The following is a 63,671-nucleotide window of genomic DNA, read 5'->3' on the forward strand; positions in this document are numbered from 1 at the left end:
ACATACCCGTATAAATGGAATCTACACAGAAAACTAAAGCGCAGTCACAAGAAAGAACAAAAAAAATTGCATCTAATCGTTTCACAAACCCAATGACCTATAATAATGCTTTTCAAATAGGTCCTCTATAATGCTTTTCTGAAATCCCAGGTCCTATATTCACAGGGCATATGTGCCTTGCACATAGCCCATTTACTAGTATATTATAAAGTATCTATTTTGTCAAAATTAAATAGCTTATAAAGAAGGTCGAACTCACTCAAACAAGTCTTGACCATCCATTACTAACTTGATATCAACTCATATACAACCCCACTGAGGAATCATGTCTACGAATTTGTAGCAGACTTTTTCCTCCAAATTATTTAGTAAATAATAAAGCACGTACGAGATGATCGATCGAGAAACATATACATCCAAAATAACAAAGTAACAACAGGAAAAAAAAACCCTAAAATATCTGAACAAGGATGCAATAGATCTGGCATGAACAAAAGCTACACAAGCCGTAGTAGAGAACAAAAACTAAACATATCCAAATCGACAAAAAGGACCCAAATCGCAGAGAACAAACCTTTGGGTCACGAGGATGACGGCGATGGCAAGGGATTCGGCGCTCAAAACAGAGGGATCATCTTCTTCCCATATATGCTTTCCTTTCCATCAAGAAATCAACGAGATAGTGAAAAATCCAGGGGGGACACGGCGATGGATAGGGTTCCAAAGCTAGATTTCATGTGAGAGAGAGAGAGAGAGGGAGGGAGAGAGAGAGAAAGGGGTGGTCGGGACTCGAGGGGGGGGAGACGGGCTGCTCGTGACACTGCGGCGGCTAGGGTTTCTTAGCTCCTTCCGCTTGAGAGAAAGACAGAGAGAGAGAATCGGACTGGGACGCTCGATCGGGGACCGGGGGGGGGGGGAGTTTTCCCTCTTTTATACAAACCCGGTTGTACCGGGTATTAAATACGGAACCCGGGTTTCATACCCGGGTCCGGACCGGATGTACCGGTTATTATCATTGCGGGTTTCGGCCCGGATTTGACCCGGGCCGAAAACCGGAACCGGAATCCGGTTATCCAGATTTCCGGGCCGGGCCGGATAAAATCCGGCCCGTATGAACAGCCCTAAATTTCTTTCAACCCAGTTTACATGCTTTCCCCCGTGATTTGCAGGGCTTTGTGTGGTCCATTCTCAGGCACGCGAAAGCAAAAAGGTACCAATTAGAAAGGTGTCTTTACCCGCATAATATGTGGGGCCGGCCTTCTTTGGTCCATAGCCATTCGTTATCTTTCTGTGAAGCTTTGATGGGTAAGTTGAAAAACTGTGTTCCATGAATCCTGTTTTGTAGTTTCCATGATTGTTAAAATGTACAAGCTGCAATTTCTGTGTGCAGGACTAAAGATATTGTCTCTGGTTCTGGAATGATGTTCGAAGCTTTGAACAACTGATACGGTATTTTTTTTTTGTTGGAATTAGCATGATTGTTGGTATATCTGTTTGTACTAGGAAGTCTTACTGGTATGTTTGTTCGCAGTCCCTTACATGGGTATAATCGAGTTGGAGCAAGAAGTGACCTCAAGTTTTATTTGTTTGATTTTTACTTGACGCTGTCCTGTCTTAGCGCAGCAAGGAAATCACCAAGCGGTCGATTAGTAACTTGGTGACTTCCTGTTGAGTGAGGAAATCATCATTCAAAGCTTTAATTTGTTGGTATTTGTTTATTGTTTAGCAATATTTCTACTTCTCATGTGGTATTTTGTTATATCCTCAATCACAATATCTGTTGTGATAAGTTTTAAGGGACTTGATAGAATTTCAACAAAATGAAAACATTTAAAATGTGATATGCTAACTAGTATGATTAGAAATATATAACACATCAACCGTTATATATATAATATTTATTTATATATGAGAAAGTCACTTTTTAAAGGTGGGGCCAACTTTTTCCAAACAATATTACATGGGGATTGCACAGCCGATCCTATGCGTGAACAAATCATTTTCTGTATATATCTTTATCTTATCTGCAAGTTTAAACTACTATCATGTTTGGTTGCTTAAAGGAATGATCTGGTAAAAGATGAAAGAAGAGAAATAGATTTAGAGAGATATAAATTCTTACCAATGAGCCCTCATCCAATATATATAATAAGCTGACAAGAAATAAAGGTTAGTCATCAGTTAATTTATATAGAAAGTGATTTACATAATCTGAAAATTAAGTCCAAAGCCGTCGATCTAATCATTTTGTTCATTGATTCTGAGATGTAAAAGAGGTTTAATCCAAGATCGAGTTGGAGATCAGAATAAACTAGGTACCATGTAAAGTTCAAACCCATATGAGAATACATGATTGCGGAGTTCTGTACAAGAACTATTTGGATCCTCATAAAAATGTCCTGGCCTCATGATATCCAAGACATTTGCTCTATCGTGCACGACTCCTACACATCCATCACATTTGCTCTACGGTCAAAAAAAAAAAAAAAGATATTTACAATCGTGGTTGAGCAAATACTGCATAGTTTTTTTTAAAAAAAGTGAATTAATATCGGACTTATAAAAAAAAAAAAAAAAAAAAAACTAACTTTTTAATCATAGGCTCTACTCTTTTTCAAAATAATTACACGACGTTTATATATTCTACAATTGTATATAGCATTATTTAAAAAAGATATATATACTTTATGGAATATTGAGATAAAAGAAGAGTTGGAATGTAACCCAGATCCATTCTTAATATTAAAATAATTCGTAGGAGTCGTGACCAAAAGGAAAGGGTACATGTAAGCTGTAGTCAGTGGGATATGCCCGCGTTCAGGAGAAGTTCACGAGAAAAAGAATTGCATGGGTTGACGGAGTCAATTGCGCGTACTGTAAGAAACGATGCAAAATTATTATTGGTAGGATCGGTGCCACTCTGCCTTTTGAGTAGCACCTAGTTACTTTTCATCTTTTTTTTTTTTCACATTTTCTAATATATTTAAATATTTTAAAAAATAAAAAATATACTAATATAATTAAAATTATTAAGTAAAAAAAAAAAAATGCAAAGCGGGAAGACAAAGTAGCTTTTTTCTTATTGGTAGGACCGGCTTGTCGGCCAACTTGTTTGCTACGAAATTATATGGACTGCGACTGCTCATCATGTTGGAGCCAATTACCTTTGTCGTGTGATTCACGATTCACGTGAAGAAAATACAAAAAGAAATCAGCTCATGTTAATGCATCGTTTAATACACGCCTAGACTACTTATTTGTTCAGAAATTGGATTAGATCAATCACTTGGTCACATTCTTTCAACCCAGATTACACGCCCTCCCTGCCCTCTATGAATCAGATTAAAAATTGGGATGGAGTATTTTTGACAGACACTCTCTAGACTTTTTGGCATGGTGAAGCATCCAAGAAATGTTTGCTTATGTGAGATGATGTCGATTGTTGAAGACTATTGACTTTGTGGGAGATGTACCACGTACTTACACCTGACAAAACTATATATATATATATATATATCGAAGATATAAGATTGAATAGTCAAATATAGCTAAATTTGAATTGACAAATATTTTCAATTCATCTCATTTTATCTTATCTAATTATTATAATTTTTACAAATTTATACATAAAATTAAGTAAATAATTTAATTTTTTCAAGTTTTAAAACAATAATAATATTCAAAAAATAATATTCTAACAATATTTTATTCAATTTTCAACTTTCATCTTAACTCATCTCATCTCATCTCAACTAACTATTAATTTAATTTGTCATTTCAAACTAATTATATAATTCCACCCTAAGCCCAAGCCCAACCTTGTTTTAATACTAGTCCTTATAAGGAAACAAAATTATTAGTGGCTGGTGCGGCAACGTTTTAGGAAACAATTAAGTGAAAGAGGATATAATACAGTATTTGAAGGAAATGGATAAATTAATAAAGATATTAGGCCAGTTCAAAACAAATCGGTAAATTTTTTATCGATAAAGTAGCGCGCAACCATGGGAAGGATTCATCACATGAACATGATGCAACTCATTGGCTTTTGTATTCATTGCTCAAAGCGTGCCATTATATATGTTCATGCCCAAGGGATCTCTTTACAAACACATTTTTTCATCAAAGGCAAATATCCTCGACTACGAGAAAACATATGATATTACTATAGGAGTAGCTCGTGGGATTGTGTATTTACATCGAGGATGGGACATGTAAACATAAAACACTTTTAACTTGAAATTTTTAACTAATTATTACCTAATTAATCTTCATTACTTAAATACTAAAATTAATACAATTTTTACACATTTTAAAATAAAAATATTACTAAAAAACTATGTACAAATAACTTTTTAACTTTATTTAAAAAGAATCACGCCTAGTATTTATTTGTTCAGAAATTGGATAAGAATCACGCGGTCTCATTCTTTCAAACCAAATTACACGCCCTCCCGGCCCTCTATGGAGCAAGCCATGTTTGTCAAATATGAAAATTTTTTTAAAATTGATCATAATTTTGCTTTTAAACAATATCACTTAATATAAAATATTTTTTAATTTTTAATTTTTTCATCTAATAATTATTCAAACAAAAAAATTAATACAATTTGTACAAACTTTAAAACAAAATAATATCAAAAGATTATATTCAAACAACATTTTAAATTTACTTACTCAATTTTACAAACTCTAATATAATATTTATTTAAAAAAATCTTTTTATTTAATTTTTTTCTCTCATATTTTTTAATAAAATATTTTTACTCAAATTATTTCATTAATATTCATAAAATATTAAGATATTTAAAACATCCCAAGGTACCTTAAGAATTAGGGTGGAGTACTGTTGAAAGACTTCGTCTTGAGTTTCTGGCACGGCGAAGCGTCGAAGAAATGCTTGCTTATGCGAGATGATGTCGATTGTTGAAGGGTGCTACTGACTTTGTGAGAGATGTACGACTAGGCCCACTTCGCATAATATATATTGTCACACCCATTTTTTTTAAAATATTGAAAGGTAATTTTATTGATGTTACAATGGTAACTTCAAGTAATAATAGTAAAATGAATTAAAAATCTTTGTGTATATTAATTGATTTCTAATCATCAAACCAACTCAAATCTCTTTCATAATAATATACTAAATAATACTCTAATTCTTCCTTAGACAATACTTATTTCACAACTCTCTCATTCTAACTCTCTCATGTGTCTTCTAAGCATCCTTATTGATATACTTCTCTTTAACAACTGTAAAATAAAATTTTTACATGTGAAAGGTAAGTCCGCGGCTCAGTAATCAGGATTGATTAAGCTGGATGTAATATGAGTCTCATTCACAAATTAATAATAGAAAAAAAAAATCTCATAAGCAAAAATGAACTATAATTGAAATCCTAATATAACGTAAAATAAAAATCTTGTACCTTGTAAAGACACTTTTGAAAATTCCTTCACAGGGAACTACCCCTTCAAGAGTAGCTATCTTTTCCATAAACTTCTCTTCATTGAGATCTATACCTTCTCAAAGTTATTCGGTGTAGTTATCATACCCCTTTACTTTTCTGTTTCCGTTTCTCTAGGTATAGTTATCCCTCCAAACATAATTTAGTAATGGTATCATAGTATCATAGAACCATAAAATCCAAATATCAATTCACGTAATTATACTATAACCAATATGAAGTTTCAAAGATAATCATTAATAAATAAGCCATACTACTTACGTAAAAATAAAGAGCTCAGAAGGTTTTAATAAAAATGTCAGATTAATTAAATATAATTAGGAATACACTAATTACCGCTTGATTCTGAGATGTAAAAGAGGTTTAATCCAAGATTGAGTTGGAGATCAGAATAAACTAGGTACCATGAAAGCGCAAACCCATATGACACAATACATTGCAGAGGCCTTTACAAGAAATATTAGGATCCTCATAAAAATGTCCTCGCCCCTCGATAGCCGAGACATTTGCTCCTTTGTGCACGACTTCTATGCATCCATCACATTTGCTCCACGGGAAAAGAAAAAAAAAGATATATTAGTTGTAAGCAATTATCTATATCAATATGTGCATCTATCTAATGTAATTAATTAAAATATGAAATTTTAATGAAAATGATATTAATTTAAATTTTAAATATGAATACAATATGATTGATATGTTGATCAATATATAAATTTACTTGTACATAATAAAACTTTTGAGTCAAAGAGGAATTAGAAGTAGATCCGGCTAGATCCATTCTTAATATTAGAATAATTTGTAGGAGTCGTGACCAAATGGAAAGAGTACATGTAAGCTGTAGTCAATGGCAAAAGCCCGCGTTCAGGGGAAGTTACGAGAAAAAGAATTATATGGGCTGGTTTGTCGAGTTGTTTGCTACGAAATTATATGGCCTGCGACTGCTCATCATGTTGGAGCCAATTTCTTTTGACAGTGTGATTCACGATTCACGCGAAGAAAATACAAAAAGAAATCAGCTCGTGTTATATTTATTTTTTTTAATTTTTAATTTTTAAATCAAACCAGCTCATTTTAATGCATCGTTTTATATCACGCCTACTTATTTGTTCAGAAGTTGGATAAGAATTATGCGATCACATCCTTTCAACCCAAATTACACGCCCACTCGGGCCTCTATGGACCAAGCCATGTTTGACAAATATGAAAACTTTTAAAATTTTAAATTTTTTTATAATTTTATTTTTAAACATAGTTCAAATATAAAATATTTTTTAATTTTAAATTATTAACTTTTTTATCTAATTATTACTCAAACATAAAAATTAATATAACTTGTACAAACTTTAAAACAAAATATTATTAAAAGATTATATTTAAACAACCTTTTAATTTTATTTATTCATTTTCACAAACTCTAATATAATACTTATTTTAAAAAATATTTTATTTAACTTTTTCTCTTTAATTTTTTAAAATTTAATAAAATATTCACATTTAAATTATTTGATTAATATTTATAAAATATTAAAGATACTTAATACATCCAAACATATCTTTAAAAATTGGGGTGGTGTACTTTTGACCGACTCTCTCTGGACTTTTTGGCATGGTGAAGCATCCAAGAAATGTTTGCTCGTGCGAGATGATGCCGATTGCTGAAGACAACTGACTTTGTGAGAGATGTACCACTAGCCCCATCACTTCTTAATTCCGAGAAAGAGTAACTTATTGACGTGAGGTTATTTTGATTTTATAGAAATTCTTCAACAATGTCGGAGTGGATAAGTGCCTCCTTTGCCATTTCTATATAAATGGAGTGCCTAATAGACTGATTAGCACATGCCATTCTTCTGGAATGGAAATCACACAAGGATAAGTTTTTGCCTTGGAGAAGCATAAGCCTTATTGTGAGAGATGTATTACTCACCCCATTCACTGTTTGGGCAGAGCCACTCCAACAAAATTGCCTTTTAGGACAAAATTTTCTGATTCGAAAATTTATTTCTTTATAGGAAAATGATACTATGACTATCACATATGTTATGATACTCATATATTATTATTTTTATTATTTTTTAATTTTTTTCTGAATAGTTAAGGAGGTGATTATAAGTGAATTTATATATATATTTTTTATTTTTTTAATGGTTAAGAATGTTTAAAAATGATTAAAGAAAAATAAAAAAATTCATTTGTACTAATATGTATATTTGATGAGCATATATGATAGTCACCCTAGCACTGTCACGACTGTACATATGTATCATGGTGCTTTAGTTACTAACAGTGTGTATACTAACGCTCGATATAACTAATATTTCTGATCATCCGCTCCAAACTCCAATGGTTGTTGATGTTTCTAAGGGTCCAGTAAGCCCACCCAAATGTTGCTTGTCGATAAACATCAAGTTGGGCCTTGGCAAATCTTTGGTATTCCTCTTTTGATGCTCCTCTAACTTGCCACTCAGCTATCCATTCACCTGTAACTTCACAACAACAACCAAGTCATAGTTAATATATCTATATTTACTTTTGATTTATTTATGTGCAACATATTTGAATTGGCTTGGTTTGAGTATTTGTAGACCAAAAAAACATGGCATCCCAATAAAGGAATATGGTTTTGTAAGTTGGGGATTATGGGACACATTTGGACATCAAACCTACAAAAGTAAGGTGGCCATTGGAGGTTGTGACATAATTAAAATGCTGGGTCATGTTGGTGTTGATGAAATAAAGGTTCGTTACTAGAGAAAAGGTTATAACAGTGGACATCTGTAACAAATCCCATTAATTAGAGGGAAGAGCTCTCTTGAGTCACTTGGTCCTAGCCAATTAGACAGAACCACACAAGCCTTGGAAGAGTGCTTGCGGACTACATCATGACCAGCCTTGTAGTACTTGTTTAGGCTCTCAAGATCAGATGCTTCTAGTGCCAGAGGCTCATTAATAAGTTCAACTGCATAAAGGCTCGGGCTCCTTGCATACCTATATATGTGGAAGTCATCATGAGATACAAATATAAACAAAGTCAAATGGTGGAAGGTTGATATATAATGCCACATTATCATAGTCGAAAGAAATAAGATGATGGTGTAATATATAACATTTTTCTTTAAATATATACATAGCAGTTAGGATGTCTATGATGATGACTATGAATGTCTTCCAATGCTCCTGAGATCCAATATTATCGACTTGTCAAAGAATTCTAAATAACGTGATATTTTATGAAAGTTTGTACGTATAGCATAACAATCTTCTGTGAATCTTAAAAGGCACACTCTACTCAAGGTATATCCTATACTTGTGTAGCATAATGGCATGAATGAAAAATCGGTTAAAATATATCGATCACATCAATTTGTGTGACTACAAATGAATTAATGATGTAGAAAAACATCTTTTCAAGTTGCAGTCATTAACATAAGAAAATGGATCAAAAGTTCTCATAATTCTCAATATGTCTATCTAAAAATTCTTGGAGAATGATGGGTAAAAAAATGGTAAAAAAAGCACTTTTCTTCACACAAATCTTTGTTCAAATCTTATCTCCAAACTCTGTCAAGTGGACTCACTCCAGAAAAATGTCACAATAAGTGATCAAAAAGAGAGAAAAAAAAGGGATAATAAAGATGGTGTGTGACTAGATTGTATTGATGGTTTGTAGTGTGTATTATTTGATGGAGTTGAAAAAAAAAATTATTACTTTAACCCAAAAAATTAAAAGAGATAGTCTAACTTTTCAAAAAGTAGGAGGGATAAAAGGAGTTATTAGGGCATTCTTTGGTCCATATGATCCATAGCCATTAGTGACTTGAAACTTCCCTTGCATCATTCCCTGCAAAATCCGTAGTCACCACACCTGCGCAATTTCAATGTTATAAAGAAAATATGTCACTCCTCATTCTCTACTGAGTATGACCCATGACAAGGCAACCAACCTTTAACATTCTTGCTATATTTCAACACATCAAAAGTTTGATTATATTTATAAAGTTTGATTTCATTGACTAATTAATGTGAGATTTGGTATTCCTACGACGCAAGTGAGGCTATATTAATAAACTATGAGAAATAATCTCTCTCTCTGTTTGATTAATCAATGTGTGATTTAAAATGTTTGATTACCTTTATAATCTACCACTTTATATGAGTTATCAATATTCCAAAGGTGGGGACTGAGGTGTTTCATGTCAAATTTTAATACAAATCCGATAATTGAGACAAAATTACTTTGCTTGGTGAGTGTGTTTATAAAGAGTACTCACCAAACTACATGAGGATTGAGCAGGTGTTGAGAGCCGTAATATTTATAAAATTGTTTCAAAAATCAGCGAGTAGTACTACTAGTATTTGATCTTTAGCAAAATGTTGTTGATCAATCTCAATAATCGGATTGCTTGCTATGAGTAAAACATTTTGATTTATTTTTTGAATTGGGCAACAAGATAGATTAGTGAATTGGAGTGTTTTATTTTTTGACTTTGCAGAACTGAATTCTTGCTTTTGCTTTGTGATACACATTAGACATACAAAATTACTTAAAACATATACCACATAAATAAATATATGTAGCTGGTAATGATACCAAAATCTATGATGGGATGTTACAACATTTCTCTCTGATATATAAAACTGCTTTGTTTTGGACACTCCAATGTTGTGCCATCAATTCAATTTAAATAATTAATTCTAATGTAATTTTAGAGTATGGATATAATATGATACTTGAAATATAGTGTTTAATTTATTGGTTAAAATGCTATTGAGTGCCAAATATAGTCCAATCCAGTATACCAAAGTGGGAAAAAAGTGTGTGATACAAATTGAGAATAGCATCCTAACTTTTTCAAATAAAACTCAATTATAAAAACATAAAGTATCTTCTATATTCTACCAAATAGGAGAAGAGTATAGTTGCCCACATGCACGTCAAACTTGGATGCTAGCTTTTCCTTTAAGAAGTTGATGGCAAAGTTTGACTTGATAGCCAATCTTGACTTGAATTTTCTTGATCACAATCTTTTATCACTCTTTCTGGGGATGACAGGGGAGCTCTAGAAGGTATTTGTAAGTGTTCAACTTCTCCTTCAAGCATTTCTACAACTTTCTTCATTGGGGATGACAGGGGAGCTCTAGAAGGTATTTGTAAGTGTTCAACTTCTCCTTCAAGCATTTCTACAACTTTCTTGATAGAAGGACGATTACTAGGATTCATTTGTATACACCATAATGCGACAATGATCGTCTTCCTAACTTTCTCTTTGTCGTCTTCAGTAGCACAATCCACTTCAATATCTTTCCCATCATTGAATTGATCATACACCCAGGTAGGAAAGTAAATCTGGCTTGAATGTTTGACAAAACCATTCAAGTTCTTTCTTTTGCCAACTAATTCCATCAAGAGCATTCCAAAATTGTAAACATCCACCTTATATGAAATACCTCCAATATTTTTGTAGAACAATTCAGGAGCCATGTATCCTAATGTCCCTCAGCAGTTAAAGAAATAGTATTGTCTTTTATGGAATACAATTTTGCTAAACCAAAATCAGAAATCTTAGGGGTGAAATTCTCATCAAGAAGGATGTTGTGAGGTTTGATATCGAAATGCAAGATTTGCAGGTCACATCCTCGATGCAAATACTCAATTCCAAGAGCCACTCCTAGAGCAATATTATATATTTTCTCATTGTCTAGAAAGATACTTTCCTCTAAAGAAAAAATTGATTTATTTAGAGATCCTTTGGGCATAAAGTCATATACAAGAGCATGCTTTGATCCATGAACGCAATAACCAATAAGTTGCACCACATTAACATGATGAATCTTTCCAATAGTTGCCACCTCATTGATAAAATCTTGCCTATTTGTTTTTGACTGGCCTAACATTTTTACTGCCACAAGATATCCACTTCGAAGTGTTCCTTTAAATACTGTGCCATATCCACCTTCGCCCAACTTTTCTTTAAAACCTTTGGTCATATTCTTAATTTCTGAGTATGAGTAACTTATTGGCATGGGGTTATTTTGGCTTTGCAGAAATTCTTCAACAACGTTGTATACGGATAAGTGCCTCCTACGCCATTTATATATCAAAAATGCAATCACAAATGGAGTGCCTAATATGGGGATTACGGCCACATGCCATCCTAGAAAGAAAATCACCAAAATAATTAAAAGAAGGCCACATGTCTAACCCCCGCACATTCCAAACTAGGATGGTGTCCGTCATAAATTAAGTTTGGTTGTGCAAGTATGAACCTGATGGAGTATCTTTTGACCTATGTTACTTGAACTTTTGAATTTGTCGAAGGTGTAGCCACTTCCTTATTAGACATGTACGACTTCTCAAGTGCGAGGGGTTGGAAAGGCCTCTCATTATCTTATTCTAAATCATATCCAATGTCCATACCAGACTGATCACCGTAATCCTTCTCCTGCACCCTAAACTCCATCTCCAAAGTTTCATCTACTATAACTACATGTCCACCCACCAATTCACCACCCAACCTCCTTCTCGAAAGACAATGAGAAACCTCAAGAGATATGAGCCTCTCATCCCCCGAGCTTACAACAACAGCCATAGTAAGACTATCATTCTCCTCCCCTATTAGAATCTCATTTGAATTAATTAATAGAGCACCTTGATGAACCTTCTCAACCCTACAATCCATCTGATTGCATGTATAAACAACCTTCATATGCAAACCAACCTGTTCTCTTGAACCCTTAACATTTTTATCTTCTAGGTTTTGCACTTCTGCACCCTCAATATCAAGGCCTTTCAAACCTGCACTCGCAACTCCCGAAACTAGACCAGTTATCGTATCCTGGACAATTGCATTAAACCCCACATCTTGATGCACCTAAACCCCATCAGAATCCTTCACCTCTCCCTCCATCCTGCGAACGCCAATATGTTCCACCATCCTTTCCTTCCAAAATTTTTTCAAACCCTAATTTTTTGTATCCACAACTCAGACCTGCTTGCTCTCCCCCACCCTGCAAATCACTGATGATTTTTTGGACATCAAGTCTCATTGACAACAATTGAAAACAAAGAAAGTCATGGGGAAGAGAGGAAATAAGCGAGAGAAAGAGAGCAAGGAATGGAAGACAAATCGTTGTCTTCTCGGATTTAAAGTGACATCGACAGACAAAGGTTATAGAAGAAGAAATGTAAGGGTGGTGGATTTGGGAGTAAGAGAGGTAGAGCTAAATTCACTACAACAACAAGTGGAGATAAAGAGGTTCTACTTGGGGCCAACCAAAAGATGCAAGCCGGAATCAAAATCTCAACCTTGGTGGCTAGCAGTAGCATCTCGCCCATGACCAATCGGCTACTGATGAACCTGTAGTTCTTCCAAGGGGGATGCCGAATGAGGTGTGGGCTCGTGAGGTTGGTAACAATATGGGTTAATGGACTTGAGCCTTTGAAGCATAGTCGGAAACCTGGGAAGTTGGGGTTGCTCTCGTTTAGGGAGTTGTTTGAAAGCGAAATGGATCTCCAATTCTGGGGATTTATTGAAGGTGGTTGCTGGTTCCTGGTTCTTGACTGCGAAATTGGTCTCCTATTTTGGGGATTCATTGAAGGTGGTAGCTGGTTCCTAGTTGTTGACCCCATCACCGATCAAACAATCCTTCTTGCTGAGATCAACATCTTCATTGTCTTGTATTGCACATAATTGCTCTTCCAACTTGTTCAAACCTTCATTTAGATGATGTCGGAATACCTTGTGCATTTCATGATGGCTGTTGCGAAAATCAATCAATTGGTGTTGGAGAACTTGATAGCGTTGCTGATTTTACTTTGCTAGTTCCTTGATTTTGAGTAAGCATGCAAGTATTTCTTCCATAGATTTTGATAGGACACAGATCGATGTCTCTCTAATACCAATTTGTAATAAATCCAATTTATTGTAAATAAATTGAAATATCTCACTTCGAGGATGAGAAATCCTCCAAGAACTTCAGAAGGAAGAAGAAGATGAAATAAAGGACAACTTTCAATTAGTTTTTGAACAAAAAACCACCGTATGATCCCCACATCTTTATGTAGGAATTCCCTAATGGAAGGCTTCCATCTACTGGGCCTCGTGGGCCATGGCTTGGACAACTAACATAAAAGAAGTCCATTACATCATTAATCTATTAGTACATCATTAATCTACTTGGGCCTAAGCCCATGATACTAACTAACATAACTTGGTTCTTGTTGACCCAATCCAGTAGTTCTTGCCCATTGGTTCTTGTCGTTCGTGACAATATAAAGCCCACGAGTCCAAGGCCACTCGATGTGTTTCACAAACCGAGTAGACCCACGTCGCTCAATGTTGTTCCGTGATGAGGCTCGACGACAACGAAATTCGGAAACCCACGAAATGCAGCACCTACCACGATGCAGAAATTTGCAAGAAGGAGAGAGAGAGAGAGAGAGAGAGAGAGAGAGAGAGAGAGAGAGAGAGAGAGAGAGAGAGAGAGAGAGAGAGAGAGAGAGAGAGAGAGAGGAAATCTGTAGAGGGGAAAATAAAACTCTAGAAGGTGAGGGAAAACCGAATGTGTGAGTAGATGAGTAAGATTATGGAATGAGAGGGAAGAAACCTTACTGATGTTCGGCGACCACAATCCGAGAGCCACCAACAATCACAGCGAGAGAGAGAGAGAGAGAGAGAGAGAGAGAGAGAGAGAGAGAGAGAGAGAGAGAGAGAGAGAGAGGAGACATGGTCTGCTGAGGAGCAACGCTAATATGAGGGGAAACACCAAAAATAACCGCCAAAAAGTAATATAGATGGGATTGGGGGAGAACGAAATGGGGGAGTGAAACTCTGGGAGTGAGGGAGAAGGAGTCGGGGGTGAGGGGAGGAAGAAGAAACTGAATGGGGGAAATCTTACCATTCCACGCCGTATGGTGGTCTCCAACGCCGGCTCATCGGGGGCCTGGGCTTCGGTGGATCCCCTTTCAGTCGATACGGATAGTTGATGTTGGGAATAGTGCCACAGGAAGAAGGAGCATAGTAGTTATGATGAGTATCACTATGACTAGAAGCTGGAGGAAGAAGCTGGATTAGGACCAGAACAGTTATGAGGAGGACCCCGAGTCTAGCAGGAAAGGTCATTCCTCTTTTCATCAACAACAGAGAGAGCCAGAGAGGGAGATCAGACAAAGAGAGAGGATTAGGAGAGAGGTCGTGGTTTCCACAGCTGTCTGTAGACAAACATTCAGGTACAGGAGGAGTAAACATAAGCCCGCGTTCAAGAAATATTTCACAAGAAATAGAAATGCATGGGTTGACGGAGTCAATTAATTGTGATTACTGTGAGAGATGAGTCCAAATTAATTATTAATGGTAGTGGTAATTTGTTGGTCACTTACCTTCTCATGACGATTCATGAATCACAAGACGAAAAAGAAAAAGGAAATAGCTGTTAAGTATGCATCGTTTTATACACGCCGACTTATTTGTTCAGAAATTGAATGACAATCATAGGATCACATTCTTTCAACCCAGTTTACATGCTCTCCCCCGTAAATTTGCAGGGCTTTGTGTGGTCCATTCTCAGGCACGCGAAGGCAAAAAGGTACCAATTAGAAAGGTGTCTTTACTCGCAAAATATTTGGGACTTTCTTTGGTCCATAGCCATTCGTTATCCTTCTGTGAAGCTTGATGGGTAAGTTGAAAAACTGTGTTCCACGAATCCTATTTTGTAGTTTCCGTGATTGTTAAATTGTACAAGTTGCAATTTCTGTGTGCTGGACCAAACATTTTGTCTCTGGTTCTGGAATGATGTGCGAAGCTTTAAACAACTAATGGTATTTTTTTTTTTTGTTGAATTAGTACGATTGTTGGTATAACTGTTTGAACTAGGAAGTCTTACTGGTAACGTTTGTTCGCGGTCCCTTACATTAGTGTAATCGAGTTGGAGCAAGAAGTGACATCAAGTTTTATTTGTTTGATTTTCATTTGAAGTTGTGTTAGCGCAGCAAGGAAGTCACCAAGTGGTCCAGTAACTTGGTGCATGATTTCCTGTTGAGTGAGGCTTGGAAGTTGTGCCTAAGCTTGCAGTCGGTGGTTTGGGTGTTGGGTGTTGTTCTTTTACCTCTTCTTGTCAAGCTTGGAGTGTGTGCCCAAATGGTGATCTTTTTTTCTTTCCCTATCCCTTGGTGAAGCTTGGGACTTTGCTATGCAGTTTTACTCATAAATAGATTTTTAAGAGAGGTATTCCTTTTTTGACTTAGTTTTACTTAGTAGAGCTATTTCTCATTTCTTTCGGCCTCTTACTCAAAACTCAAATGTTTTTGCGATTTTGCATTCATAGATCATTCTTGGATTTAAGCATCAGAGTTTAATTCCCTACCTGATGGATTCCATCGACATTCTTCAATGCTTACACACTCATGATTCTTTTACAGCAAAAAGAACGACAGATCTACATATATAACTATTCCAACTGTTTGTATATTAAGATAAACAATTTTCCAGATCTAATTACAGGGACAATACTTTATAATATTTGGAAAATATAGCACAGATGTTACAGTGTAATCGGTTGTTTTTTACAAACATCAATACATGAAGGGCTGAACAGAGTGGCCTTCATGTTGCCCAGATGACTAACACAAGAGGGGGGGTGAATTGAGTTGTATTAAAAAAATAACAATTATAAATCAAATATATAAAATATAAACAAAATATGAAATAGCAATAAATATAAAGAGTAAGGGTAAGAGAGAAGCAAACTCAATATGTTAACGAGGTTCGGCCCCACTGCCTACGTCCTCGCCTCAAGCTATCCCTTGAGAATTCCCGAATTCACTATTCAATCTCCTTCAGGTGGAGATAGAAACCTATTACACCTTTGAACAACACCGCTACAAAGGATCCGTGTAGAACACCCTCTACACTTGCAATCACCTTACACGTGGTGATTCAACTATTCCCCGTGTAGAATACTTTCTACACGCACAAGGGTTATACACACCATTTTTCTAATACAAGAGCTGATAGTGAGTAGGTTATCAGAAAACACTCCTCAATGAGTGAAATAAGAACAATACAGCGCAAACTATATCTCTCAAAATGAACAAGAATTAAGGCTCAATGTTTAGAGAAGAGAGAATGAAAGTTTTGAATGAATGTTGTATGCTCTGGATGTTGTGAATGTGAAGCTCTCAAATGATCTATTTATAGGCATATAAGACTTCATATTCAAATTTAAAAAAGATTCACATGTCAAAGACAACATCATTCACTTTTTCAAAAAATTCAAATAAAAGGCTCTTCTTTTTCAATTGTCAAAGACAACATCATTTATTTTTCATTTATTTCTCAAACATGAGGCTAAGAACCTCAAATTTATGTAAAAGTATTTAAAATATCTCTTTATTTTTATGAACTCTGGTCTACCTTTTAAGAGATATTCATAACATGCATCATACCTATTTCTCTTCTAATCATACACAATCTATCTTCCGGTAAAGGTTTTGTGAATATATCTGCTAACTGATTGTGTGTGTTTGTGAACTCTAGTACTATATCACCTTTCTGCACATGATCTCGAAGAAAATGATATCTTATTTCAATATGCTTAGTTCTAGAATGTTGTATTGGGTTCTTTGAAAGATTTATAGCACTTGTATTATCACATTTGATTGGAATGTGATTATACATGAGTTTAAAATCTTCAAGTTGTTGCTTCATGTAAAGAACTTGAGCACAACAACTACCCGCAGCAACATATTCTGCCTCAGCAGTAGATAGTGCAACAGAATTTTATTTTTTACTAAACCAGAAAACTAGTGCATGACCTAAGAAGTGACATGTTCCACTAGTACTTTTTCGATCTATTTTACAGCCAGCATAATCTGCATCTGTGTAGCTGATTAGATCAAAAGATGTGTGCTTAGGGTACCATAACCCTAAGTTAATTGTACTACTAAGATATCTAAGAATGCGCTTAACTGCAATTAAATGTGATTCTTTTGGAGATGATTGAAAGCGTCCACATAAGCACACACTAAACATAATATCTGGTCTACTGGCTGTTAAATATAATAAGCTACCAATCATACCTCGATATATCTTCGAGTCAACTGGCTTACCGGATTCATCTTTATCAAGTTTAGTTGATGGCTCATTGGTGTTCCAATTTCCTTAGCACTTTCCATCCCAAACTTCTTCAGTAATTCCTTAATATATTTTGATTGATTGATGAATGTCCCACTTTTTGCTTGCTTAATTTGCAATCCGAGAAAGAATGTAAGTTCTCCCATCATACTCATCTCAAATTCTTCCTGCATAGTCTTAGCAAAAACTTGACACATATTTTCATTAGTAGCACCGAATATTATATCATCAACATAAATCTGAATCAAAAGAATATCATCATTTTTATATTTAATGAAAAGGGTTGTGTCGATTTTTCCTCTTGAAAAACCTTTTTCAATCAAGAAACCACTGAGTCTCTCGTACCAAGCTCTAGGAGCTTGTTTGAGTCCATATAGTGCTTTTGTGAGTTTGAAAACATGATTTGGGGAAATATGATTTTCAAAACATGGAGGTTGCTCAACAAATGTCACGTGTCCTTCTTCTTTAGATTTAAGATCAAAGAACTTAATCTTGTCTCCCGTCATATGTCTTGAACATCCACTATCTAAAAACCACTTGTTTTTACTTGTGGATGACTTCATGCATACCTATAAAAACAATTAAAATGATTTTTCTTGGTACCCAAGTTCTTTGGGTCATTTATTTATTAGTATTAGAAGAAACAAGATTTTTAGGTACCCATATGGCCCTAATAGTCATTGTATGATTTATTCTAATAGGACAAGTATGATAATTATAACCATTTCTATTACAGAAATTGCAAAGAGCATGTGACATATATGAAGAACTTGAATGATTATAATAATATCTTTTTTTTGACAAAATTATTTTTATGAAAAGAATTTTGAATATTGGTTTTTGATGTAGAAGGATTATCAAAGAAATTTTTATAAGGTTTGTATTTTTGTTTTGGCATATATCCCAAACTTGCCTTGTCAAAAACACATTTTTGACTACCAAGAAGTTTTTCAAAATTTCTTTTTCCATTCGTAAAGTTTTCAACAATATTTTCTAAATCGATTTTCTTCTTATTCAACTCAAGATTTTCATCTTTCAAAATGATACTTTCTTTTCTTAAAATATCGATTTCGTTTGTTAAAGAAGAATTTTTCTTTTTCAAAGCAGTATATTTGATACCCAATTTTTCAAATTCCTCATAAACCTCTTCTAAAACATTTTGTAATTCTTCATATGAAGGATCTTCAATATTATCAAGATTTGTTACCTCAATGTCATCTTTAGCCGTAAGACAAAAATTTGCTGATTCTCCATTGCTTGCTTCACTATCTGAGCTACTTGAATCATCATCCCATGTAGCTTTCATTACTTTCTTGCCCTTGTTTCGATCTTTTTTTAGCAGAGGACAATCTGGCTTGATATGACCAGGCTTATTGCATTTATAACAAATTAAAGTGTCATTTTTACCTGAATCTTTCTTGGAAAACGTTTTGAAGGATTTCCTCGGAGGAGTTTTATTTTTTTTTTAAGAACCTCTGAATTCTTCTTGTTATCATCGCAACTTCTTCATCTTTGTCTTTATTTTCCTCATCGTCATCGCTTTCACTTTCATGAGGAACAGCTTTAAGTGCCAAGCTCTTCTTTGGCTTTCCTTTTTCTTCTCCTCTTTTCAATGTGTACTCATGGGTGATAAGTGACCCGATGAGTTCATTCACTTCGAGCTTCTTGAGGTTTCTAGCTTCAAGAATCGCTGTCACTTTTGATTCCCAGCGTTTTGGTAGAGAGTTGAGAATTTTTCTTACTATCTCCACCTTGGAATAAATTTTGCCAAGAGCTGTCAAGCTGTTTATGATGTTAGTAAAACGAGTGTGCATACTAGAAATAGATTCATCATCATTCATCTTAAACATTTCATATTCATGAGTAAGAATATAAATTTTTGACTCCTTAACTTGCAAAGTTCCTTCATAAGTAACTTCCAAGTTATCCCAAATTTCTTTTGCCGTAGCACAAGTCATTATTCTATTAAACTCATTTCCATTGAGAGCATTAAATAATAAATTCATAGCAGTTAAATTCAAAGTATAAAGTCTATCGTCTTCACGATCAAACTCTTCTTCTTCCTTTTTGACCCTTACTCCATCAACCACTTTTGTTGGAATATAAGGTCCATTTACAATGCATTTCCAGATTTCTCGACCTTGAGCCTGAAGGAATATTCTCATTCTAACTTTCCAGAATGAGTAATTATCTCCACAAAATAGTGGAGGTCAACTACTAGATTGACCTTCACCAAATGAAACTGCAATGTTAGCCATAAGATCTTAACTCAAAAGATAGTTAATCTTATAATAGAGCTCTTAGCTCTGATACCAATTGTTACTGATCATAGGCAGCACCTATGTCACCTAACAATTGTACCTACCAGACTAGCCGGCCACCGTCTCTACCGGTGCACCGTCACTCATGGTCGGAGAGTCTTGCTTCGGTGACACAGTCACAAGCGAGAGTTCCCATGAGTGATCTGCCTGTATGAACAGTACAGGTCAACTAGCTCTGATACCAATTGTTGCCCAGATGACTAACACAATAGGGGGGGTGAATTGAGTTGTATTAAAAAAATAACAATTATAAATCAAATATATAAAATATAAACAAAATATGAAATAGCAATAAATATAAAGAGTAAGGGTAAGAGAGAAGCAAACTCAGTATGTTAACGAGGTTCGGCCCCACTGCCTACGTCTTCGCCTCAAGCTACCCCTTGAGGATTCCCGAATTCACTATTCAATCTCCTTCAGGTGGAGATAGAAACCTATTACACCTTTGAACAACACCGCTACAAAGGATCTGTGTAGAACACCCTCTACACTTGCAATCACCTTACACGTGGTGATTCAACTATTCCCCGTGTAGAATACTTTCTACACGCACAAGGGTTATACACACCATTTTTCTGATACAAGAGCTGATAGTGGGTAGGTTATCAGAAAACACTCCTCAATGAGTGAAATAAGAACAATACATCGCAAACTATATCTCTCAAAATGAACAAGAATTAAGGCTCAATGTTTAGAGAAGAGAGAATGAAAGCTTTGAATGAATGTTGTATGCTCTGGATGTTGTGAATGTGAAGCTCTCAAATGATCTATTTATAGGCATATAAGACTTCATATTCAAATTTAAAAAAGATTCACATGTCAAAGACAACATCATTCACTTTTTCAAAAAATTCAAATAAAAGGCTCTTCTTTTTCAATTGTCAAAGACAACATCATTTATTTTTCAAAAACTTCAAACCTAATCTTTTACTTTTTGCATATGACAAAAGGAGCACACTTTACTTTTCAAATATTTCAAACCTAATCTTTTACTTTTTGCATATGACACACTTTACTTTTCAAATTTTTCAAACAAAATCAATCTACCTTTTGCATAAGTCAAGAAAAGCATCAATCACTTTTGAAAATATTCAAATAAAACATGCACATGTGAAAGATGACAATCAATCATCTTTAATATTTTTAAAGTTCAACCCTTTAATCAAGGTATGCACATGTGAAAGATGACAATCAATCATCTTTCAAAATTTTCAAATTTAATTTTCAAAATATTCATGCACATGTGGAAAATGTATTTTAATGCTTTATGATAAAATATTAATTTTGAGCATTAATCCTAATTTCAAATTTTGAAGAGATTTACAACATTACTCTATAACTTTAATGTGAACTTGTTCCCTTCTTGCTCATGCTTGTTTCCTTGATGTGCTTGACTCCATTGTGTAGACAACTTGAGTTTGAGACTTCTTTATTCTTTGAATTCATTTGTTATCATCAAAATTCATGTGTAGATATATAATTACACAAAACTTAAAACCTTAGGTTTAACACTTCATATTCATAGTTATTGATTTCTGCTCAGCATTTAAAGAGTTGCCTTAGAGTTTCCCTTCTTGTTTTATCACATCCAAATCTTAATAAGAAAAATATAATTGCAAGTATAATTGTGCACTAATATGCGCACTAACTTGATGTGATTGGTCAAAAAGTAAATTTTATTGAAAACAATATTAATTTAAATTTTAAGTATGAATGAATTAGTATTGGTACGTAGATTAGTACGCGACTTTACTTGTATGTATCAAAACTCATCTTAATAACCTCTTTTAGAAATTGTCTTGGGCTTCGAACAGATTTGAGTGCTTTTTTTTTTTTTTTTAACTCTGCTTAACAGAATTTTTGCTTATGTTTTGATATACAGAATTACTTAAAATATACCACATAAATAAATGTAGCTGGAGATGATAACAAAATCTAAGATGGGACATTACAACATTTCTCTTCAGTATATAAATTGCTTTGTTTCGGACACTATGACGTGTAGCCATCAATTTGAATAATTATCAGGTAAATTTGGTGTATGGATATAAGATTTTCAATTTATTGGTTAAAATGCAATAGAGTGCCAAATATAGTCCAATCTAATATACGAAAGTGAAAGAAATATCTGATACAAATTGAAGAATAGCATCCTAACTTTCTCAAAATGAGACTCGATTTATTAAATAGGAAGTACCTTCTATATATTACGTTCAAATAGGAGAAGAGTATAGTTGTCCGCATGATCCCCATCAAAACATGGATGCTAACTTTTCTTTTAAGAAGTTGATGAAGAAGTTTGACTTGAATTATCTTCACAATCTTTTATCACTCTCTCTGGCGATGATAAGGGAGCCTTGGATGGTATTTGTAAGTGTTCAACTTCTCCTTCAAGCATTTCTACAACTTTGTTCATGGAAGGACGATTACTAGGATTCATTTGTATACACCATAATGCGACAATGATCATCTTATTAACAATCTGCTTTTCCTCTTCAGTGGCACAATCTATTTCAATATCTTTTCCATCGTTGAATTGATCGTACACCCAGGTAGGAAAGTAAATCTGGCTTGAATGTTCTGCAAAAGCATTCAAGTTCTTTCTTTTGCCCACCATTTCCATCAACATCATTCCAAAACTATAAATATCAGCCTTGTATGAAATACCTCCAATGTTTTTGTAGAATAATTCAGGAGCCATGTATCCCAATGTCCCTCTCACAGCAGTCAAACAAATAGTATTGTCTTTTATCGGGTACAATTTTGCTAAGCCAAAATCAGAAACCTTAGGGATAAAATTTTCATCAAGAAGGATGTTGTGAGGTTTGATATCGAAATGCAAAATTTGCATGTCACATCCTCGATGTAAATACTCAATCCCACGAGCCACTCCTAGAGCAATATTATATGTTTTCTTAGTATCTAGGAAGATACTTTCATCCGAAGAAAAAATGTATTTATCTAGAGATCCTTTGGGCATGAAGTCATATACAAGAGCACGCTTTGATCCATGAACGCAATAACCAATGAGTTGTACCACGTTAACATGATGAATCCTTCCAATAGTTGCCACTTCATTGATAAAATCTTGCCCATTTGTTTTCGACTGGCCTAACATTTTTACTGCCACCAAACATCCACTTCGAAGTGTTCCTTTAAATACTGTGCCATATCCTCCTTCACCCAATTTTTCCCTAAAACCTTTGGTCATCTTCTTAATTTCTGAGAAGGAGTAATTTATTGGCACGAGGTTATTTTGGCTTTGTAGAAATTCTTCAACAGCGTTGTACACGGATAAGTGCCTCCTTCGCCATTTATATATCAAAAATGCAATCACAAATAGAGTGCCTAGTGCATGGATTGCGGCCACATACCATCCTAGAAAGAAAATCACCAAAATAATTAAGAGAAAACGATGCTAATATTGTTTCACTACATATTGTACCCATTTTGGTTTGTTTGAAAAGATAGTTAGACTTTACAACTGCGTGACTTTCAAAACTTTAATTTGTTAGCATTTAGTTATTTATTAGAAATTAAACTATTTTCATGTTTTGTTGCCTAAGGAATGATCTGTTAAAAATGAAAGAATCCAAAGAGATCAGAGAGATACAGATTCGTACCGATGAGCCCAAATCCAATAAAAACTGCGACACATGCATGAGAAAAGAGATCAATTAATTTATATAGAAACTCATGATTAAAGTAATCTGTATAAACAACTACTCTATCCATTTATGTTACCAATAAATATAAATAATTAGTTGTATAGTTGCATGTATATTTTTTTTAAGTCTGGGCTCTTTCTGTAGATTGGGTTGGGCATGCATAGATCGAAACCAACCTTTTTATTATAAGGACATAATAGGGGCTTGGAAGGAAAACGCTGACTTGGCAACGTCTGATTTAGAAACAAGTTAATTGAAAAATTCCACTCATAAGAAAACTGACCGACATATCGGCATATTAATTGATCCTGAGATGTAAAAGAGGTTTAACCCAATAGTTTGAGATCACTGACGCCCGTGCACAAGGTTATAATACGTACCAGCTTGTGTTACCACCAATCAATGCTATATTATACATCCAATGTACATCTTTTATATGTATATATATATATATATATGGAGATAGAAAACTCACCTACATTTCCCTGAAGACGTCGTAAGAAATATTTAAATCCTGCATGGTTTGACCAAAAAATGGTATATCATCAGTGTCAGGAATCTTCAATTAAAAATCAGGTCATTATAATGCTAGTTAATCACAACTGTAGAAAATGGGTTGATAATAGGTCAAAGCCAACAAATGGCTAATAATAGATTGAAAGCGATTGAGCCAACAATGGGCTACATATATATGGCATTGGTCAACTATAGAATCAAAATTATTAATAGACTAAAATAGGTCTGTGACTTGAAAGTATCTTGTACCTAAGGTCTTTTGTATATATTATTTTTATAATGAAATGCTTCTAAACATACTACTGCTATATTTTTGGGAACTATTTGTTTCTGCATTCTATAACTGGCTTATTTTTACACACTAAGATAGGTTTGCTGGACTCATCCCTTTATCTCCGCCATTTTTTCAGTTGACTTTGATGGTTGTGACAGTTGGAGTAGATGGCACATGACAGGATTATAAGAGAAATGTGAAATAAGTACCAAGTGGTATAAGTGAATTTGTTTAAGTTAAGAGAAATTTTGCTAGTATTTAGTTTATTATACATGGAATAATTTTTGCGACAATTGATTTTAGAGGACTTTTTGTGTTTAAGTTCATATTATTATGAACTTCAGGTTAAAGGGTTCACCCCAGATGAGGGTGTGACAATTGGCCTATCAAAGCTTTTTTTTTTTTTTTTTTTAATTTATTTATTAGCAATTCTACTTCTTGTATTGTATTTTATTATCCTCAATCACAATATCTGTTGTAAGATGTTTTAAGCGACTTCATATAATTTCATCAAAATGAAAAGACAGTTAAAATGTGACATGTTAGCTAGCTCTATCCATTTATGTTATCAATAAATATAAAATGTAATACCTACCTGCAGAAAAGAAACTAAAAAGTGATTTAAATAATCGAAACAGTCCAGATTTAACAAAACTGTATAAACAGCTAGCTCTATCCATTTATGTTATCAATAAATATAAACAACTTTTGAGCATGCAATGAATGCCAAACCTTAATTTGTTGTGAAGGAAAATTTTTCAGAGAATTACTATGCGTATATAAAATCCTTTTATAAAAAAGAAATCATGCTGACTTTGCAAAATCTTGACTTAGAAAGAAATCAACTCAAAAGAAAACTGACCGACACATTATAATATAAAATCACTTTTGTAATTCTACTCCTATGTAGACTAAACTTAATCATCTTCAATTAAAAATCAGAAGAACTCCGGCAAATAAAAATATTAATGATAGCCCCTATCACGTATCCCTTTAAATTAGTATTGTCAGGTCGGGTACCTACTATATATATATATATATATATATATATATATTCATCACTCAACATGATGAAAATCAACATATCCATCAGCACTAAAAATAGTAAAATTGATAACACCATGAAAATCAACCCTAGAATGTTTCAAAAATTTCGTCCTAAAAAAATTAGTCATATATATAATTGTTGAAGATCACAATAACGGTGCTAATCAGAATTCAGTCAAGGAAGAAGTACTTTAATAATTGCCAAAACAGAGATAGATCAACATACATACATATATATATATATATATATATATATATATATATATATATATATATAATATCTCATTAGAATTCGGATCTCAAATTTATTACGTACTCACCCCATCCCCGTTGGTCGACGCAATGAGCTTGATTATCGTCACCGAGGTAACAATCATTGTATCTGCAGTTTAAACTGACACAACGTGTATAGTAGAACCATGAAAGCTCAAAACCATATGAGAATACATTGCGGAGGTCTGTATAGGAAATATTAGGATCTTCATTAATTTGTCCTGGCCACGATGTCAGAGACATTTGCTCTATGGTGCACGACTCCCTCACATCCATCGCTTTCACTCCATTGCCAACAATAAGATATATGTACCTTTTGGAATATTGAGACAAAGAGGGGTTGGAAGTAGACCCAGATCCATTATTAATATTAGAACAATTCGTAGAAGTCGAGACGAAATGGAAAGAGGAACCGGAGCCACTGGCTTTTCACAATTCACAATAACCACAACTTCTGATGCATCTATCAATCTTGCTTGTTTTCTCCAAAAACCTATTACATATCCTGAATCTGAATCCCAATTATTCAAACCACGACGGTTTAGAGAATAACAAGGGATGAAGGAGTAATTATCCTCCTGAATACCTGCGTCTATAATTCGGATGGTGTAGTTGTTGTAATCGATTTGGCTTACGTAGTATTTACTACCATGTAAAGATAACAACGTATGGTTGTTCTCATCACATAAGAGCTCATACCTTGTGTCTCCGCAATTCAGTGGATCACTTTTTAATCGAAACGGAAAGCTGATGTTGGGGATATTGCCACAGGAAGAAGGAGCACAATAGTTATCTTGAGGAAGAAGATGGAGGAAGACCACAACAGCTATAAGGAGGACCATGAGTCCAGCAGGGAAGGCTGTCATTCCTCTTGTCATCAACAATTAACAGAGAGAGCCAGAGAGGGAGATCAGAGAAAGAGAGAGGATTATGGAGATCTAGAAGTCGTGGTTTCCACAACTCTCTGTAGACAAACATTCAGGTACAGGAGGAGTAAACATAAGCCCGCGTTCAAGAATTAATGTTCACAAGAAACAGAATTGCATGGGTTGACGGAGTCAATTGTGATTATTGTGAGAGATGAGTCCAAGTTTATTATTATTGGTAGTGGAAAGTGGTTTGTCGATCGGCCAACTTGTTTACTACGAAATTATACAGATTGCGACTACTCATGATATTATAGCCACTTACCTTCTCGTGCCGATTCATCATTGAAATGAAGACGAAAACGAAATAGAAAATAGATGTTAATTATGCATCGTCTTATACACGCCTACCTTTTTGTTCAGAAATTGGAGAAGAATCACGCGATCACACTCTTTTAACATTCAGGTACAGGATCACATTCTTTCAACCCAGTTTACACGCTCTCCCCCGTAATTTGCAGGGCTTTGTGTGGTCCATTCTCAGGCACACGAAGGCAAAAAGGTACAAATTAGAAAGGTGTCTTTACCCGCATAATATGTTGGGGCCGGCCTTCTTTGGTCCATAGCCATTCGTTATCTTTCTGTGAAGCTTTGATGGGTAAGTTGAATAACTGTGTTCCACGAATCCTGTTTTGTAGTTTCCATGATTGTTAAAATGTACAAGCTGCAATTTCTGTGTGCAGGACCAAACATCTTGTCTCTGGTTCTGTAATGATGTTCGAAGCTTTGAATAACTGTTACGGTATTTTTTTTGGTTGGAATTAGTATGATTGTTGGTATATCTGTTTGAAGTAGGAAGTCTTACTGGTATTGTTTCTTCGCAGTCCCTTACATGAGTGTAATCGAGTTGGAGCAAGAAGTGACCTCAAATTTTATTTGTTTGATTGTTATTTGAAGCTGTCCTGTCTTAGCGCAGCAAGGAAATCCCCAAGCGGTCCAGTAACTTGGTGACTTCCTATTGAGTGAGGCTTAGAAGCTGTGCCTAAGCTTGCAGTCGGTGGTTTGGGTGTTGGGTGTTGTTCTTTTACCTCTTCTTGTCAAGCTTGGAGTGTGTGCCCAATATTATATGGGGATATATTGCACATCCGATCCTATGCGTGAACAAATCATTTTCTGTATATATCTTTATGTTATCTGCAAGTTTAAACTACTATCATGTTTGGTTGCTTAAAGGAATGATCTGGTAAAAGATGAAAGAAGAGAAATAGATTAGAGAGATACAAATTCTTACCAATGAGCCATAATCCAATATATATAATAAGCTGCGTACATTGCTGACAAGAAATAAAGGTTAGTGATCAGTTAATTTATATAGGAAGTGATTTACATAATCTGAAAACTAAGTCCAAAGCCAGTCGATATAATCATTTTGTTCATTGATTCTGAGATGTAAAAGAGGTTTAATCCAAGATCGAGTTGGAGATCAGAATAAACTAGGTACCATGAAAGCTCAAACCCATATGACAATAGCGGAGGTCCATACAAGAAATATTAGGATCCTCATAAAAATGTCCTGGCCATGATATCCGAGACATTTGCTCTATCGTGCACAACTCCTACACATCCATCACATTTGCTCTACGGCCAAAATAAAAAGAAAAAAGAAGAACTTTTCGGAATATTGAAATAAAGAGGAGTCGAAAGCAGACCTAGATCCATTCTTAACATTAGAATAATTCGTAGGAGTCGTGACCAAAAGGAAAGAGTACATGGAAGCTGTAGTAAGTGGCATAAGCCCGCGTTCAAGAGAAGTTTACGAGAAAAAGAATTGCATGGGTTGACGGAGTCAATTGCGCGTACTGTGAGAAACGATGCAAAATTTTTATTGGTTGGATCCGTGCCACTCGCTTGAGTAGCACCTAGTCAGTTTTTAGCTCTTTTTTTTTTTATAATAATATATTTAAATATTTTTTAAAATAAAAAATATATTAATATATTTAAAATCACTTTCTTAATTATTAAATAATTTTTATTTTTATCATTTCTTTATTTATTTATGTTTTTAACAAAGCGGAGGACAAAGTAGCTTTTTTCTCATTGGTAGGACTGATTTGTCAGCCAACTTGTTCGCTACGAAATTATATAGACACGACTGCTCATCATGTCGTGTGATTCACGATTCACGTGAAGAAAATACAAAAGGAAATCAGCTCATGTTAATGCATCGTTTAATACACGCCTTGTACTTATTTGTTTAGAAATTGGATAAGAAACACTCGGTCACACTCTTTCAACCCAGATTACACGCCCTCCCGGCCCTCTATGAACCAGATGAAAAATTGGGATGGAGTACTTTTGACAGACTCTCTCTAGACTTTTTGGCATGGTGAAGCATCCAAGAAATGTCTGCTTATGCGAGATGATGTCGATTATTGAAGACTATTGACTTTGTGGGAGATGTACCACGTACTTACACCTCACAAAACTATATATATATATATATATATATCAAAGATATAATATTGAATAGTCAAATATAGCTAAATTTGGATAGACAAATACTTTTAATATGTCTCATCTCATCTTATTTTATTATTATAATTTTTATAAATTCTTACATAAAATTAAATAAATAATTTAATTTTTTAAATTTTAAAATAATAATAATATTAAAAAATAATATTATAACAATATTTTATTCAATTTTCAACTTTCATCTTAACTTATATCATCTTAACTTCTAAATTAATTTTTCATTTCAAACTAATTATATAATACCACCCTAAGCCCAAGCCCAACCTCGTTTTAATACTAGTCCTTATAAGGAAACGAAATTATTAGCAGCTGGTGCGGCTACGTTTTAGGAAACAATTAGGTGAAAGAGGATATGATACAGTATTTGAAGGAACATAAAAGTAGACATCTTGTGACAGTAAAGATATTAGGCCAGTCCAAAGCAAATGGGTAAATTTTTTATCAATAAAGTAGCAACCATTGGAAGGATTCGTCACATGAACATAATGCAACTCATTGGCTTTTGTATTCATTGCTCAAAGCGTGCCCTTATATATGTTCATGCCCAAGGGATCTCTTAACAAACACATTTTTTCATCAAAGGCAAATATCCTCAACTACGTGAAAACATATGATATTGCTATAGGAGTAGCTTGTGGGATTGTGTATTTACATCGAGGATGGGACATGTAAATTTTATATTTCGATATTAAACCTCACAACATTCTTAACGACGAGAAATACACGGCTCCAGAAATGCTTTACAAAAATATTGGAGGTGTTTCATACAAAGTTGACGTCTATAGTTTTGGAATGCTGTTGATGGAAATGGTGAGCAAAAGAAAAGGCTTGAATGCATTTACAGAACATTTAAGCCAAATTTACTTCCCCACTTGGATATATGATCAATTCCATGATAGAGAGGACATCAAAATACAAGATGCTATAGAGGATGAAAGGAAAATGTGTAATAAGATGATGATAAAAGTATTATGGTGCATAAAGTTAAAGCCTAGCAGTCTCATCAATGAACAGAGTTATCAAAATGCTTGAAGGAGTGTTGAGTTTGGCTTGATTTCCTGCTGAAAATATATTTTTTGGGGGGCAACTGTCGAGCGAACTCATCCAGAGAGCTCCGCTCGACAGTCCGCTCGAGCGAAATCTTCCAGAGAGTTTCGCTCGAACTCCGCTCGACTGTCCGCTCGAGCGAGAATGCAACCCTAACGTGCGCTCGACACTTCGCTCGACGTCCGCTCGAGCGAATGTTCTGATTAGCGCCTTGTGCTATAAATACATCATTTTCTCTTCAGTTTGAAGTGCCCTCAGCAGCCAAGTTAGAGAGAGTTTTGAGAATCCTTTTGTATACAATCCTAAGAGTCCATTAAGTGTATTGGGGCTTTAGGATCAACGATTTTGTGTGATCAATACTCTTGTACTCCATCTTTTGTTCATAGTGAAATCGTTTGAAACCGACCCCGACAGTGGACGTAGGCTCACATTGAGCTGAACCACTTAAATCTTGGTGTTCTTTGTGTGATTGTCATTTCTTTTGTTGCTTCCGCTATTATTTGCTTCAACTTAGCCTTTGTTTGTTCGGTCCATTCCCAACAAACTGGTATCAGAGCGTCAGGCTCTTTGAATCTTGAGGAATGGCTATGGCAAAGTTTGAAGTGGAGAAATTCAACGGTCAAAACAGCTTTAGCTTGTGGTGCATCAGGGTGAAGGCTTTGTTACAACAACAAGGCTTGTCAGTTTTTCACTATCAGATGGAGTTTTGAGGGAGGCTGCTGATGAGGAGACCGCTTCCGGTCTTTGGTCCAAGCTTGAGAGCTTGTATTTGAAAAAGTCGCTCACCAACCGTTTGTATTTGAAGCAGCGACTATACACTCTCAAGATGAGGGAAGGTACTCCTATTTCCGATCATCTAGATGAATTTAATAAAATTATTATGGATCTAAGGAATATTGATATTAAGCTTGATGATGAGGATCAAGCATTAATTTTGTTGTGTTCGTTGCCGGTATCATTTGAAAGTTTTGTGAGCTCAATGTTAATTCTAAGGAGTTGAGAACAAAATTGTGTATACAAGGCACGAACAATCAAGCCAATGGTTTGTTTGTGAAATATTCCTCTGGTGGTAGATCTAGTGGAAGAGGTTCGGATTATGGTGGGAGTAGTTCCAGTGGTAGCTCTAAATTTAACAAGAAAAATGTTAAATGTCACTACTGTCATAGATTTGGTCATTACAGGAATGAGTGTCCCAGATTGAAGGAGGAAAGTAAAAGTTCCTCCAATGTTGTTAGCGTTGAGTCTAACAACTCTGATATTGTCCTAGCAGTCAGCGGCTCTAGTGGTCACTTTGGTAACAAGTGGGTCATGGATTCAGCTTGTACATTCCATATGTGTTCCAGGATAGATTGGTTCACTACCTATGAATCAATCAACGGTAACTCCGTTTTGGTTGGAAATGATATGGCTTGTGACATTGTTGGGATTGGTTCAGTTGAGATTAAGATGTATGATGGACTCGTTAGAACTTTGTCTAACGTTCGGCATATTCCATCTTTGAAGAAAAATCTTATATCTTTGGGCATTCTTGACTCCTTTGGTTACCAGTATTCAGCTGGAGGTGGAGTCATTCGAGTCTACAAGGGCTCTTCGGTGGTAATGACAGGGAAGAAGACAGATGGTCTTTATTTTCTTCAGGGCAGTACAGTGATTTGTGGAGCACCTTCAGATGTTCCAGATTCAGGTGTTACTCATTTATGGCGCATGTGATTGTGCCATATGGATGAATGAGTATGGTCATTTATGAGTAGGCAATTTTTTTTGCTTTGTGTAATCAGAAGACAGAAAAAAACTTGATTTGTTTGTTTGCATTGTATTCTTGTAAAGCAGTGCTGAATCAGGTTTTCTGGAGTTTGTGTCTTTGTGATTTATTGGGTGTACATCTAGTGTGATGTGGTGCCCTGTTTGTACTCATATTTGTTGATGACCATTTGAGGAAGAGTCTGGATTTGTTCATCTTTGTTTTGTGATGTGTTTGATGTGTTCAAGCATTTGTGAAGGCTAGTGATCTACAGACAAGAAGGTAGAGCGTTGTTCATACCATACAGTTGGGTCCACTCCACAGAAATGGAGTAGCTGAATGGAATGAGACGGACTCTTGTGTGAGAGCCGTAGTATGCTTTTGGATTTGCCAGACTTGTCTACAGATTTGGGTGAAGCGGTCAACACAACTTGCTATTGGGTGAACCTTCTCTTCTTTACAACTTGTTTTTTTTCAGTTGTTGTTTCCACAGGAAAGGAGAGCATAGTTATAGCAAAAAGGTGGAGTTGCTGGGAGAGCTTCACAACAGAGTGCAGGTGGTACTCTAGATCATGCTATTGATGAAGTATGATTTTGATTATGGCATTGGCGTACAGTGAGAGCAAGTCTACAATTTCATCTGGTAGATAGAGGAGACAGTTTAGTCACCTTTGGGATATGCTCGTGCAGACTTTGGGGTGTTCTTACTTTGGCAGAGAATATTTGTTGTTAGCCTTCGTGTGTATTCAGAAGCCATTGTTCAAGTAAGCAGTCTGTTCAGTGGTGCGTTGCCTTTTGTGTGAAGAGGTTGATTCTTCATTAGGACCAAGCTTGTGATTTGGTCAAGTTGTCTATGGTGTTGAAGACTTTTGGGTGGAAATTGAGTTCTTCAAGGATAGACGTTGTGTTCGGGGTTTTGTGATTCCCCTTGGTGATTTGTTGGTGGGAATCGATTTCTTGATTGATGGTTTTTTGTTTAGGCTTGACGGAATTCAAGCCAAGGTGGAGATTTGTTGAGTTTGGCTTGATTTCCTGCTGAAAATGTATTTTTTGGGGTTTGCTACAGTACCGCTACAGTTCCGCTCGACCTCCGCTCGAGCGAACTCATCCAGAGAGCTCCGCTCGACCTCCGCTCGACAGTCCGCTCGAGCGAAATCTTCCAGAGAGTTTCGCTCGAACTCCGCTCGACTGTCCGCTCGAGCGAGAATGCAACCCTAACGTGCGCTCGACACTTCGCTCGACGTCCGCTCGAGCGAATGTTCTGATTAGCGCCTTGTGCTATAAATACATCATTTTCTCTTCAGTTTGAAGTGCCCTCAGCAGCCAAGTTAGAGAGAGTTTTGAGAATCCTTTTGTATACAATCCTAAGAGTCCATTGAGTGTATTGGGGCTTTAGGATCAACGATTTTGTGTGATCAATACTCTTGTACTCCATCTTTTGTTCATAGTGAAATCGTTTGAAACCGACCCCGACAGTGGACGTAGGCTCACATTGAGCTGAACCACTTAAATCTTGGTGTTCTTTGTGTGATTGTCATTTCTTTTGTTGCTTCCGCTATTATTTGCTTCAACTTAGCCTTTGTTTGTTCGGTCCATTCCCAACAAGGAGAACTTGAATGCTTACAAGTTCCTCTTAAGCCTCTCCTACTATCACCAAAAAGAGAGATAAAGGGTGTCAGAGACAATCCAAATCAAGCTTCATCACCAATTCAATCTGATGAATCAAGTCACATAATTTTAAAAAGTTTTATATCTTATATAATTTTTACCGTATATCCATCAATTCTTAAATTTTAATTATTTAGTCTTTGCTACTTATCTATCTAGAATTGAACTATCTCTTGTCTATCCCATCTTAAGATATTATTTTAAATTTGTGTGATTCACTATCATGACCTTCATAGCATGGGGGCTGGGCCCTTTTAAATTATATTAATGTCTGTTTAGAAACACTTCTTTAATTATTAAATAAAAATAAAAAAAAAAAAAAAAGAGGTATCGGGAGCATCCTAGGTCACTTTAGCTTTTTCCTTATTACTATGTATACATGTCAAATGCAGTAAGCAAATTGGAGTCTTGGACCTTAATTAGAGGGGCCTAGATTTGAGTTATTAGTGAGTAAATCATCAGCATAATATAGGTGAACAGCTTTAGTTATAACCATTCCTGATCATCCACTCCAAACTCCAATGGTTGTTGATGTTTCCAAGGTCCAGTAAGCCCACCCAAATGTTGCAGCTTGTCGATAAACATTAAGTTGGGCGTTGGCAAATCTTTGGTATTACTCTTTAACTTGATGCGCCTCTACCTTGCCACTTAGCTACCCATTCACCTGTAACTTAACAACAACCAAGTCATAGTTAATATGTGCAACATATTATTTGCATTGGCTTGGTTTGAATATTAATTTGTACGTCATACCTAAAAAAGTAATATGGTTTTGTAAAGGAATATGACATCCTAATAAAGGCATAAGGTTGTGTAAGTTGGGGACTATGGGAGACATTTGGACGTCATACCTACAAATGTATGACGTTGACAGGGTAGCCAATCTTTAACATTCTTGCTATATTTCAATACATTGAAAGTTTGCTTATACTTATAAAGTTCTATTTCATTGACTAACTAATGTAGGATTTGGTATTCCTTCCACGCAAGTGAGGATATTTAGATAGTCATACATTTTAAATCACACTTTTAGGTGTTTTTTTTTTTTTTTTAAAAAGTATATAAATATTCTACCCACTTTAAATGAGTTATCCATATTCCAAAAGTGGGGACTGAGGTGTTTCATGTCAAATTTTAACTCGAATTGGATACTTTAGACAAAATTATTTTGTTATTTTGTTTCATGGGTGTCTATAAAGAGTACTCACCAAACTACATGAGGATGAGTAGTTCTACGGATTAGCCAATGTTCCCTATCTACACCCCACACCTGACTTGTAATTTTACTTTTTATTTTTTATTTTTAAATTTTCCCTCCATTGAAATGCTCATGGAAGAAGAGGCATTTTTCTTTTCGAATTTGCTCTTCTCCTCTCCACCCATCACCTCATCTGCCCACCTGAGTGGCGTCTCCCCTCCTCAGCATCGCCCATTTTTGAATTCTCTCTCCACCCCCGAGCCTCCTCTACCCACCCGAGTCACGTCACCCCGCCCTCTGCCTGCCCAACGTCACCCCGCGATGCCCCTCCCTCTGTCCAGAGCTGCCCCTTGGTCACTCCTCGGTTTGTCCAGCGCCGCCCCACGCTCTCTCCTCCCTCTACCTAGCACTGTCGTCTACTCAAATTCGTAGGTAACCAATACCATTTTTCCTTCCGCATCATTGAGTTTTGCTTATATACTGAGAGAGGTGAATTTTGGAGCTTATTTTGGGTTTTGTGAGATGGGTATTGCGGCTTTGGGGATAGAGATGGCTACTATATCTGTTTTATCATTGCAAATGCCCCTTTACAACATCTATTGTTGAAAGTCCTAAATCTATCTTGTTTGTAGCATGGCTTCCCCCATTAGAATGAAATAGTCTCGTCTACCCATAGGCTCAGACTCTTGCCATTTGCATCAGAAACCCTTGTGGGTTTTGCTGGGAACCCAAACTATGCTAGTTCTTATCTATACTTCAAATTTTTATGTCATGTTGCATTTTTTTAAGATCCTCATGAGTACTTGAGCCTTGTGGTAAGTACAAGGGGGCACTGCACTTTGTCTTGTTCTTAACAATAGTGCCATTTCAAAGCAAGACGTTTACATTGGATCATCATATTAGTATTTTATTAAAGGTTGAAGTTTCAAAAACATTGTTAGGTATTTGAGCTGTGAGCCAGTGCTTAACAGTAGATATGGCTCTAGTGAAAGGTGAAGATTCCCATGCCTTGTGATATTGTAGAATGGTCCTAGATAGAGCGTTAGTTGTGACCAAACAATTTTATCGCTGAGCCAAGTGGCTGGTTCTAGTATTCTTGACCACAGGCCAACAACCTGTGATGGATGTGGTGTGCCACCTAAATGCCATCCATCTTTACTATCCTCAGTAGATCTAGGTGCTCTGTCTCTGTGATAGTATACTTTTTTGGATGGCATCATAGCATTTCACCTTTGCAGTTTGAAGGTGAGTATAGCTAGTCTTTTTTATTAACATGATTACAGTATAAGCAACTAGATATGCTGTTTAAGAATTGTGACACTATGGGTACTCTCGAAAATGATCTGTTCATTTGTGTTCTTTTCAGCAATTTGCAGAAGAAATTAGTGTTGGAACTGTGATGAATGACAAGAGTAGTCTTAAGAAGTCAATGCACCATTGGCTATTGACCCACTTTTTTTTTTTTTAGCTTTCTTCCATTTAGTGATTATTGAGTCTCAATTAAAAATGTGCACTTGAATGGTCGTTCAGGTGTTGTTGAGATGTACATGAATTTTCACCAAAAAAATACCACATTTATGTATGTCAAATGGTCCTCAATATGCATCAGTATTTATTTTGTCTTCTACTCATCCTCCGGTCTTCGGGTCGCACCCCACACTCCTGATGTGGCGAACGCCGCGAACCCGGTTCCTTGGCCACATCACCGTTTGTTGATTTCTTCTGAATTCTTTAGGCTTCTCTCACTTCGCTTTGTTCTTCTCCCCTTCTCCAGCACCCCAACAAAGAGCACCCCAGCCACTTCTCCCTTCTCTTCTCCCCTTCTCCATCACCCTGAAAACAAGCCCTTCACTGACCCTAGCTAGCGACGCCCCTCAGTACGTCGATGCCCCTGGCCCAGCAACAAATCTCTCCCCCTCAACCCAAATTTGCCTCCAAATGATGTGAGTCAACCCAGATCTCCCACACGTACACCAACCCAAATTGCACGGTTACACACGTAAGGCATTTTTTCCAAAAGGTTGATTTTTGGAAGATTTCTTGTAATTTTTTTGCGTGTACACTGATTTATTGCTAGTGGTTGTGTTGATTTATTGCGACTGGTTGATTTTTTTTGTGATTTCTAGTATACAACTAGTTGTGTTGTTGAAATAGACTACTGATGTAGATTTTGTGATTGTTTTGTTGAAGTAATTTGTTGATTTGTGAATTTCAAGGAATTATTATTGCATATCATGAATTTATGAATTAAGGGTTCAATGTCTGCACTGCAATGGTACTGAAATTTAAGTAGAGTATTAGTACCATTGCTGACTGCACTGCATCTGCATCAAACTCTAACCAATCAAATTGATGTAAAGCCTAGAATTGTCGATTTTTTGCCATCTTGAAGGTGGGCGGGCAGCTTGAAGATTAGAAAGATTAATAGTTGCATATGCCAACAATTGTTAAGTTTCCCATCACAAATTATCATATTCGAAGGATCTGTTCAAACTCCCATTGAATCTTTGGTTCTAAGAAACTGTGAAAATTCTAACTCCAACCTAAGCACCACCTCGAGTCCAAAGATTCTTTTCTTGGCAAACAAAAATATTGATATTCTTTCTTTTTATGTGGGGATGAAGTGGAAAGGAGAGGCAATGTATGATAAAGCTACAGGGTGGAGACATAATTATTCCCCTAAGTTAATAATTATCTAAAAAGCAAACTGACTATTATTGCCTATTAAGCAAACATTCCTTAGTGGGTATGTTACTCTTGAACTAATTATTCTGTGAGGTGTACCTTAAGGCATATGGCTTCCAAAACTCCAAAGCTACATCATTTCATAATATAGCCCTAGCTTTATTAGACCTCATTCTTTTTTCCTTTCTATTTTTTTTGTCCCCTCGTCTTAGTAAATCAATGGACCATTCTCTTCACTAGCTTGACCCTTCATCTTGATTTAGGCCACTTAATGCTCCTTCAACTTACTTTGACCATTATTTCCTTTTCCTTTTTCTGGATCAGACATGCCATGCTAATTTTGGTTGCCCAAATTTATGCACTTTATAAAAATTCTTTTTACTTTTATTAAGGATTACCCCCAAATAAAATTTTGTGTTATTACCAACCCTTCTTGGGGTTTGGTTATTTTCTATTCTGTTTGGTTATTACAACAAGTATTAGTTTTCTTGTTGAATGGAAAATTTTCACTTGTTACAATATTTTCCAATAAATGCATGAGATCATACGGCCTTGACAGCATGATTAATAATGCACTCTTACCCTGACTAGCTAATATGGCAAATGGTATTGGACCTTTTGAAATATTTCTCCAACATTTATTTTATTCATTCACATGTATGCTATATGCGCTTGTGTCTGTCCTGTGTTATTAATAGGTTATTTACTTAAGAAGAAAATTGCCATTGAGTCAATCATCTGCAAGTAGTCCATTTAAAAGTTTACACGATCATAAAATCTACTTAAATGTAGATCACCTAAGGCATCAAATCAATCATCATCAAGTGCAGTTGATGCGCTTGAAATGGAATCAACAAGTTGGTGTTGCTTGAAAGCACTATTAAAGATCTCCCGCACGGACAAAATGTTTGGAAGGAAATTTTATGCCTATCCGAAGTATTATGTATGAGGAAGCAGCAGGAACGGAGAGGTGTGTGAGGAGTTGAGACAATATATGTATTGCATATTCTCTAGTTTTTGCTTTGCAGGATACAATATAGTCTCAAATATCCACATGTATTCAATCATTTTCAGCACCTAGCATAAGCAAATACATTACAAAAATTACATTCATCAAATCTGTAGAAGTATTCCAAAACGTGTACAAGAAAAATTACATCCATCACTCTTAACATTCAAAACTACACTCATCAACTGGAAATTTGTAGTGGCAAATAATTCTCGAACTCATATTCATAAAGCCATGCATTCACATCCCTCTATTCGTAAAATCAAAATAATTACACCAAGGTTGGATACAATAATACAGATTACACTACAAATTCAAACATCTCAAAATTATTCAACTTCAAATTTGTCAGCTGCAGGGACATAGTTCCATAAAATATGCATTATCAAGTGAGCATCAACACCTCTCGTTGGAAAGCAGGCATTTGAACTTCTAGTGTCTTTGCATGTTGAAGCTTCATTGTATATACATGTATCAACAAAGGGGAAAAAAAGGCATGACAATAACACATACAGTAACAACTACGTATATATTTGTAGCCTCAATCCGTTAAAAAAAAAAACTCATATTTACTAATATATAACACTAACAGTAATGCAAATTCACAGTGGCACGTACACACTCGGGGACATACTTCGTCACATACTAGGTAGTATGGATTCAAATTAATTAAACCATCGAATTTGGAGAGTGGCCCATATTAACCTTTCATATCTATAAATTAAATCTAACCATGTGCCTCTTCAACCACATTATTATTCATTCTTTAATGGTGGAATATTTTTCTATGTTTCATATTTGTGATCAATGTCATAATTTCTAATACCATTTGTATCAATGCTAAGTTCTTGGTCTTTAATTTTGTGACAAAAAACCAAAATAACATTCCAAGAATCTAATACCAAAAATATCTAACAAATTTTTATCCAAAAAAATAATTTTCATTCTCATCTACTCACTTTCACAAAATATAAAAAGCACCCATGAATTTTAACTATAGAATTATAAAATGCTATCTATTTTACACTACATGATATAATTCATCTCCCTTGCTAAGAGTTGAATCACATCCGCAATTTCAAGCAAAATGAAAATGAAAATAATCATGATCCTTGGTGACAATTTTATAAGAATTCATGTTTTTTATTTACTTATTTTTCTGAGCAATATCTTGCTATACACACACAGATATATATATATATATCTACTCTTTGAGCAAAGTCTTGCTGTTTTAAGATTAGCTGCTAATGCATTAAAATTAGTTTTTAATCCAAAGGTTGAAAGCTAAAATCAAGAAATTTGCACGGAAAGAGTGCCAATAATGCATCTTATCTGGCTACGAACTCTACGCTGGTAGAGTACCACGGTAATTTTGCACAACACAAGTTCTGGTTTATGTGCTGTGAAATAAAGCTACACACAGTGAATGAGATTATTCAGGGGAAGAAGAAAGACTCAAAAAACACAGATCCAACAATGAAAGTTTCTCACCCAAAATCAGCAACTATTATAATATAAAAAAACACAGATCCAAAAAACACAAAAGCCGCAGATTCAATAAACACAAAAACACACAATATACGGGATGGTGGGAAACGAAAACGGAATGGAGAGAAAACCATAAACCCTTCGGTCGGTAAAGAGCAAAATCGGCAGTCTCGGATAGCGCCATTTGGAAGACAAGCAGTGAGAAGCAACACCGCGGCCTGTGTGATGAATCCGTACATAAGAGAACGCTCGGGAGGGGGGATGATGGCAAGGGGGTGGGACGCTGGGGGGTAATGATGGTGGAGGGGTGGGACGTTGGGGTTGGGGGGGGGGGGGGGGGGGGACGATGGGGGAGGGGGGGGGACGATGGGGGAAATCTAAAATTAAAAGAAGGAACCCACCTTTTATATCATTAAAAAATAAATAAATAATAGAAAAATGGACTCACATAGATGCCCTGTGCGGAGGTTGCGAGGGAGGGGAGGTTGTCTAGTAGGTCTCCTAACTTTTATTGCACTATTTGAGTGGGGAAGCACCCATATTTCTTTATTTTGGCCTTTGAACAACACTCCAAATTCTTGTCCAAAATAGTTAAAAGTACAGAATTGAATGAATGAGGTAAGATGGTTGGTGAGGGAATTATTTGGTCCATAAGCCGCATAAAATAAATTATCACAATTATTAAGGCAGGACATAGGGCCTCTGCCTCTAGTTTTACCGTGAATCTTTGAAATTCATACTCAAAAGATTTTTTGTTGTGTTGTCTTGTTAAACAGACAGTCACAACTTCTTAGAAGAAGTGTCTGTGCCAGTTGGCTGACATGCTTGATAGTGAAATTGTCCCATATTGAGGTGTAATGCTTTTGATGTTTCTTATGTATGCCACTAAACAAGTTAGTGAAGAAGTGGAGCGTGCTTTTCTTTATGAATATTTGTATTTTATAAAGCTGAGAACCTTGTTGTTTCAATGCTTTTCTTTATGAATATTTAAGTTCATAAGATGCTTTCCAATGGCAAAGCCCCCTCTACTTGCTTTTAAAGAGGTGAGAGATCCAATAAAGCATACCTATCCGGGGTCTTTGGGAAATATGCAGTTTCTTTCTCCATATTTCTAGAACAATTTTTATCATCATTTATAGATCTAGAGATTATGCTTCAAGAAACATGGGTACTTACAGACTGCTGGTTAAGCAGGTTGTTTGATGTGTTATCAAAGTAAAGGGAGCTGAGGCCTGCATTCAGGGGGGAGAAAAAATAATAAAATTATTTATGAGTACTTTCATGACTAAAGAATGTTTAGAAAAAAGCATGAATAGTTGAATTGATAACTACATGCTCTTTCTGATTACAAGTCTCTTGCAAAGTATAATATATAGAAGGAACATCACCTCAATTTGACCCCGAAAAAAATCTGATATAGCCAATGGCTTCTTAACAAAATAGAAGCAATGTCAGTCTGCAAAAGGAAAACACATCACAACACCTGAAGTCATCTTTATGATCTTTTTATTGCTTAAAGAGAATCTGTAAAGAAAAAAACTTTAGCACCCTATGTGGTTGCTAAGCATGCACTGATCTCTATATATATTGAGAGAGAGAATACCATGATTTTCTATTATGTAGATGAATATTGTATGTTAATTCCGTGTGAGAATGATGAGGAAATTTGGCAACTATTTTGGTGATATTTGTCTCCATATGGTTGTTTCCTTCATGACCATCATGACGGAAAATCTAGACATGTTTCTGATACTTCACCTTCATGGCCAGATTTTTGTGGTACTAATTAATCTACAACGGGGATGAAAAGGCTCAATTTGCTTTCCATCCTTGATTTAAGATATGTTTTAGTATACAATGGCAGGTAGTTGTATTCAGAGCTTTAAGTTTGAACCAATCAAAGTTGTTAAGCTTTCTGTGGAAGTTTTCACCTTTCAGTACTCAAGACCTTATATTGTTGTTGATTTTAGTGCTGCATTTTATATGCTGTCTGTTGTGTTATTAAGAATTTGACGTATAAAATTAGCTGCAAGAAGATCCATAAGAGCCATGTAGATTAAGATCCACAACTCCACTACCAAGTGTGTAGATCAATTATAAATTATAATTTGATTGGCTTCAGATTTCAAGAGATCAAACCTTGTGCTCAAGCTATTTGTTAAACTCAACCTTTTATTATACAGGTTAATTTAATGAACCTACATATACCCCTTTTGTACATCATAACCAAAACATAAGGGGAGTACAATTACACTTAATCTATTTAAAAACGCTTTACTCCATACAACGTGTAAATTTACATACAATTTATTTGAACCAAGCCAAAACTAATACAATTGTGATAACCCAGTACAAACACAATAATTTTCACTTTTCCTTCTTCAACCAAGAATGCTTTGCTTCCCTGGATATCTAACAAACCCACAAATGAGTCAATTGCATATATGGGAGCCATAAGGATAATAATTATAATAGCCTTTTGCTCCTTTGGGTTCTTGCAGTAAATCAGATGCTGCAACAGTAACTATATTATGAAGTGCATTGTAAGCATCACACAAGATGTAGATCCAAAGAGAGTCAACTATCCATTATTCCACAATGGGATGGGAACCAAACTCAGACTCTATAACAATAATCAACAAAGGAAAAAAAAATTAGGAGTTTAGTTCATTAAGCAGGGAAATAACATTCAGCCATATAACCATTGATAATAATCAAAGAGATCTCACCATGTAACATTTATAAGAGGGAATGCCGAGTAGTGAGAGAGAAAGAAGGAAAATCCACAACATTCAACGTATCAATCACGACAGCATTACGTATACCAGTAAAGAGACAAATGTTTGCAGCACATATAATAGCCATTGATGGTGGATGAAAAACCCTCCCCTTCCAAGATGTAATACAATTCTACATTTTAGCATAACTTAAGTAACTAAAGAAGAGCTTGGCAGCAGATAAGTTTCTAGTACAGATTCATGGGGAAAAATACGACCAATCATTATTAAAAGAAAGCTCTGGTTATTCAATTCAATACCTATCATTGCATTTGCATCTTTCAAAATAAGTGGTTAAGTATGGGTTCCGCCACAATTATCCAGGAGCAGCCAAATATCCCACGCTAAAAGGGAATATGAACAAATTCAATGGAGCCAAATTAGCGTGACTGAAGAATCTAAAATGGGATTGCTTGAGCTTTTTCTTTATCTAGTTGTAGAGTCTCGAATAATAATCAGTCAGCAATTTTCTTCCCTCCCTTTGAAATTCACCTAATGATCAATTGGTGTGCCTTTTGATTAATTGGCTATGGAAATGAGGGGCAGGGATTCCAAATTTATGGCTTCTTTCTCTTCCAATCTTGTTTATCTTAAATAAACTAAAACTTTCAACTCCCCAAAATTCAGGCGTTGATTGAACGAACTGCATACCATTCTCTCGAATCTACAATTCAAGTAAGAAACAGAGTTTTAATAACTAATTTTTGCACGCAGACCTAAATAATTTAGCATCAGACAGTAAATAATGCGAATCTTATAACATCAACAATGTACTTGTATTTACTACCGTTGTGAGTAAAAACAACTAATTGGGGATTTTTTAATCATATCCTCAAATTTCTATGATTATCGGCAATTCCAAGTGAACAAAGGGATTACTATCAGCGATCACAATGGATAGAAATCAAAAGCATGAGACTAGGAAAGGCACTTTTTCGCCAGTGCTTTGAGAGCAGTATTTGGCATTTTGGAGCTGAACAGCATTAATAAATGTGATCTTCACAACAATGAAATAGACTTTCAAACACAGCACACAGTATAAATAGTAATCGTATTCTTACGACAGTGAATTCAGAGGCTATCTAGGTTTAATAACAAAGAAAATTAAATATTGAAGTTAGTCTCAAAACATCATAACTCAAAGAATCGTCAAATAAATCTTAAGAAATTAATAGAAGAAGACAACGGTGAAGTGTGGCTTTGGGAATTACATACAAAATTCGTTTTCTTCTCGTTAGTTTGGATCAAATTGATTGGATTAACTGCAAAAAGCTTCTGCTATTAGGTTGTAGTGTGATGTCCGTAATCCAGAAGAAGCCAGATAAAGGTGCAAAAAGCTACCCTCGTGAAGTGGAGAGAAGGAGAAATGGAGAGTATTATGAGGCCATTTAGAGATTGGAGATTATGACAATGAAATCAAACAACACTTCGTTGGTCTATTTTTCTCGATAAATACTTCTCCAAGTGGAGTTTAACTTCAAGATATATATATATATATATAAAGAGATTGTTAGAAAAGTGATCAGCCACAGAGAAAAAATAAACAAGTTAGGGAGAGAGGTCTACGAAAGTGAGATAGGGAGAGAGGGCTCGAGATTTAGACAGGAGGGGAAGATCAACTCAGAAGGGCCGATTTGGCTACGCAGATAGGAGGGAAAGATCAACTCTTACCAGACATATGGGAGGGTTAAGAAAGGGGGGGGAGGGGCGGGTGTTAGGGCAGAGATGAAGGGGGAGCGGTAAGGGACTGAGATGGAGGGGAAGAGGTTAGGGCAGAGGGCAAGGGGGAGGGGCGCGGGAGTGAGAGATGCTCGTTTGGGGGTTAGGGCAAGAACTAGTTCACTTACTAGTGAACCCGGTTTGACAGCAAAGGTGTGGAGTGTGCGTTCGAATAAGCGGCTGATGCGCAGCATTTTTCTAAATTATTTAAAAAATCAGTGAGTAGTATTACTATTTGATCTTTAGCAAAATGTTGTTGATCAATCTCAATAATCGGATTGCTGTCAATTTCTATGAGTAAAACATTTTGATTTATTTTTTGAATTGGACAGCGAGATAGATTAGTGAATTGGAGAGCTTTATTTTTTGACTTTGCAGAGCTGAAATTCTCGATTTTGCTTTGTAATACACAGTAGACATAGAAAATTAGTTAAAATATACCACATAAATAAACGTACGTAGCTGGAAATGATACCAAAATCTAAGTTGGGACGTTACAACATTTCTCTCCAATATATAAAATTGCTTTATTTTGAACACTCCAATGCTATCCCATCAATTTAAGTAATTAATTATCATGTAATTTCATGGTATGGATATAATATGATACTCGAAATATAGTGTCTAATTTATTGGTTAAAATATTATTGAGTGCCAAATGTAGTCCAATCCAATATACCAAAGTGGGAAAAAAATTGTTTGATACAAACTGAAGAATAGCATCCTAATCTTCTCAAATAAAACTCAATTATAAAATCAAAAAATATCTTCTATGTTCTTTCTACCAAATAGGAGAAGATCAGTACATTTGTCCACAAGCTAGTTTTTCTTTTAAGAAGTTGATGGCAAAGTTTGGCTTGATAGCTGATCTTGACTTGAATTATCTTCACAATCTTTGATCGCTCTCTCTGGCGATGATAGGGTAGGCCTAGAAGGTATCTATAAGTGTTCAACCTCTCCTTCAAGCATTTCTAAAACTTTGTTCATTGAAGGACGATTACTAGGATTCATTTGTATACACCATAATGCGACAATGATCATCTTCTTAACAATCTCTTTTTCCTCTTCAGTGGCACAATCTATTTCAATATCTTTCCCATTGTTGAATTGATCATACACCTAGGTAGGAAAGTACATCTGGCTTGAATGTTCTGCAAAAGCATTTAAGTTCTTTCTTTTGCCCACCATTTCCATCAACAGCATTTCAAAACTATAAATATTAGACTTATATGAAATACCTCCAATGCTTTTGTAGAATAATTCAGGAGCCATGTATCCTAATGTCCCTCTTGCAGCAGTCAAACAAATTATTGGTGAACTTGTATTTTTGGGGCACTTAGCATATATATTGGCAAGTTACATTTTGAGGCACAAATTAAATTCTTAATCGAATATGTGCACATTTATAATTTCCTGTTGAATTGTGATCCGAGTTGTTAGGTTATTGCCATATTTATGTACACGAGAAATATAAGTTGTTCTCTCTTAATTCCCTTTTAACTTGTTATTTATCATGGCATTAGATCCACCAGTTTCCTAGTGTCCTTAGCAACGTTTCTCCTTCGTTTGTGATAGATCTCATACTCAACATGTTATTTGGTAATTTTTCTTGATCACCACATGTTCTCAAGGGGTTTTCTAAGCATTTAACGGATCATCGTTGCCCTCCTCATCATCAATCACATTCATCAGTTTTCCCTCATGCACTGTACGACTTGTATAGTCGTTGTATTTTCACAAATTGCCACTACATATTGATTCCTTGAACTCTTGTCAATTTTTTGGTACAAAAATCACTCCATTCTAGCCAAACATGTGCCCTCTTGTGCTATCACAAGTTCCAATGCCCCCTAAATGCCTCTCCTCTCTCTTTCCTAGCTTGATTCATTCTCAGTCTCTCTTCTCTTTCTCTCTCTACCTCCATCTCTCTCAATTCTCTCTCTATCTTCTTCCCGTAGTGTTGCTACCTGTCTTGCATAGCCTTTGCTTAAGGCCTTGCTCCACAAGCAGCTGCCGTATCACCACTGTGACTAGTAGAGATTGCTACACCACATGCACAACCGCTCCACACCACTCTATTTTTGTTGTAGTTTTTCATCACCATATCTAGCCGATCACTATTGCAGAGTTAGTAATACACTCTCTTTATTTATATGTTAAGATAGTGACTGACTTGTTTTGTGGAGTGATTGGACAATTCTAGAAATTTTGTGGAGTTTGAATTATGTTGGGTGGATTAATGGTTTGGTTGTTGTAATGTTTCAATAAGGATGGATGGGATTTAGATGTTGACTTGGAGATGGAAGTAAGTGGGTCGAGATGAAGTATTAGTGAAGTCAATTAGAGTACTTGTAAGTTGATTGGTATAAAAACATGGTTTTGAAATTTGGTTAGTTGGGTGTCTTATTGTCAAATTGTGAAAACAGATTTTTCTATAGGGAGGTTTGACTTGCTATGACTCAGGTATGGAAGTTGGGTCATTAGGTCTACGGGGTTGGGAATTTTGGAGTTATCACATTTCTTCTTATTGTAGAGGTACTAGTTAAATTAACTTATAGATTTCACTAATTTTGTTTAGATATTGATTGGTTTTGGCTCTATTCTACTGTGAGACAAGTGAGTTGTGCCAAAAATTCCAGGTATCTGGTGCATCTATACTAGACTTTGCCTAGAACTGACTGATGTTGATTTTGTAAAAAATTTGCATATTTTTTTATTATGAAAACAACATCGGTCATTTTTTGTACTAGTCTTTGTATCTAAACATTTAAATGTGACATTTTATCATGACTGGTGTAGACATGAGCAATTTTTATACTCTGTTTCTCTACTACATAAAATATGAATATGAAATATGAAATTTTGGTCTGCTCATATGATATTATTTGGTCGATATACTATTTTTGTTATTGTTTTGTATATAAAACCTTGAGGCATTAGATTTTGTTCTGTTTTGATTTTTGGCCTTGCCACAAGATATTATAGTGGCTTCTGCCTTACCAAGAGATATGATAGTGGCCTTTGGCCCTGCCACTAGATAAAATAATGGCTTCTATTTTGAGTGCAATCACTTTGGTGAAAAATTGATTTATGTTCTTCTTGGCTATTTACAAAATGGACAAGCCTGCCATGAGGTAAACATGGCCTCTGTTTTGAGTGCACTCATTCTGGTGACAAAATAGTGATTTATGTTTTGCTTGGCTAGTCGCATATATGCATAACCCTGGCATGAGGGTAAAGATGGTCTTGTTTTATGTTTCGAATGTTGTTTCAGTATCTTGTACCTACGATCTTTAATATATATTATTATTATAATGAAATGCTTATGAAAATACAACTATATTTTGGAGAACTATTTGTTTCTACATTCTATAGTTAACTTATGTTTACACACTAGTATAGGTTCGTTGTTTATTGAGTTAGTGGACTCACCCATTTATTTCCACCATTTGTTTTTTAATTGACTTTGATGGTTGTAACAGTTGGAGTAGATGGCACATGATAGGATTATAAGAGAAATGTGAGATAAGTGCCAAGTGGCATAAGTGGATTTGTCTAAGTTAAGAGAAATTTTGCTAGTATTTAGTTTATTATACATGGAATAATTGTGGAGACATTCGATTTTGGAGGAATTTTTGTCTCTAAGTTCTCATTTTTATGGATTTCATCTTAAAGGGTTCACCCCAAATTCGGGGGTGTGAGAATCGGCCTTTCAAAGCTTTTGTTTGTAATTATTAATTTTTTAGCAATTCTACTTTTCATATTGTACTTTATTATTCTCAATCAGAATATCTGTTGTGACATGTTTTAAGTGACTTCATAGAATTTCATCAAAATGAAAAAGACAATTAAAATGTGTGACATGTTAGCTAACTAGTGTGGTTGGAAATATATAACACGTCAACAGTTATATATATATATATATATTATAAATATATAATACTTTATTAATATAAGTAATGTTATATATAAGTCTAGGATATGCAAGTCGAGGGTAGTCATTTTGAAAAAAACAATTGGGCATGCCATGAGAAAGTTACTTTTTAAAATTGGGGCCAACTTTTTTCTAAATATATTGCTTAGGGATTGCATATCTTATGCCTAAACAAATCATTTTCTGTATATTATATATATGTATGTATGTATGCATTCATGTGTACGTAATTAATATATCTTATGATCTTATCTGCAAGTTTAAAACTATTTTCATGTTTTATTGCTTAAGGAATGATCTATCAAATTAAAGACGAAAGAGAAATAGATGAGAGAGATACATATTCTTACCAATGGTCCAAGATCCAGTATAATAAGCTAGGAAAACTGTAGAAAAGAAATAAAGGTAAGTGATCACTTAATCTATATAGAAACTAAAAAGTGATTTAAATAATCGAAACAATCTAGATTTAACAAAGCTGTATGGTATTAATAAATATAAACAACTTTTGAGCATGCAATGAAATACCAAACCTTAATTTGTTGTGAGGGACATCTATAATAGGGGCTTGGAAAGAAAACTTTTCAGAGAATTAACACGCGTATATAAAAACCTTTTATAAAAAAGATCAATTGCCGGCTGACTTTGCAAAATCTTGACTTAGAAAGAAATCTACTCATAAGTTGAAAAATGACCGACAAATTATAATATTAAATCACTTTTGTAAAACTAGTCCAATATATGTAGACTACTAAATGTTAAAAGTAATTTTCTAGAATCAACATTTGGTTTTCTTTAAGAAATGTAGCGAGGTATTTACGTAATTTTGAGTGTTGGACACACTTGCACATGTAGAATGACACATGTCATTCTTTCCTTCCCAGCCTTTACACCTCACCATTTCCTATATTGACCACATACACTTCATTCACATACTTGGTATCATTCCATGAACTTAGATCCCCCACTTCTTCCAATACAACCTTTTGCATTTCTAAGCAATCCTAATCATTTCTCTTATGCAAATTTGTACTCCCTTTTGGGCTCATGAAAAGTCTTGCTATCTTGTTGGATAAGTGTGAGAATGCTCTCGAACCATTCCCCAACCCCTATATACACCCTAGGCCAACGTCCAAGCAGTTCATTCCCTCACATCCCACCAAATATTCCCAAAGAGAGTGATATCTAGTTTTGCTCAACTTTCCTCTATCTTGTGCAAGTGTTATCCTACCCAAGTTATTGTTTCTATCAATAAGTAGTACATTTTTCCTTTAGTTTGATCTTTCATCTATATTCCAGTTGTGAGTCATTGGGCTAGTGTAATTTTGTTACACCACTTGAGAATTGGAAACCATATTTCTCTTCACAAATTAATCTTCAAATTTTCACTGTAGAGGGGAAGCTAGTTATTTAATAAATTTTAAATTTGTTCTTTTTGAAAAAACAGTGGTTCTACCAATCACTGCACCTAGAGGGAGGGTGAATATGTGTAATCTAATTTGATGGTCTTTTCAAAATTAGTCAAACAAACAGTTAATAAAAGAATCAAATAACACAAATAACAAACACAGTAATTTTGATCACGGTGTGGAAACTCATTTGAATAACATCTTCAAAATCTAAAACCACTTCAGGTGTCTTACACCACCTCAAATCGACTATAGAAAATAAGTTTGTTATAACCAATTTAGAGACACTCACAAAACCTTTGTAGTAGTTAAACTTGGCTTGCAACACCACAAGTGACCCACTCGATCTCTACACGCTTGTAGTGTCAGAACTCCGACCTTTCTATAACTTTCTACAAGAACCTCTTGATCTCTGCATCAACAGCAGCTCTGGACTATTCTGGCCAATGAACATGTCCACTTCAATGGACTCATATAAAATTTGATTTTGAGTGTGGTGTGGAGATGTGTTTATCCAAGAGAGAATCAACCATGTGGGGGAGAGGTTGCTCTCAAAAGCTCTTGGAAGCACTTAGGGTTTTTGCTCTGATTCTCCACACCAAAGAACACAAGAGAGATGTTCTATTTATAGTCCCATGTGAAAGAGGCACTCAAAATCCTAAATTTTAAGTTGTTTGGAACATTGGCTCGAGCGAAGTGTAGAGCGAGAGTCGAGCGCACACTGTCTTTCAGAAGCTGCTCGAGCACCACGTCGAGCGCACATCGAGCGACCCAATCTGGAAGGGTCTCACTCGAGCGCCACATCGAGTGCCAAATGAGCGACCCACTTTGGATGGGTCTCGCTCAAGTGCCACGTCGAGTGACCCACTCTGGAAGGGTCTCGCTCGAGCACCACGTTGAGCAAATTCTCTGTTTTGAGTTCTGCTTGACCCGTGTTGAGCACACTTCATTCCTTTTCAAGTTACACTGCTTCAACACTTGTTACAACACCATTTTACACAGGTTTTCATAAGAATATGCCAATCAACTAATTTTTCCCTCGACAATCTCCCTCTTTGGTATTTCAGTGACAAAACCTCTAACCTATACATAGGACCTAATCCTAGCACACCCAACACAGGATTCATATTCTTAAACACGTTGAAATATTTTTGCACACACTTAGCAAACGGTTAAACGTACTAACAAAAATATGCACAAAATATTCTCATAAGTATAATCAATGTCTATTCGCAAATCACAAACCAGAATACACATATAGACATGACAAGCACATGTTTTAAGAAAAAAATTTCATTATGCAATTAACCTGACATTGAGTTCAATTAGTCAAACAACAGCAACACAAATAACATGAGTCACAAAACCAAAAGCCATTGCTCCCAAGAAAATTGTGTTACTAACAACTATCCTTCTCCCTTTACTCCCCCTACATCTATACCACTCCTCCTAAATTAGTACCATGTACTATACTACTCCCCCTTTTTGTCACAACAGGCCAAAGGTCTCAATTATCACCATTACTAGGACTGCCACCATCATCATCATCATCAGCAAGTTACTCCTCAATGTTGTTGAAGCGTTGAGTCACAAGCTGCTGCAGGCTATCAACTTTAGCATCTAGGCTATCAAACCGAGCATCAAGGCAGGCTAGGTACTTAAGAACTTGCTGAAGGTGGGCTAGTGTCGATGTGGATGGTGCCAAGCTAGAAGGCTGAGAACTGGATGGATGAGAGCTCGAAGGTTGAGAGGAGGGTGCAAGAGGATGTTTAACAAAGAGAGGGTGCGGGGTGATGTGAGCAGGACTAAGCTTATAGTCCTATGACCAATAGGAGCCTTAAGAGTAATTCTAGGCTCCTGGGAAAGAAAAGCAACTGACTGAGAGATGGCTAACCTGGTGATAACGCAAGCAAAAGGCAAACCACTCCGTACTTTGGTGGACTGAAAGGCCTCAAGCATGACCCAGCAAAAAAGACTCCCTAAATCAATGGAGATATCATTGATCAGTGCATATAAAAGAGTGGCGCGGTCAAGACCCATATCACTCTGATGACCAGTAGGATACAGATTTGTAAGGACAATCCTACTAAGAATGAGATAGTCAGGTGGAAATCTTACAGTTAAAAGACGTGACTTCCCATCCCAATTACGAGATCGACCATACAGACATTCAGCAATGACTGGCAGACTAGGAGGAGGTGTTTGTGTATAGGGATACACTGGGTTGGACACACGTGGGCGTTTAGCAGGTCTGCTCTCATGCCCAGAGTCACCCAGAAAAGGATGTTCCGGAGACTAAGCTCAAAAGAGCTATCATCAGAGATGGCATGAATGTTGGAGTAAAACTCCAAAACCAACTCCACAGAAGGAGTGGGATGACCAGTGGTCAAGGCTTGCCACTGGCAAGACTAAAAAATACGAGGGATAACTAAAAAATACGAGGGATAATGGTCTTAGTTAGCTTACCGAGGGAGACTTCTCGCTCAACAATAGGAGTATGATGAGAGAAGTTCTGAGTGTATAGCTTCTGTGCCCATGCCTTATGGGAATGTGCTTGAGCTGGGGCAGGGGGGTTGTGGCAAGGATGAACATGTCAAGACATGGCTTTGGGCTGTATACGGATTCAGTGACGCTAGAAAAGGCTAAAGGTAATGTGAAGATCCAATGAATGCATGTCTAAAATGCCCAATGCATGATGATGATAAGATCCAGTGCATGACCTCCCTAAAATGCTTGATGTCTACACAGGCATTTTATCAAGCATGTGGTGTACATGCTAAACCAACCATGGTGTACATTTTATCAAAAGTGTCAAGCCCTCCTAAGACCATGCCAAGCTTGGGTTTTAAAAGGAAAACCATTTATGCCAACTCCACCATGCAATGCTAATGAAGAAGAGACACAAAACAATTTCGATACCCAACTAAGCCAAGGTTGGGTTTTTAAAACCAATGGAAGACCTATGACACACCTTCAAACACAATTCAATTTCTGCCAAACATCATCCCAACACTAGGATAGACATGAAATGAGCATGGGAACAATGCTATGCCAATGCATGATGACAATGAGAAAACAAACATCATCGAGGCATATCACCGAGCACTTGGTGTGCATCTAAGTAAAAACCAAGTTCAAGACTCCATGGGAGTTCCAAGATACAATCAACCAAAAACCAACCACTCCAAGGGAGTTTCAACAAACCAAAATGATCGGATTTTTTACAAGTAGCTCACTCCAAAATCCACAAACCGAAACCCACAAGAAGAAAAAGAAAAAGAAAAAAAAAAACACCCCAAAGAAATTCACCAATGCAAGATTAAAAGAAGAAAATGGGTCTTACCTTGATTTGAAGAGGATTTCGGAACAAAATGGTGGAAACCAACCGGTTCTATGCAAAAGAGAGACACAAAAATGCACGCCGGGGGAGAAACTGTTTGGCTGCTTGAGCCGCTCGGGGGTGTCTTTATATAAGACATTCGCTCGAGTGAACTTAAGCCCTCGAGCAGTGTCGAGCGGAGTGTCGAGTGAAACCTCCATAATTGCATTTTTGCCCAATTCAAAATACACAACACTCACACTAGGGAAGTCAATTTTCAAACCATAAATACATATCAAATGTAGAAGAGCATCATATTCTTACAAAATACACAAGTAATAAAAACAAAGTATCACAAGTAATATAGACATGTGTGTTTATAACGGTTCTTGCTCAATCAAGAAATTTCACTGGAAAGTGTGAGTGGGGTTGGGCGGAACATGAAACACTAAATGCTTGGGAAGCTCTTCCAAGGCACAGAAAGTCAAACCCAATGCTGCTAGGACCTGGATTCTTCTGTTTTAATACTTGTTTCAATATTTTCAAGAAACAGAAAACTTATTCTATTTTTTTTATTTATTTATAACATCATCATCTTTTCTTTTCCTTTTGATATACAAGATTTTTGTACATGAGAATCGTGATGAGGTCGTCTAGCCCGTAGTCAATTTTGTGAGCAAGTAGAGCTTCTTAACACCTTTGATTGCATCCCCAAAACTCACAAGTGGCGAAATGTCGATTGACCGAGCTGGGAGTGAAGTGTGTGATGCTAGTCACATATTACAATAGATACCCATGTTCCAAACCTTTGTAAGCCATATGTATATGATACAAATCTCAAAAGACACAAGCACCTAGATTTTAGAATTAACAGCACCACCATCATATTTCACAACCATGGATTGCATGTATGGACATCAATCAATCAAAAAAAATGAAACAAGAAAAAGAACAAACACAAAACAAAAAAAATGCATGTTTCAGTCCTCAGGTCAATGCACAAATACCAATAGCCTTTCTAAGTAATTCAAACCGAAGCCCATCCAAGGGTTTGGTAAAAAGGTCGGCTAGTTGATGTTCGGTGGGAATGTACTCAAGAGTCACAACATGTGTTTCCACAAGTTCTCGAATAAAATGATGTCTAATGTCAATGTGCTTGGTCCTAGAGTGTTGGAAAAGATTTTTTGAAATGTTTATGGCACTGGTATTGTCACAATAAACGCTCATCACACCTTGGGTAATGCCATAGTTGCATAGCATTTGCTTCATCCACAACAATTGAATGCAACAACTCCCTGCAACAATGTATTCAGCCTTAACCATGGACATGGAAATGGAGTTTTGATTCTTACTCATCCAGGCTACTAGGTTCGTGCCTACGTAGAAACATCCACCAGAAGTGCTTTTTCCTATCATCTGCATTACCTGCCCAATCAACATCTGAATAGCTTGCAAGCTCAGTATTAGAGTGTCTAGAATACTAGATCCCATAATTAACTGCCTCATTCACATAGCGAAGTATGCGTTTGATAGCTACCAAATGTGATTATTTGGGATTGGCTTAAAATCTAGCACAAACACCAACACTGAAAGTGATGTATGGTCTACATGTAGTTAGATACAGTAGACTCCTAATCATGCTCCTATACAAGGATTGCTCAACATTCTTGCCTGTCACATCAATGCTAAGCTCAACACTAGTGCTCATGAGGGTTCTAGCATGGCTTTTGCCATCTAATCCAAATTTTATGATCAGATCCTTTGCATATTTGGATTGGGATATGAATAGTCCATCATCCAACTGTTTTACCTAGAGTCCTAAGAAAAAGGTTTGTTCATCTACCATGCTCATTTCAAATTCATTTTTCATTTCTTCAGCAAACTCAAGAGCCAGAGTATCAATAGATGATCCAAATACAATGTCATCCACATAGATTTGAGCAACTGTTATGTCTTTTTTAACTTTCCTGATGAATAGTGTCTTGTCAACACTTCCTCTCAGAAACTTGTGGTTTTCTAAATAAGAAGTTAGCCTTTCATACCAAGTTTTGGGAGCTTGTTTCAAATCATATAGGGCTTTCTTCAACCTATAGACATGATTAGGATATTTTGGATCATTGAAACCCTTTGGTTGTTCGATGTACACTTCTTCTTGGAGAATCCCATTCAGAAATACACTACTGACATCCATTTGATAGAGTTTAAAACACATGTGACAAGCAATGCTTAACAATATCCGGATTGATTCAAGTCTGGCAACCGGAGCGAAGGTCTCATCAAAGTCTATTCCTTCCATCTGGGCATACCCTTGAGCAACTAATCTTGCTTTATTTTGCACTATTGTACCATTCTTATCTGACTTATTCTTGAAGATCCATTTAGTGCCAACCACATTGTGACTCTCTAGTCTTGGCACTAAATACCACACATTGTTCCTCACAAATTGATTTATTTTGTCATGCATAGCATTCAACCAATTCTCGTCATTTAAGGCTTCTTTGACCTTTTTTTGTTTAATTTGTGAGATGTAGCTTGAGCGAGCCAATTGATTTATCACTTTCCTCCTCAGCCTCATCCTTTCATCTATGTTTCCTATAATGTTATCCTGAGGATAGTTTAACTTTACTCTCGAAGAAGGCTCCTTTTGGCTACTCACATTTTCATTGGAAAAGGTTTCCAAGTTCTCATTTAGTGCATCAACACATTCTATTTCAGTTTTGCTTGATGAGTGAGACAGCTCATCCTTGTTCAATTCCTCTCCAAGGGCAACATTTAGCACCACATTTATGGACTCCATTACAGTTCAGGTGCGTAGATTGTAGCACCTATAAGCACGACTATTTCTGGAATATCTGAGAAAGATCTCTTCATCACTTTTAGGGTCAAACTTAACTAAGTTTTCCCTTTCTCTCAAAATGTAGTATTTGCTTCCGAACACCTTGAAGTACTTCACACTTGGTTTCTTTCCTTTCCACAGTTCATATGGTGTTTTGGAAGTGGTTAGTCTTGGATAGACTCTATTCACGATATGGCACACTGTGTTCATAGCTTCCCACCAGAAGTGGGTAGGTACATTCTTACTGTGTATCATGACTCGTGCCATTTCTTGAATAACTATGCTCTTTCTTTCAACCACTCCATTTTACTGTGGAGTGATAGGGGCAGAAAATTCTTGACTGAGACCCTCTTCATCACAGAAACTCTCAAGATTTGAATTGTCAAACTCTCTTCCATGATCGCTCCTAATTCTGACTATTACATTCCCTTACTCATTCTGAAGCTTCTTGCACAAGGTTCTAATCACATTAGGAGTTTCAGCCTTTTCTTTCAGAAACTCTACCTAGGAATATCTGGTGAAATCATCTACCATTACCAGTATGTATTTCTTTCCCCCAGGCTCTCAGTTCTAGAGAGTCCCGTAAGATCAATGTGTAATAACTCTAATCGTGTTCGGTCAAGATAGCCATTGTGTTCTTGTGAGCTATTCTAACTTGTTTTTTCAATTGATGTGACCCACACACAGGAGTCTCCACTTTACCCAACTCAGGCATTCCTACCACCATCTCTTTTTTGGTAATCTTGGACAAATTTTTATGATTCACATGTCCAAGTCTTTGGTGCCAAAGGTCTGTAACCTCACTCTTAGCATTATTGCAACTGTACTGAAGGCTAGGAGCGATGCCATAACAATTGTCAGATATCCTAATTCCCTGCATCATACAGTTTCCATTATTATCTGAAACAATGCACATTTCTTTTGAAAAATAGACTTCAGCACCATTATCACACATTTGACTTATATTGAGGAGATTTGCTTTTAGTCCATGAACAAACAGAACTTCCCTCAAGACAGACAGTCTAGGTATTTCAATTTCACCTCTTCCAATTATATAAGCTTTTCCACCATCTCTAAATGTTATTGTTCCACACTTGTACTCTTCAACAGTTTTAAACAGACTTCTATCACCCAACATGTGATGAGAACATCCACTATCAAGGTACCACACATAGGTGTTTTTGGTCTTTAGAGCAATGTGTGCAACATGGCACGTGTTTCTTTCTCCATTTCTGACCCACACTTTTCTAACTTTTGGAGAACTGCCATTTTTGGTAGTTGACAGTCCATTTAACTTGATATTTAGCATCTCATTCTATCTAGTTAAGGCCTTGACTTGAATCCAAAGATTCAAATGCCCTCTTCTTGGTTGTCTATTTTCTCTCTCATGGGATTCCTCCTAAGCTATAGCAGTTTGGTCGGATGTGGCCAGCCTTACCATAATTATGGCACACATAGTTCTCTTTGCGATCTCTTTGTCTCCTGAAAGATGAGATATACTTAGGAGCAGTTATTAGATTTTTACCCATTTTTAGAGAGTGCACACTTATACTTCAAGAAGGTGTATGATCATACACGATGTATCTTTGTAGTTTAAAACAGTTCGTTACAACATGACCAGTCTTACCACAGTGGTGGCAAACAGGACTTGTATTTCTAGCTCTTGATTTCTCGTGAGACGAAACACCCATTTGTACATGTGAGGATTTCTTACCCTTGTCAGATGGGTTAGAATTTCCATTGGCAGTTTATTCACGAACAAATACAGTTTTCCTCCCATTTTTATGGGAGACCTTTGAGGTAGTAGCAGCATCAGATTTTTCTGCATCATATCCTAGTCCACTCTTGTCATTAGGGGGCTTTCCTGAACTCAGGATTTCATCTAGCTTTCGTTTCCCGGTGGAGAAAGATTTCAGTTTATCCTTCAGCAAAATTATCTCTCTTTCTTGAATCTTAAATTTATCTTCCATAGAAACATTCTTCATTTTCAACTGATCAGCTAGACCAATGGCTTCATTTAATTTGCCTTGAAGCCCTTCATTTTCTCGTTTGGTAAAGTCTATCTCTTCAATGTGCGCTTTGTTGAGTTTTCTCAATTTAACACATTCCTTGTATAACTTCTCATAGACTTCTTGCAACTTATCTTCATACCCAGATTCATTTCTGGATATACTCTCATCATCAAACAATTTTTCACTGCATTGACTTTTGCTATCAACAGAGGCAGTGAATGCCTTGTAGTTGAGATCTCTTTTTGGGGAAGAGTTCTCTGAGGAGTCACTTGACTCTAACTCACTCTCACTCAGGGATGCAATCTTAGCTCTTTCTTTTGTCTTTTTGTAGTTTGCACATTCTAGGTGAATGTGTACAAATCCATGACATTCATGACACTACACACTAGATTGTACCTTGTCTTTATTTGTTCTAGTGTACTTCTCAGTGTTTCTCTCCTTGTTCCCTAAACTTAAACCTCTATTATATTTTTCAAACCTTTTCTTCTCTGGCCTTTGGTTCTTGTTATTTCTAGCCACAAACATTCTCTTGAATTTCTTAGCATAAAATGCTATCTCTTTGTCACTCATAGCCAACTCATCGGATGACTCATCTGACTCCTCTCTAATAGTATTGAGGGCTATGGACTTGTGCTTTGTAGAAGAGTATGTTCATATGTTTGTAGGGAGCCCACCAATTATTCAATTCTCATAGCGTCCAAATCTTTGCTTTCTTCAATAGCCGTAACTTTAGGACAAAACCTCTCAGGAAGAGATCTGAGAACTTTTCTCACAATTCTGTTCTCAGGAATTTTGTCCCCTAAATTAAAACAAGAATTGACAACATTATTTAGTTTGGCATAGAAAACATCAAATGTTTCATCATCCTTCATTCTCAATTTTTCGAAACTAGTGGTCAACATTTGAAGTTTAGAATTCCTTATAGCCTTGGTACCTTCATGGGTAACCTCAAGAATATCCCAAGCCTCTTTGCAAATTTGACACATGGAGATCCGCTTAAACTCCTCTTGGGACACAGCCATGAAAATCGCATTCAAGCCTTTGTTATTCTAGCCACGCTCATTTATTTTATCCCTAGAGTAATTTTCCACACTTTTTGGGGTTTGAACTCCCTCAATGACAGCAATTGGTTCTTTCCAATCATTTGTTATGGAAACCTACACCCGTTCATCCACAGGCTTTAGGAACGCTCTCATTCGAACTTTCTAATAAGCGTAGTTGTTTCCATCAAAATATGGTGGAGATGTAAGAGATTGAGACTTATCCATTGAAACCACTACAGTAGGATAACACTCAAGAATTGAATTCTAGCGGAGTGAACCCGCTCTGATACCAACTAAAAAAGCAGTGGTTCTACCAATCACTACACCTAGAGTGGGGTGAATAGGTGTAATCCAATTTTGATGGTCTTTTTAAAATTAGTCAAACAAATAGTTAATAAAAGAATCAAATAACACAAATAATCAACACAGTAATTTTGATCACGGGGTGGAAACTCATTTGAAAAACATCTTCAAAATCTAAAACCACTTTGGGTGTAAGACACCATCTCAAATCCACTATAGAAAATAAGTTTGTTACAACCAATTTAGAGACACTCACAAAACCTTTCTAGTAGCTAAACTTGGCTTGCAACACCACAAGTGACACACTCGATCTCTACACGCATGTAGTGTTAGAACTCCGACCTTTCTATAACTTCCCACGAGAACCTCTCGATTTTTGGATCAATAGCAGCTTCGAACTCTTCCGGCCAATGAACATGTCCACTTCAATGGACTCATATAAAGTTTGATTTTGAGTGTGGTGTGGTGGAGATGTATTTTTCCAAGAGAGAATCATCCATGTGGGGGAGAGGTTGCTCTCAAAAGCTCTTGGAAGCACTTAGGGTTTTTGCTCTGATTCTCCACACTAAAGAACACAAGTGAGCTATTCTATTTATAGTCCCAAGTGAAAGAGGCGCTCAAAATCGTAAATTTTAAGTTGTCTAAAACATTGGCTCGAGCGAAGTGTTGAGCAAGAGTCGAGCGCACGTTGTTTTTTAGAAGCTGCTCGAGCGCCACGTCGAGCACACACCGAGTGACCCAATCTGGAAGGGTCTCACTCAAGTGCCAGTCGAGCAACCCACTCTGGATGGGTCTCACTTGAGCACCATGTCGAGCGACCCACTCTGGATGGGTCTTGCTTGAGCACTAGTCGAGCGACCCACTCTGGAAGGGTCTCGCTCGAGCACCACATCGAGCGAACTCTCTGTTTTGAGTTCTGCTTGACCCGTGTTGAGCATACTTCAATCCTTTTCAAGTTACACCGATTCAACACTTGCTACAACACTATTTTATACAGGTTTTCACAAGAAATGCCAATCAACTAATTTTTCCCTCAACACTTTTATTTTATTCATTGTTTCTGAGATGGAAAAAAAGGTTTAATATTCGAACAGTTTGATATCACTTAAATGAATTTTTGGTTTTAAATGAAAGTTTAAAATATTATATTTTAATATTATTATTGTTTTGGGATTTGAAAAGGTTGAATTATTTATTATATTTTATATGAAAAGTTGAAAAAATTGTAATGATGAGATGAGAATTTTATATTTGAGATGAGAATTTTGTGAATTCCCATATAGCCAAACCGAACCACTTCACGCACAATGTTATACGTACCTAACTACCTTGTGTTACGACCAAGGAACTCCTAATCTGAAACTTACGTCTAAGATGACCCTCTTGACATGGCACCACCACATAGTTATAATGTGGTTTATTAAAAATAAAATATACAAAAAAAAAAAATTCAAACCAAAAGGGTGCCTGAAAATAAAAAAAGAGTAAGACTGAAATTATAGGTTTTTGTGCCCCTTTTGTATTTGTATTTTTAATTCTTTTTAATAAACCACATGACATCACATGGTAGTGCCACATCAAGATATTAGTCACATCGTAGTACCCTTTTTAGACTAAACAATTTTCACACTTTTATTGAAGAGGAGAATTAGCTAGTTTCTTCGTAAATTTGAAAATTGTCCTTTCATTTTGTTCATTTTTTTCTGAAATGTAAAAAAGGTTTAATACAACAGTTTGAGATCACTGATGCCAGTGCACAAGGTTATACGTACGCGTACCAGCTTGTGTTACCACCAATTAATGCTATATTATACATGATCTAACATCTTATATATATATGGAGATAGAAAACTCACCTACATATGACAGACCAGCTAGTAAGTAAGTAATAAAAGTAAATCGCCCTGCATGCATGGTTTGACAAAAAATGGTATAACATGATTAGCGTCTGGAACCTTCAATTAAAAATCAGGTCATTATAATGCAGCTAGCTCATGATCAGAACTGCGGCAAATAAAAATATTATATCCCCTATCACGTATCCCTTTAAATTAGTATACATCAGTCAACATGAAAATCAACATATTCATCATCACTAAAAATAGTATAAATTGATAACACCAATATATTACTATGAAAATCAACCCTAGGATGTTTCAAATGTTTCATCCTAAAAAAAATAAGTCCTATAATTGTTGAAGATCACAATAACGGTGCTAATCAAAATTCAGCCATGGAAGAAGTACTTCAATTGCCAAACCAAAATATATAATGATTAATGACGAGATATATCTCATTAGAATTCGGATCTCAAATTTATTACTCACCCCATCCCCATCGGTCGCAATGAGCTTGATTATCATGATCATAGAGGTAGCAACTATCGTATCTACAACTTCCACAATAAAGTTGGTACCATGAAAGCTCAAAACCATATGAGAATACATTGTGGAGCTCTGTACAGGAAATATAATTAGGAGCTTCATTAATTTCTCCTGTCCACGAGTCAGAGACATTTGCTCTATCGTGCACGACTCCTCCACATCCATCACCTTCGCTCCCCTGCCACCAATATGATATATGTACCTTTTGGAATATTGAGATATAGAGGAGTTGGAAGAAGACCCAGATCCATTGTTATTATTAGAACAATTGGTAGAAGTCCTGACCAAATGGAAAGAGGAAGCTGAAGTGACTAGCTTTTCACAGTTCACAATAACCACAACTTCCGACAAATTGATGAATTCTTCTGATGTCCAACTCTTTTTTAATACATGATATGTTGAATATGGATCCAAATCTGGCCTACTGATGAAATGATCATCGTTCAAGAAAATAACGAGGAATGAAGGAGTAATTATTCTCCTGAATACCTGAGTCTACAATTCAGATTATGTAGTTGTTGTAATTGATTTAGTTTACGTAGTATTTACTACCATCATATAAAGATAACAACGTATCGTTGTTGTCATCACATGAGAGCTCATACATTTGATCTCCATAGTTCGGTGGATCCCCTTTCAGTTGAAATGGATAGCTGATGTTGGGGATATTGCCACAGGAAGGAGCACAGTATGATGATTATCCTTAAGACTAGAAGCTGGAGGAAGAAGCTGGATTAGGACCAGAACAGTTATAAGGACCCTGAGTCCAGCGGGCAAGGCAATCATTCCTCTCTTCATCAACAATTAACAGAAAGCCAGAGGGGGAGATCAGAGAAAGAGAGGATTTGGAGAGAGGTCGTGGTTTCCACGGCTGTCTGTAGAGAAACATGTGATATGTATCATAATGCAGATATAGGGGTAACCACATGCAAGTACAGGAGGAGGAGTAAATATAAGCCCGCTGTTATATTTTCAACCCTCTCACAAACAAATACTCAAAGAACCAAATTAATGTAACTGGTTGTAATATGCAATTAATTTGAACAAGAGACAACCAAAACTCTAATAAATTATATGATTAATGTGATCAGTTTAGTTTTTTATTTTAAACACTTTAGAAACCCGAAATCACAGTATATACTCATACAAGATCAAAATAAAAGTAAGAATAATAAAAAAAATGTGAAATCAACACAAGAAATTACGTGTTTCGACCCTAATGGTCATATTCCACGGCAGAAACAGTCTAGGAGTCTTTATTATTGAAAAATGCATTAAAAATAGAGTTTTACAATTACTTACAACCATTTCCCACTGCACAAAATAGGGAGTGGCTTCCTTGTATTATCCTCTAACGAAACCACACATTTCTTGCACTTGATTTTCACCTCAAGCTCTAATTTAATCTTGATGAAACTAGGATTTGAAAACCCTCCATTTCTCTCCAGGACGATGGCGGCTCCAAGAAAGGTAAAGTGAAAAATTGGACTCTGCCCTATCTTACGAAGGCACATATGCCTTTTATGCAAAGCTTTACATATTTGCCTTTTATACAAACTTACATAAATGCCATTAATGAAAATACATGGGAATAGAAAACAACAAGTCGTATAAAACACTTTCAAAAGGCTTGACATATCTTCAACAAACCTCAACCTTGACAAGTCTTTTACCTTGCAAAGTGATCTTCTTTTTCCTCTAGACTGTTCCTGCAAAGTAATCCGAGCTCTAATAGCTCCCCATATTAATCAAATTTAGGCAATGCCTAAACTTGGTAGCTGGTAGGAATTTTGTCATCATATCATAAAGGTTTTTCTCATTTGGAACTTTTTCTACTTTAACCTCTCCAGATGCTATAACATCCCTCACAAAATGAAGTCAAATGTCTATGTGTTTAGACCTTTCGTGGTATATTGAATTTTCGACAAGATGTATAGTGCTTTGGTTATCACAGTGTGAACTGTGATAACCCTTTTAAATATGCCTAACTCATGTGA

The 63,671-nt window shown here is 35.9% G+C and overlaps 2 protein-coding genes, 3 long non-coding RNA genes and 1 pseudogene across 6 annotated transcripts; 1 reads left to right on the forward strand and 5 right to left on the reverse strand.

Annotated features, from left to right (window-relative positions):
- The first annotated feature begins 920 nt into the window (after nt 1-920).
- On the forward strand, nt 921-1,710 carry LOC122309964. The gene is made up of 2 exons (XR_006242579.1): nt 921-1,449; nt 1,532-1,710. It is a non-coding gene; the product is annotated as an uncharacterized LOC122309964 (long non-coding RNA).
- An 8,546-nt stretch (nt 1,711-10,256) lies between these two features.
- LOC122310379 lies at nt 10,257-11,815 on the reverse strand (annotated as a pseudogene).
- A 10,192-nt stretch (nt 11,816-22,007) lies between these two features.
- LOC122309960 (rust resistance kinase Lr10-like) lies at nt 22,008-25,977 on the reverse strand. Of its 2 annotated transcripts, XM_043123793.1 has the most exons (4): nt 25,749-25,977; nt 24,067-24,105; nt 23,547-23,570; nt 22,008-23,301 (listed from the first exon to the last, which is right to left on the reverse strand). In XM_043123793.1, the coding sequence occupies exons 1-4, from the start codon at nt 25,975-25,977 to the stop codon at nt 22,202-22,204; spliced, it is 1,392 nt and encodes a 463-aa protein (XP_042979727.1). In that variant the 3' UTR covers nt 22,008-22,201. The 2 variants fall into 2 exon arrangements, with proteins under 2 accessions (XP_042979727.1, XP_042979728.1); XM_043123794.1 differs by lacking the exon at nt 23,547-23,570.
- Nucleotides 25,976-26,579, reverse strand: LOC122309961. Its single transcript, XM_043123795.1, has one exon. It carries the CDS (start codon nt 26,577-26,579, stop codon nt 25,983-25,985), a length of 597 nt encoding a protein of 198 aa, XP_042979729.1. The 3' UTR covers nt 25,976-25,982.
- A 12,070-nt stretch (nt 26,580-38,649) lies between these two features.
- On the reverse strand, nt 38,650-40,261 carry LOC122309963. Its single transcript, XR_006242578.1, has 2 exons — nt 40,070-40,261; nt 38,650-38,904 (listed from the first exon to the last, which is right to left on the reverse strand). It is a non-coding gene; the product is annotated as an uncharacterized LOC122309963 (long non-coding RNA).
- Nucleotides 40,262-41,064: 803 nt separating this feature from the next.
- Nucleotides 41,065-44,501, reverse strand: LOC122309962. Its single transcript, XR_006242577.1, has 3 exons — nt 43,931-44,501; nt 41,327-41,394; nt 41,065-41,170 (listed from the first exon to the last, which is right to left on the reverse strand). It is a non-coding gene; the product is annotated as an uncharacterized LOC122309962 (long non-coding RNA).
- Between the last annotated feature and the right edge of the window lie 19,170 nt (nt 44,502-63,671).

Source organism: Carya illinoinensis, chromosome 5 (genome assembly GCF_018687715.1).
Source record: "Carya illinoinensis cultivar Pawnee chromosome 5, C.illinoinensisPawnee_v1, whole genome shotgun sequence".
NCBI lineage: Eukaryota > Viridiplantae > Streptophyta > Magnoliopsida > Fagales > Juglandaceae > Carya > Carya illinoinensis.

What these genes read in the sequence shown, in the direction of transcription:
- LOC122309960 (XM_043123793.1), bottom strand. Translation starts at nt 25,977, where the DNA reads ATGGATGTGAGGGAGTCGTGCACCATAGAGCAAATGTCTCTGACATCG. An exon ending in CGTCGACCAACGGGGATGGG is followed by an intron (nt 24,106 to 25,748) that starts GTGAGTACGTAA and finishes CAAACCATGCAG; the next exon opens with GATTTAAATATTTCTTACGA. An exon ending in TATTGGATTTGGGCTCATCG is followed by an intron (nt 23,302 to 23,546) that starts GTACGAATCTGT and finishes TTTTCTTTCTAG; the next exon opens with GATGGTATGTGGCCGCAATC.
- LOC122309961 (XM_043123795.1), bottom strand. Translation starts at nt 26,579, where the DNA reads ATGACAAGAGGAATGACAGCCTTCCCTGCTGGACTCATGGTCCTCCTT.